This window comes from Odocoileus virginianus, chromosome 10 (assembly GCF_023699985.2).
Source record: "Odocoileus virginianus isolate 20LAN1187 ecotype Illinois chromosome 10, Ovbor_1.2, whole genome shotgun sequence".
NCBI lineage: Eukaryota > Metazoa > Chordata > Mammalia > Artiodactyla > Cervidae > Odocoileus > Odocoileus virginianus.
In genome coordinates, this window is record NC_069683.1 from 46,624,424 (window position 1) to 46,681,840 (window position 57,417).

The following is a 57,417-nucleotide window of genomic DNA, read 5'->3' on the forward strand; positions in this document are numbered from 1 at the left end:
TTCATTCCATGCATCTGATTTCTTTTTCTAAAAGACAGATTCGGGGACTTCCCTGGTGGTCCAGTGGCTAAGACTCCGCTCTCCCAATGCAGGGGGGCCAGATTCTGTTCCTGGTCAGGGAACTAGATTTCACATGTCACAACTGAGAGCCCATATATTGCAACTACAGATCCCACATGCCGCAACTAAAACTTGTCACAGCCAAATAAATAATTAAAAAGAAAAAAAGTGTGATTGTGACTCTTGCCCAGGTCACAGTTTTAAAATTCAAAGTTGAGTGCTTTCAGGGGAGTGTGCAGGCTGGCAGTCTTTGTGGGCCCCATTGCTTCCTCTAGGACATTGATTTAGGCCACCTGCCTTCCCCTAAAGGCATTTGAGCTTCTGATTCCCTGCTTAAATGATTTCTGCATTGCCCTCAGGTAAACTACAAACTCTATCTGACCTACAAGACCTGCATGATCTGGCCCTGCCCACGTCTCTTCAGCCTCATCGTTCCCTATAGTTCTGTTCTCTTGCCAACTGGAACTACTTTATTTCAAACGTGCTAAACTGCATCTTGCCCCCAGGCTTTGTGTGTGCACGTCTCGTTCTCCCCTCCCCATTCATCTGGCTAATTCTGACTCATACCTCTGTCTCAGTTTAGACTTAATTTCTTTTGGAAAACCCTGCCAGTTATGTGCCCCCTCCTGCTGACTCTTGTAGGGAACTTTGTCTACTTCCTCTATAATAGCACTTATCAAACATAATTATAATTACCTGTTTTTTGTTTTATTGTTCTATCCCCAGAATGTGTCTCAGTATTTCCACATAGGCTGTTCTGTGCTTAGTCACTCAGTCATGTCCAACTCTTTGGGATCCCATGGACTGTAGTCTGCCAGGCTCCTCTGCCCTTGGGGATTCTCCAGGCAAGAATACTGGAGTGGGTTGCCCTCCTCCAGGGGATCTTCCCAACCCAGGGATCGAACTCAGGTCTCCCACATTGCAGGCAGATTCTTTACCAGCCAAGCTACCAGGCATGTGTGCTCAATTGCTCAGTTGCCTCTGACTCTTCGCGACCCCTTGGACTGTAGCTCACCAGGCTCCTCTGTCCATGGGGTTTCCCAGCAAGAATACTGGAGTGGGTTGCCATTTCCTTCTCCACAGGATCTTCCCCAGCCAGCGATCGAACCTGGATCTCCTGCATTGCAGGTGGATTCTTTACCACCTGAGCCAGCAGAGAAGCCCAAGTTATAAACAGTATTTCTGAAATAAAGTTGATCAATTTAATTCAGACCTCTAGGTTTCTGTCTTAGATGAATAATTAAACCATTAACCAAGATATACAATACAAGAAGGCCAGGGAGGTTGCGGGGGTTAGACACAGGATGAAAGGCTAGTGAGGCAGCCAGGATAGATGTATCTAGTCACTAGATGGGACATAAGCCTGGGGGTTATACAGTTGGTGGTTAACAACACACTAAATGCCTGGTGACCTCATGATGGGTGAGATCATCTGCGAAGGAAAAAAGAGAATCAGGAAAAGTGGAGTCCTTAGGAGTAAGGTGAGGAAGATATGGAGAAACAGTGATTATCCAACAATATGTAACACTGGAGAGTAGCATGTTCCCATGTGTGTTTTATAAATTCCCCTTGGATGTTTGCTGGTAGTCTACTGGGAGTGTGAGAGAACAAAGAGAGCTATGGGCAATTGAGTTTGGAAAATCCTGCTCTAAATAAATTTGAACAAATTTGTTCTGTGTAGGATTTTACACTTAAAATATTCACATTGTGATTTCCCCCGAGGGCAACATATTCATGCATTCATTCAATTCAACAAACTTCTTTTACGTGCTAGAATATAGGACTATTCAGTAAAAATCAGATAAGGGTCCCTGCCCTCAAGAACATGCATTTCTCAGAAAAGTCAGATATTAACTAATTAAACAAATTAACTGCAAGTGAGCTAAATGCTACAGAGTTGAAGCACAGGATGCTATAAAGGAGTTTAATAGGAGGAACAGGAACACACTTTTTCATTAGAGCCACTCAAGGGACCAGGGTTCTGTGGAACCAAATTGAGGAAGTGTGGCTGTAGAAAGGTCAAGTAGGCTGAGAAGTGGAGCATATGTCCGTGGATTTAAAAACAAAGAGGTCATTCATAGTACTAGTGAGAGCTGTTTCACAGAGTGGGAGTGGATGAGGTCTAGACAGACAATCCACTCTTTGGTCAAGTAAGGGAAGAAGCAACAGGGCTGCAGCTGCAAGGGGAAGAGAAAGTCAAGGGTAAACCTTTAGCCTTTAGTCTGAGGAGTCTTATACCTATTTGCAAGTTAAAAGAAAAGCTAGACAGTTTGCACTTAAAATAGTGAGGGCACTCATTCATGTATTCACTTGTACATATTTGGTATATTCTTTGCTCCAGGGACTGTACTAAGCACTTGGGATACAGTGGGGAATAAAATATACATTGTGTTCCCCGCTCACCTATATTCTAATAGGGAAGACAAACACTAAACAAGTAATCATGGTGGACTTCCCTGGCGGTCCACTGGTTAAGACTTCGTGTTTCCACTGCAGGGGCAAGGGTTTGATCCATGGTCAGGAAACTAAGATCTCACATGCCATGCATCCAGAAACAAACAAACACCTCCCCAAACCAAGTCATCATGAAGAAATATAATAATTAGAACTCTGATAAGAATTATGAAGAAAATAAACAAGATCCTGTGACAGAGGACAGGGTGTATGTGTGTTCGGGAGGGTCTTTGAGGAATGACATTTGCTTGAAGAACAAGAAGCTAGCTGTGTAAGGAGAGAGGAGAAGTGCTTCTATTAGAGAAGACAGTAGGTCTTGAGGTGGGAAAGAGTTTGCTGACGTTAAGAACTTCCAAGGGCCACTGTGGCTGGAGTAGAATGAGCAACATTCTACTCCAGGGAGAGTCGCAGGAGCTGAAAAAGGAAGGATAGGTAGGACTTGGATAGTATAGGCCCTTGCAGACCAGGGAAGGGAAATGGGAGTAGATTCTCAGCATGTTGGGAAGCTATTGACAATGCAAGGTGCTGATGCTGTCATTTACATGAAAAATATCACTGAGGCTGTGTGGAGAATAGACTGGGATAAGACAAGAAGGGGCAAGTAGGGAGCCCAGTTGAGGACACAACAGCAGGAAACAGGCCAGTGGAAAACAATTCTGTCTGGTTGATATTGGAAGCAATGGGGTAATAAGGAGCAGAGAGATTCGGGAAATATTTTAGAGATTGAACCCATAGGACTTGGCGATGCATTGGATATAAGACAACAGGAAAAGATCTAGGACGAGGAAGTAGAAATTGAGATAATATGTAATTCCTTTGGAAGGATTATTTTTGAAAAGGAGACTAAAGGGAATGTACAGTTTAGTTTGCTCAAGAGTCCATTCAGTAAACATTTACTGAGCACCTATCAAATGTCAGGCCCTATGTCAGGTGTTGGACATACAAAGAATGAGGCATAGATAGATCCAGTACTTGTGAACCTACAACCAAGTTATCTCTGATGCCAAGAGATGTGCACAGTAATAGAAATTTGCTCAGTGGTGGCACCAAAGTGGGAGTGCTTCACTCTGCCTGGAGCATTAGAAGGAAGGGATGTCAGGGAAGATGTATGGTTAGATTCTGTGGAAGATGAGTCTAGAGGTAGAGAAGGGAAACTAAGGACTGAACTCTGCAACCTTGAGCTTTTGCACAAAGTAGCAAGCAGTCAGGCTGCCCCAGTGGCTCAGTAGTAAAGAATCCACCTGCTGGGAAATCCAGAAAATCCAAATTTGAAACCTGGGTTGGGAAGATTCTCTGGAGAAAGGCGTGGCAACAGACTCCAGTATTCTTGCCTAGAGAATCCTGTGGACAGAGGAGCCTTGTAGGTTACACTCTATAGGGTCGCACAGGACAAAACTGAAGCGACTCAGCAGGCACACACACAGGAAGCAGTCATCGGCTGCCAGTCAGTAACAGGTTAGAAGACTTGAAGGAATGTTACATATTTTGCTTGTGTTCTCTGTAGGTGAAGTCACTGGTTTTGCACTTTCAGCAACCAGCAACCCAACCTTAGTCACAAAGTATTTTATGTTCATCCAGAGATAACATTGAGAGCATATCTCCAAAAATGTCATTATCTCCTCACGTTACTTATTACTCTATTATTTACTCAACATTTTTTGTTGTCGTTGTTCAGTTGCTCAGTCGTGTCCAACTCTCTGTGACCCCATGGACTGCAACATGCCAGGCTTCCCTGACCTTCATTGTCTCCCAGAGCCTGCTCAAACTCATATCATTTGAGTCAGTGATGCCATCCAACCATCTCATCCTCTGCTGTCCCCTTCTCCTCCTAGTCAGCTCCCTGGTAGCTCAGACAGTAAATCATCTGCCTGCAATGCAGGAGACCCGGGTTCGAGGAAGATCCCCTGGAGAAGGAAATGGCAACCCACTCCAATACTCTTGCCTGGAAAATTCCATGGATGGAGGAGCCTGGTGGTCTACAGTCCATGGGGTCACAAAGAGTCGGACACGACTGAGCGACTTCACTTTCACTTTCTCCTCCTACCTTCAATCTTTCCCAGCATCAGAATCTTTTCTAATGAGTCAGCTCTTCACATCAGGTAGCCAAAATAATGGAGCTTCAGCTTCATCATCAGTCCTCCCAATGAATATTCAGGGTTGATTTCCTTTAGGATTAACTGGTTTGATCTCCTTGCAGTCCGAGGGACTCTCAAGAGTCTTCGCCAGCACCACAGTTCAAAAGCATCAATTCTTCAGCACTCAGCCTTCTTTATGGTTCAACTCTCACATCCAGACATGACTACAGGAAAAACCATAGCTTTGACTATACAGAATTTTGACAACAAAGTAATATCTCTGCTTTTTAATGTGCTGTCTAGGTTTGTCATAGCTTTTCTTCCAAGGAGCAAGCGTCTTTTAATTTCAAGGCTGCAGTCACCATCTGCAGTGATTTTGGAGCCCAAGAAAATAAAGACTCTCACTGTTTCCTCTGTTCCCCCACCTATTTGCCATGAAATGATGGGACCAGATGCCAGGATCTTAGTTTTCTGAATGTTGAGTTTTAAGCCAGCTTTTTCACTCTCCTCTTTCACTTTCATCAAGAGGCTCTTTAGTTCCTCTTTCCTTACTACCATAAGGGTGGTGTCATCTGCATATCTGAGGTTATTGATATTTCTCCCGGCAATCTTGATTCCAGTTTGTGCTTGATCCAGTCTGGGATTTCACATGACGTACTCTGCATATAAGTTAAATAAGCAGAGTGACAATATATAGCCTTGACATACTCCTTTCCTAATGTTGAACCAGTTCATTGTTCAATGTCCAGTTCTAACTGTTGCTCCTTGACCTGCATACAGATTTCTCAAGAAGAAGGTAAGGTGATCTGGTATTCCCATCTCTTTAAGAATTTTCCACAGTTTGTTGTGATCCACACGGCCAAAGGCTTTAACCTAGTCAATGAAGCAGATGTTTTTCTGGAATTCTTTTTCTATGATCCAACGGATGTTAGCAATTTGATCTCTGCTTCTTCTGCCTTTTCTAAATCCAGCTTGAACATCTGGAAGTTCTTGGTTCATGTACAGTTGAAACCTAGCTTGGAGAATTTTGAGCATGACCTTGCTAAGCATGTTAGATGACTGCAATTGTGTGGTAGTTGGAACATTCTTTGGCATTGCCTTTCTTTGGAATTGGAATGAAATCTGACCTTTCCCAGTCTTCTGGCCATTGCTGGGTTTTCCAAATTTGCTGGCATATAGACTACAGCACTTTAACAGCATCATCTTTTAGGATTTGAAACTGCCTTTAAGATTTGAACTAGTTTTGTTTGTAGTGATGCTTCCTAAGAACCACTTGACTTCGTATTGCAGGATGCCTGGCTCTAGGTGAGTGATTACACCATTGTGGTTATCTGGGTCGTTAAGAACTTTTTTGTATAGTTCTGTGTATTCTTGCCATCTCTTCTTAATATCTTCTGTTTCTGTTAGGTCTATACCGTTTCTGTCCTTTATTGGACATTTCATCTTTGCATGAAATATTCCCTTGGTATCTCTAATTTTCTTGAAGAGATCTCTAGTCTTTCCCATTCTGTTATTTTCCTCTAATTTTTTTTGCATTGTTTGATTAACAAGGCTTTCTTATCTCTCCTTGCTATTCTTTAGAACTCTGTCTGCAGATGGGTTTATCTTTCCTTTTTTCCTTTGTTGTTAGCTTCTCTTCTTTTCTCAGCTATTTGTAAGGCAACAAATAAGTCAACATTTTTAATTGTAACTGAATTTTTTTCCTTCCAGCTTTATTCATAATTATTTATAATTGACATACAGAACTGAATAAGTTTAAGGAATACGGAATAATGATTTGACTTACATACATCATGAAATGTTTAGTGACCATCCATGATTGCATACAGATGTAAAATAAAAGAAATAGAAACAAAAATTTTTCTTGTGATGTGAACTCTTAGGATTTTCTCTCTTAACCATTTTGTTATACACTATACAGCTGTGTTGATTATATTTATCATATTGTACACTACATCCTTAGTAATTATTTATGTTATGCATGGAAGTCTATACCTTTTGATTGCCTTCATCCAGTTCTTCCTGCCCTAATTTGCCTCTCTGGTAACCACAAATCTGATCTTTTTTCCTATGGGTTTATTTGTTTGTTTTTTATTCAAGTATAGTTGCTTTACACCACTGTGTCAATTTCTGCTGGACAGCAAAGTGAATCAGCTACATGTATACATATCTCCCCTCTTTTTTGGAGTTCTTTCCCATTTAGGTCACTACAAAGTACCAAGTAAAGTTGTTTGTGCTACACAAAAGGCTCTCATTAGTTATCTGTTTTATAGGTAGTGGTATACATATGTCAATCCTAATTGTTTGTCTGTTTTTGAAGTATAATTGATCTATTAGACTATGCTCATTCTACTACACCGAATAGTTATTTGTTATTTCTACACATTTCAAAATGATCACAATAAGTTTAGTTACCATATGTCACCTTACAAAGAACATAGTCATCGATTATGTTCCCCACATTGAACGTTCCACACCCACAACTCTTTTATTTTGTAACTGGAAGTTTGTACCTCTTAATCTTCCTCACCTATTTCTTTCTTCCCTTCACCCTTATTCAACAACATTTAATGAACATTTCTTGTGTATCTGGCATAGAATAAATGAATGAACAGTGAATAAATGAACAAAAGAATAAATGGTTGCATGAATAAACAGGTAAAGAATTACAGCTGTCACTGACACTAGAAACAAGATTTAACTAAAAATTTGATACCAATTATATTTTTAGCTACCCCACCTTTAGCATCGAAACCTTTAGCTACCTAGATCACCCACTATAAAAATAGCTATTGTTTACTGAGGCTTGCAATGAGCTAGGCCCTCTGCTAAGCATTTTATGTGTTATTTCTCATGTACTCTTCTCACAATCACCCCAGAGGCAGAGGTATCATTCTGATCTTCCAGATGAGAAAACAGGTTTAGGGAGGTTAAATAGTTGAGGAATTCAAGCTCATCTCTTACTCCAAAGTCAGGTCTCAACACTACGCATAGTTTTCATTCTTCCCCTACTTCTAAAAGACAACTATGCTTTTGCATAACTATTACCTGATCTTTCGAACCCCTACTCTGAAAATGTTACTGAAATCCTTAGGAGTAGGATTTCCTCCTCCTAAGTAGGATATCCTACTCTTAGGCTCCTACTTTTGTTGGCTGGAAGAGCACAAGAGGCATCATCTACAAAGAGGGAAGGTGATCTTCAACCCTGGTGCCTCTGATTGTGGGCACCTAAACTGATACCTCCTACCATGGTCATCATTTCACTCTTTCCTACAAATTACCAGCTAATGAGTGTGGAGAATCTCAGTGATCAACAAGTTTATAAACATGAACTAGTTTTCCTATGTGGAATAGAGAATTATAAGACAATAATGCTTGCCTTCAAAGAGTTTCCAATCTAGTAGAAGAAATAGGATCACACACACACAAAAACTCAATAAAAGCAAACTAGCTAGTATGTACTTGGATACTAAATTATGTGGCACAGCCTATCAACAAAGAGCTTGGGAGACCTGACATTTGGAGTCAACTGGGGCAAAGGAAATCAACATATATTGATTTTTTTTTTAACCTAACATACTCAGAATGTGTTAGATATTTTGCTAGACTCTTCACATATCTGATATTTTAATGTATCAGCCAGTCTTATTTAACAAACACTTTCTGAGTTTTCTACTATGTTTATACAAAATACTTTACTATGTGTTATTGATGAAAGACATAGGAACATGACTTGCTTCCTGTCCTCAGTGAGCTTAGAAATAAACGACATATGTACAAATGGCTATGAAGGCTTTCCCCGTGGCTCAGCTGTAAAGAATCCGCCTGCAACGCAGGAGCTACAGGTTCTATTCCTGGGTCAGGAAGATCCCCTGGAAGGCATGGCAATCTACTCCAATATTCTAGCCTGGAGAATCCCATGGACAGAGGAGCCTGGTGGGCTACAGTCCATAGCATCACAGAGAGTCAGACACAACTGGAGCGACAGCACACAGGCACAAATGGCTATGAAACTAGGCTATAAATAACAGTGGTTGTATAATTTATTACCCAAATTGGAATATTTTTGAGAAGAAACAGAAACACTATTAATAATTACTGTGGAGCAATCCAGGCATTAAACCCAGACTACTCTGAACAATCCAGGTTGTATCATCTCAGCAGGGAAAGAACTTGAAGTGGTGGCCAACACAAAAGAGCAATTGGGATGAATCAGTGAAACCAGAAATGGGCTAAGTTGGGCTTGATGCTTGGGAGGGCACAGGCAATAAACATGCAAACAAAGGCACGGGCAATAAACAGGCAAACAAAATAATTTTAGGCAGCTTAATGTGGTAAAGAGTGAGGGGGGAAGTTGTTGTTTAGTCACTGAGTCGAGATCGACTCTTTTGTGACCCCATGGACTGTAGCCTGCCAAGCTCCTCTGTCCTTGGATTCTTCCAGGCAAGAATCCTGGAATGGGTTGCCATTTCCTTCTCCAGGGCATCTTCTTGGCCCAGGGTTCGAACCCGTGTCTGTTGCATTGGCAGGCGGATTCTTTACCACTGAGCCACTTGGAAAGCCAGGGTGGAGAAGCAGACTACTTTAAAAGGCATGGTCAGTGGAATTCTCTGTCGTTCCAGTGATTATGGCTCTGTGCTTACATTGCCAAGGGCCTGGGTTCTAACCCTGGTTGGGAAACTAAGACCCTCTAAGCCTCATGGCACAGACAAAAAAAAGTCATGTTCAGTGGGAACACATCTCAGAGGCAATAACATTTAAGCTGAAACTTGAATGAAGAGACGAATCGAGAAATTGAAAGACCAAAAAAAAAAAAAATCTCAAGTAGAGTCTAACCTCAGCATAATCTGAAGGTCTGTAGGACCAGCCTCACATTCATGGGGTTTAGAGTGAGGAGGTTCTAGAGGCTCCCTACTTAGTGTGAAAAGAAAGGAGGGGATTTAAATTTTATTCTGTAGGTAATAAAGAATCATTAAAGAGACTTGAACAGAATAGTGATGTGACTGGAAAAATTACCCTGGTGTTAGTGTATAAGGTGGGTTAGCAAGGGAAAGGGGTTAAAGCAAGAAATCCAGGGAGCTATTGAAATAATCCAAGCAAGAGGAAAGAGTCCTGGATTGGGACAGTGGCAATAATAATGGAAGAGGAGAGATGGAAGTGATACCCCAGAACAAGAACAGGTAGGATTTCATAACTGGATGATGTAACCTGGCATAGTGTCAGTCCTGAGGTAAATGCTAGCTCCTCCCTCCTCTCACTCAGGTAATGGAAGTGAGGAAGACTATTTTTGTTTGTTGTTTATAATCAAGAAAAACCTGGGCAGGACACAGGTTCAAGTTAAGAGGAAGAACCACGGTCCAGTGCTTAAGATTGAGCTCCCAAAGCAGGGGACCTAGGTTTGATCCCTGATCAGGGAACTAGATCCCACATGCTGCAACTAAGAGTTCACATGCTGCAACTAAGACCCAGTGCAGCCAAATAAATAAGTTTATTTTTAAAAATGAAGGTGGTTACCATTGGTATATTTTATTTTTAAAGGGATAGATGTGAAGGGGGGTTCCCTGGTGGCTTAGTGGTGAATTCACCTAACAATGCAAGAGAGGCAGGTTCAATTTCTGGATCGGGAAGATTCCCTAGAGAAGGAAATGGCAACCCACTCCAGTATTCTTGCCTGGGGAATCCCATGGACAGAGGAGCCTGGCGGGCTATAGTCCCTGGGGTCACAAGAGAGTAGGATGCAACTGAGCAACTAAATAGCAAAAACAACAAAGATGTGAAAGTTAAGAGTCTAGAGATAGGAAAATGTGATACTTTATCCTCCAAGACGGAATCAACAGAAGTCTGTTGTGGGAGGTGGAAAGTTAATGAAGCTTCTATGGAACATCTTTGATTTTAAGGTGGGCTTATGAATAGAAGAAAAAGTTTAGAATGCTGCTGCAGGAAAAAACAGTGATTCTCACCCTTGACTGTACATTATACTCTTCCTGGGAACTTTCAAGCAAAAAATTATACTGGACCCCCTGCCCCAAGGGTTCTGATTTAATTCCTCTGGATGGGACCCGGGCACCCATGTTTTCAAAAGTGCTTGTGTTGACACTAATGATTAGTTCCGATTGCAAACTACCAGAGAGAGTTTCTAGGGCCTCAGAAAGGGCTCAGCTGAGGTGTGGAAGCAAGAATTTGTTGTTGAGTCAATTAGCTTGGTTTCAGGGCTCTCTCTAGCACCAACATTCCCTGAGCAGAAGCTGTGAAATCAGAACATGGCTCTTGTTTACTGAGTTTGGTAAACCACTAAGCTGAAGGAGAATAGAGGCGGGGAAAAGAACAGATTGGCCCACCACAGATTGCCTAATCTGACAGAAAAAGCTGAGGTTCAGATGAAAGTCGATAAACCAATAATAGCAACACCGCATGATTGGTTTTTGAGTGCTATCTACCCACTACAAAAATAAAGCAACTTATACAAATTCTTTGGAAAAGGAAATGGCAATCCACTCCAGCATGCTTGCCTGGAAAATCCCACAGACAGAGGAGCCTGGTGGACTACAGTCCATGGGGTCGCAAAGAGTGGGACACAACTCAGCACAGCACAGCACACGCAAATTCTCATTTAGTCTCACAGAGCTCTAGGTCCTAGGACTTCCCAGGCGGTTCAGTGGTAAAGAATCCACCTGCCAAAGCGGGAGATGCAAGAGACATGGTTTCAGTCCCTGGGTCGGGAAGATCCTCTGGAGTAGAAAATGGCAACCCATTCCATTATTCTTGCCTGGGAAATCCCATGGACTGAGGAGCCTGGTAGGCTACAGTCCCTGGGGTCACAAAGAGCCAGACACGACTGAGCACTCACCACAGTTCTAAGTCCTATTTTCCCCATTTTATAATTGGGGAAAGTGAAGCTCTGATGTTAAGAAAGTTTCCCAAGTTTATGCAGTTAACAAGTGGCACAATCGGAATTTGAACCCAGATCTGACTGACTCTAGAACCTGAGCTCTGATTGCGCAGGAAGTAGAAAGGAGGGAAGATAGGAGCCTGTGGGAATCTACTGGTTTGAATGGGTTTGAGACTGGCCCTGAGGAAAGGAGATGAGAGGATTTCTGAGGGAAACAACGGAAGGTGAGGGAATGGGTCCTAAGGAGACCAGAGCAACAGAGGCATTGGAGGGACAGTGGGAAATCAGACTGGAGAGGCACACTGACAGGCCTAATCTTCCAAGAGAATGTAGACGCCATGTGGTGAGAAGGTACTGGGAGATAGTAAGGGGTTATTCACCAGGCTTCCCCTGCAGCTCAGTGACAAAGAATCCACCTGCAATACAGGAGTCGCAGGTTTGATCCCTGGGTCAGAAAGATCCCCTGGAAGAGGGCATGGCAACCCATGCCAGTATTCTTGCCTGGAGAGCCCCACGGACAGAGAAGCCTGGTGGGCTACAGCCTATAGGGTCGCAAAGAGTCAGACACTACCAAAGCGACTGGGCACGCACACATGCATGCAAGGGGTTATTCAGGAGGTGGATGACATGATAAAGTAAAACTTTAAAATTCATCAAGCAGGTAAAGAGCTAGGAAGTTCACTGAGGAAACCTCTGCACAGAAATACTTTTTATTCCTTTGTTCCCCATCTTGTCCTGGAAGCCACAGATGTGACTTCAACCACACGTGGTATGCAGGGCTGCAGACTGCCCAGGCCTCAGCTCTAAGCTATCTTCCCAGGACGCATACCTAAGATCATAGTTCTATTTTCAAGGATCAATAGAAGGCTCTGCAAATTGACTAGTGGCAGGAAATCAGGCCCAGGCACTTTGTCATGATTGTTACTACTGTGGCAGAGAGGTTACTCAGAAATATAAGGTTGTTACAAGGTCCTGGGTACAAAGGAGGCACCTGCACATAGCAACAATTCCACAGGATTGCCAGGGTCCCCACCAACATCACTGGTTAGCAACTGCCCCAGGCTAACTCAGAAAGTACCGGAGAACACCAAGGCATCATAGATTGGGACAATGCCAGTTCTTTCTCAATCTGAGTAAACCAAATTAAATTTATACCTAAAGAATCAGTTTCCAGATTTCAGCATCTTTCCAGTCACACATTATTTTCAAATTAATGAAAGTTAAAATTGCTGGTGTCTAAGTAAAGAAAACTGAAGAGGCAAAATTTACAGCTAGAGTTCTCTGAGTGATGACCAGAACATAAATAATCCTGGGACCTGAAGAGGTCTGAAGACACCTCAGATGAGTTGAGCTAGCTGGTTGTGGTACCCAGGAAAGGGGGAGATGTTATGTGTCAAAAGGAATAAAATTCTGCAGACCAAACATGGTAGTTTAGGGGAAAGGTGTTTAAGGCACTCACTTTCCTCCTTGTTTGTAATACTGCTTTCCTACTTTTCAACTTGGGTTTACTCTGAAAGTGGAACATTTATTCCAACAAAATGTGTCCAGTGCTCTCTCATTGATTAAAGATGTCTGCTTTATATGCATTAACTTCAGTGTAGTACTTGTACCAGGGCTTACCTGGTAAGTAAGTAGTAAAGTAAGTCAGTAGTAAAGAATCTACCTGCCAAAGGAAACATGGTTCAATCCTTAGATCGGGAAGATCTCCTGGAGGAGGAAATGGCAACCCACTCCAGTGTTCTTGCCTGGAAAGTCCCATGGACTGAGGAGCCCGGCTGGCTATAGTCCATAGGGCTGCAAAGACTCAGACATGAATAAGTACCCATGGCACGCAATACTTGCACTTCTCTGAGGCTATCTTTGCTAAGCTCTAGGCAGGCTTACACTACTTCATTTTCTTCTGGTGTATAAATTAAAGAGGCAAATTTTACCAGTTCTAAGTCCAAAGAAAATGGTACTTGACTCTTTGGGTTCATTAGCCTTGGTTCATTAGTCTTGGTTAGTAATTATTCGATGTTTCTCAAGCAAATTTGGAAAAGAACTTTGTTGAACTTTCTTTTGGAAAATCAGAACATTTTAATGCAAATCGTGAAGGAGGGAAAATGCTGTACTAGAAAGCTTAGCCAGGTGTGATATAGTTATTTTCTTGAGGCTGTGGTGTGGGTGAACCTTTTTACTTCTAGGTAATGAATACATTTGCTTATTGTTTGAGTTTTTAAAAAAACCATCATGCTTCCTTAAAAAAATCTTACAGAAAGCAAAAGTATGAAATCCATTTTAGCTGTTGAAAGCATTTGGGTTTTTAAGATGGTATCACAGATGTATATACTCCAGGTTTAAATTATAGAATTCTAGGTTCTAAATATTATAAATTGTAGTTGAAATTTTTTGTCTAGTTATTTTTCAGTAAATAGCCAAGGACAGGATGCGAAGCTGGCAAACAGTATTTCTGGGAGGGCCCATTACTATGATTGAATTTCAGGTAGTATTTTTCAGTTGCATCTCATTCTTTTTTTTTTTCTTATACACATACGCAAAAATCCTGTTGTTTTAAACGGAGATACTGAAAACCTCAATTCTATTTGTGACTTTTTCTTTTTTTAAGATATCTTTCCTACAGACAGATTTTCTAGGAGCCAGCCAACAATCCAGGCCTAACACTTCAGCTTACAGCTTCATAGTTGACAAAAAGTAGGGGGAAGTGAGAGTGACTAAAAACAAAATAAAAATGACCAATACATTTTGGAAAACACTTTATTAGGTGACCTCACTAGGGATAGCACACCCTCCGTAAACCATATTTACCACAGATCCCCCATTATACTCAATAAAGCCAAAGGGTTGGATTTATGTAATATTTTTAAATATAAATTTTATAATGTGTGTGAGGTGTCATCTTTTCTATCATTGTTGTTAATCTGTTTGAACTAGGGAGAGAAAAAAAGATAATCAGTAAAACTGAACCGAGAAAAGATCTAAGGTTTCATAATTTAATTCTATACCATCCATACTTCTCACAGAGAACTGAAAAGCGCTGACATAAATAACTCAGATGGAAGGAGATCTTATAAAAACATCATGCAGAATCTTTAAAGGTGTTAGCCCTGGCAGGATTCCTAGGTGAGAACAGGCAGCTATTTCATGTTCTACTCTTGGTTGCCTTCTCACTTTTGGTTTTTGTCATGACCTCAGCCAGGCCCCCTTTGAAGATAAGAAATTTATTTGTGAACACAAACCCCTTTCCTTCGGCTAGTCTCATTTTTTGAGAGGTCTAGGGAAAGAGACCCGAGTAGGCTGTGGCCTGTTTTAAATCCCTAGGCTCCTCTCCCTCCTACTCACTTCTTGTCCTCCTCCACTTCACATTCCTGCTACATGGCAAGACAGTGGAGCCTCAGACCTCAACATTTTACTAAACAACCACTTAGCCATTCTCTCTCCGGTGTGGACACAAGATGCTGGTTATTTCCTTTAGATGAGTGGGTTTTTTAAAAGCTGGGTGGGCGACCACATGCTACAAATTTAGAATTAAAAAAAAAAACAAAACTGTTAAAGGACCCTTAAAAAAAAATCTCAAAACAGCCTTTTCACATTTCTCTAACACCTCTTCTTTGGCTGTGTGGAAATAAGACCACCAAATGAGAACAGGTTATTTACTCAAAGCTTGCTACACTAAGAGAGCCAGCCACCTTCACTTAGCTGGGGACTCACACTCCGACAGTTAAAAATAAGGGGGAGGGTGGGGGTGGGTGAGGAGGCTTCAGGGTTTGCTCTGATTGGAAGTTAACTCGGGGAAGCTGGAGGCGGGCTAACTAGAAGCGGGGAGTCTAACGTGATTGGTTTAGGGGAACATATTTGGCTTTCTCTGATTGGTCCAGAGTTGGAAACACGGGCAAAAATTAGGCAAGCTGGCAGTCAATGACCGAGTCTGGCTCATTCTGAGCTGATCACTGCAGAGGTTGCGGTTTGGCTTCGCGTGGTTGCAGGAGAGGTTGTGGGTCGGAGTTCTGTTGTCAACCTATGGTCTGGTCATTCCCCGGTATATTGTCTCTCAGTTGAGTGAGACCCAGGTTTTTATTTTCATTTGACCTAGCTAACTTGCTAGCTTCCGATTTTTGTTTTACCTGAAACAAGACTGCATTCCTGTTATTTCTGTTAAGGATAAACGGAGACATTACAATATGAAAAGTTATTATGGGAACAAATACATAAAATCTTTCTCATGAGGATCAGGCTGGGGAAAGAATCGCGCTTGGTCTTCTAGTTCATTTCCGTACAGAATCCTATTCCCATCATAACTTGACTCTAGCAGCGTTTCCTTCCTTCTGGGGAGGCTCGGCTTCCCTGGTTCCCTCTCTTTGAGGATTGCCCTTTAGGGCCCAGAAAGCGGGGATCGCTGCTCTAGTCTCCCACTTCCCTCTCCGAAGCTCGCTTTCTGGGTTCCTGCCCCGGTCGCACCCCAGCTACCCAGCACCCCACCCCCGCCCAACTCTCCCTACAGCCTTCTCCACCCCCGCCCCCGCACGCCCGCTCGCGCACAGCGCCCCCTGGCCCCCGCCCCGCGCTCTCCCCGGGGTTCTCCCTGCTGCACCCGTCCCGGCCGGTCCCCTTTCCTGTCCCCACACCCGGGTTCGTGCCGGCGCCTCCGGACCACTGGTTCCGCGCGTTCCTGGATGGAGGCGCGCCCCGGAGGGGCTCGGACGCAGCCCCCTTGGACCTGCAGCAGCCTCCCTGGCCCGCGGGAGATGGCAGGTCAGCTCTCTCGTCCCCGAATCGCTACCGGGTCCTTAGTCAGGAATAAGCAGATCCTCCTCGGGTCCCAAGCCCTCGACTTCCACTTTGGGGGGGAACTCTTCCCACCCACCATTCCCGGATCATTTCTCCTTAGCTGTGGAAAAGGCAGTCCTCCTCTTTGAAGGGACCCATATTTCCCTTTCAACTTCCCCTCCATTTCAGCCCCCGCAGGCTCCCCGTCGGTGGAAAAACACTGCCCTCCATTTTCTCCTGAGGAAGGCTCCTCGGCCCGGATTTCTCCTGACGCGAAGCAACGGAGGCCGAGGAGCCGCGACGGGTGCAGCGGCGGCAGCTGGGCGCTCGCCATCTTGCGCGGAGGAGGAGCCGCGGCGGCCGCCATGCGGAGAACGGGTGGGGGGGACGGTCGACGACGGAGGGGGCGGGGGAGCCGAGTTAGCTCAGCCCGGGCGGCGGCTTCGGCGGCGCCTTGAGAGCGGGCAGCGGCGGAGGTAGGGCTGGACGGCCGGGGAAGCGAGCGAGCGGGCGGGCGAAGGCAGGCCGGCCTGAGCTGCCCCCAGAGCGGGAGCGGGAGCGGGGGCGGGGGCGGGGCGGGGGCGGGAGGAGGCCGAAGCGAGGGGCCGGGTGGGGGCGGGCGGAGGTTTCCGAGGAGGAAGGAGCCGCCGCCATTTTGGGAGCTTCGAGTCAACAATAAAGGACCGAGGGTGCCGAGCGGGAGTGGCCTCGGTGGTAGGACTCGGGCCTGAGCCGCGGGGAGTGGGGTGAGGTGGGGGGGTGGCGGTCGGCCGTGTCGCGGGGGCTGCAGGAAGCCCCCAGGCTGGCGTGGGGGGCGCTCTGAGGCGGAGGCCTGAGGCCTGGCCGGGCCTTGGGGAGGAAGGCGGGCGGCGGGCGCCAGCTGTGGGGTGGGAGCGCCGGGCGGAGTAGCATAGAGCAGTGTTGTGCCCGGAGGGGTCCGGAGGAAGAGCGGGAGAATTCCTCAAAGCTTTGTGGGTGACGAGGGAGGGTGGGACCGTAGGGGGCGGCAAGGACTTAAGGAGATGGTGGAGGTTATAGGGTACGAGGCGGCCCTATAGGGGGCGGCAGGGATATGCTGTAGCGGAGGGCTCGGTTTGGAAGAGGACCGGCTGCTTGACGAGTAAGGCCTTGCAGGTCGGTAACGGGGGATTATGGAGCCCCCGAATCTCGGAGGAAAGAAGGGGGCTGTCTGACTTAAATGATTCTCTTTTGGGGGAGTCCCTATTGTTTCCTAGCTGTGGAGCCCGTTCTCTGCTCTTGTTGCGCAGATACGATTACAGGGCCTCAACCCTTTTGTGTTTATGGGCCCAGGGAGCTGACTTGGAGTGTGTAGGGGATTTGGAGGGGGGTTTGAAGGAGGGGGGAACAAGAAATTATTTGCTTGCAAATCAAAATCATTTCCTTCTTTCCTTTATTACTCACTCCCCTTTCTCTTCCTCAGTCCCCTTTCCCCTTCAAAATAGAAGAGTCACTCCAACTTGCAACCGAGCTTAGAGAAACTGCGCTGCATTTGCAAACAAAAGGTCTTTTTGGAGATGACGAGACTGTTTTGGGTGTGAAACTGTCAATCGCTAACTACAGTCTGGGAAGTGCCGTAATTAACTCCGCTAGTGTTCCCTCCCAGCTAGTCTCTGTTTCGTTCGTATTTTTGAAAATGTAGAAATACAACATGGAAATCTAAATTGGGAAGGGGTAGGAGGAATATTTCTTCTCCTGAGACGTAAAGCTGCAGTGCAGGTTGTAGGTTAATGAAGAGGGGAGCAGTTCTCACATAGTCACATTTTGGCTCTAGGGAGATAACGAGGTCTTGTGTGCATGATGGACAGTAATGCTACCATTTAATCTTTACAAGTTGCCCTCTTCATCCTCTTAGTGCTTTGCAAATAAGTAATCTTTGGGTGTGAAATAGGTGATATCGCTGATCATAATATAAACCTGTCAATACAGGAAACCACCTACTACCTTGAACTGAAATTAGGTGGCTGTTAACTACTCAAGAGGTCAGTCAGTTTCTGGATAACTTCAAAATATACAGTTTTTGAGCAACTTTATTTTCAATTTAAAAAAAGACATCAAAGAGAATTTAAAATTTGTATTGTTTGAGAAGCTTTGTTGTATTTCAGAAGGAACAGTAATTAATTGGCTGCTGTATTTTCGGTAAGAAATGTAAAGGTGTTAACACACCAGAGTAGACCTTTATTTCCTCCCACCCGAGGTTGTGAAATTTAGGTCTTTTTAAAAAAAATAATTTTATTTGTGGAATAATTTTAAAAATAACGTAATCAGTACTCTGGGTGTCCTAGAAAGTTGGATTAAAGTTAGTAATGTCTTTAGCAGATTTGTGTTTTGTTTTGTTTTTTTTTTTTTAAAGTACAGGTAATTTCCTCATTGGAAAAGACCTTAGTGCTGGGAAAAATTGAGGGCAGGAGGAGAAGGGGGCAACAGAGGGTGAGGTGGTTGGATAGCATCACCATTTTTAATGGACACGAGTTTGAACAAACTCGGAGATAGTGAAGGACAGGGAAACCTGGCATGCTGCAGTCCATGGGATCCGTGGGTCACAGAGAGTTGAGTGAGACTTTGTGACTGAATAACAATTTCCTTTTTGTGAGTTGGTTTTTTTTTTTTTTTTAATTAAAAAATTGCTATTTCAAGTTGGGACATACCTTTGAAAAGTGTTATATTTTTAAATGTAACAGTTCTGTAGTAGTCAGACTTAATTAAGGTAGCTAAAGGTTTTCTTGGCTGTTTTTTGAACAGAAGATTTTGACATGTAGATGTATTTATGTCCCTTGACTGCTTTAGTTATTGTTTTAAAGGGCAAAAACTTAGGGGGGAAAAGAAAATATAGTTTTCTTCAAGTTTAACTTCTTTGGTTGAAATTCATAAGGGCGTACATGATGCTATGCAGAGTGAAATCAAAAGCTCAACTCTTCAAGGATTCTCAGTTGTCAGAAATAGGGAAAAAAAAAGAATGAATTGTTTTGCCTTGTTCTTTTGTAGATTTACATTAATTAAGTTGTGCCATTCTTCATTGAGTTGTGATGCAATTGAATGTAATGAATCATTGACTTCTAGAGGTGGCAGGGACTATAGAGAATTCCTCGGGGAGGAAACTGAAGGGAAGAGATTATCATCTGACAGCTAATGCTAATTTAATCACAGTATTGTTTTACCTGATATATTCTGGGTTGCTTTGAAGTGACAATTTAAAATGAGATCTGTCTTAGTGCAGGTTTGGTTTTTGAAGCAGTTCATTTTTTCCCCCCTCTTTCCTATCCTGGGTAGTGATTTGATCTACATGCAGCTGTATTCTTAATTCTTTAAAAGAAGAGAGTGCTTCTAAAGGAGTTCTTCAAATGGAAGCAACAAAGGGGTTTTCTTTTCCTTCAAAATTTACTGTGTTTGCTGATTTAACTTTTTTTCTTTGTTTCAGATTGAAGTGAGATTCAGATACATAACTCAACCTTGTTAGAGGGCTTTTTTTAAAAAAAAGAATTGATTCCTGCATGAGAGCAAGTTACTGCTGCTTACCGTTCAGAGACTTACAGGTGCTTGCCTGCATTGCAATAAAGGACTCATATATTGAGCAAGACTTATATTTATCTCTTCGTTTTGGAGAGCCTAATAAACTGTTATTACAGTTTCTCTACTGACTTTCAAAAGTTTTGAAGTTTGAAAGAGACATCTTTAAAGTTAATACAGCATGAGCACGGCCAGAACAGAGAACCCTGTTATAATGGGTCTGTCCAGTCAAAATGGTCAGCTGAGGGGCCCTGTGAAGCCCAGTGGTGGCCCCGGAGGAGGGGGCACACAGACTCAGCAACAGATGAACCAGCTGAAAAACACCAACACAATCAATAATGGCACTCAGCAGCAAGCACAGAGTATGACCACCACTATTAAGTAAGTGTTAGAATAAATAATAAACACACTTGGGGGACCAAGGAGGTATGTTTTGCTACTTTGTTGTTGACTATGTATACCATTTTAGTTTAACCATTTTGATTGTGAATAGAGGACAGATGACTGTTTATGGTCAATAGGTATTTGTGATAGAAGAATGTATCTCTGTCATAATTAATTCAGGTTTGTTAAGTAACAAACATAGGCACAGATAATATATATTACTTTTGCATAGAGTATTTTTTGAAACTTTTCTGGCTTTCATAATGTGCTCAGATTCATCTTGTTTTTGCCAGTATGGCTTTTTTCCTAGTGTGATAACTTGACTTTATCCTAGTTTGAATGGCAGTTAAAGCTAATCTTAAAGACTTGTCCAGCTTTCTGAACTTAAAAAGTACTCAGAAAATTTATCCATAACTTTTTTTTTAGTCTATGACACTTTGCTTTTCTGTCCTATTTTATTTATTTTTAAAATACACTTTCTCCTTTTACACATACGCAAAATAACAAGCAGTTTATATCATAGGGAACTCAGGACTTTGAGCTCTTTGGAACACATCTCTGAATAGTCCCAAACCTCTTTGAAGACTTTTAAAAACTAAGAGCCTTATTTTACTGTGGAATATTTTTCTTTTAAATTTGAAAGCGTGTAGGCTGTCACCTTGAAGTGTACACTTTTTAAAGTATGTGAATGGTAACTATGATTCCAAAGAATCAGTTTAATAGAAAATTAAGAATCTTGACCCATTTGATATTTGTCTTTGTTAAGAATCTAGCTGTGTAAGTTGATTTAACCTCTAGAAATATGATGAAACTCAAAAAGTATATGTGTTTTATTACAATCTAAGTCTTTTCTATGCTTAAAAGAAGCATTTACTAAAGAAAAATAGCCCAAATTTTCAACAGAATTCATTTGGTCACTGGGAGAATTGGCATTAATGCATATTATTTTTGAGGTGAATAATTAGTATAGAAATAAAAAATTTTTCTAAATTGCAGTTTGTCTTGACAAAATATGAGTAGACTAGCAACATTTAGTCTACTTTTAATTGGAAACATAAAGCTGCATTATTCCATTTTGAGAGCATTTTATACTTAAACTCAGATTTGAGACTGTAGTGAATTTTGCCTTTTTTTTTTTTTTCTTTTCCTAGATAAATCGGTTTTTTTTTCAGTTCTGTGACTCTTTAAATTTCAGTTGAAATAAGTATCTCTTCTGTGAAGACTCCTAGATCCCATGTCTCAGAGATGGTTAATACCTGTCTCTGTTAGTTAATCTCTCATTAAAAAAATTTTTTTAAACTTTCTAAGATGATAAATTTTTTTCTGGGCAGATTTTCTGTTGTATCGTCTGCATCTTTATCCACTGTTTAGTGGATTTGACAGTGTGACAAGCTGGCCTACTAGGATGTTCAGCTGACAGTGCTCAGAAACTGTGATGTGGTGTTATAGACGGGGGTGAAAGGCTTTAGAACTCTTGGATTTGGTGGCAGATAGTTTCCTGTGATAGGGTATCTTGGATTATGTGGGATGAAGCTTTAAGATAAGCTTATCTTCCTAAATGAATGCTCGAGATGTTGGGGGGGGGCTCTAATTATGAGTTGTTATCATTAAATCAGTGAAAACTTAAGACAGTTGAAAGCATTGTCTGCTTTATTGACAGTCTTTTTTTCTGTTAGATGCTTTGAATATTATATTACTTGAAGTTTTTACATGACCAAAAAGAAAATTTTTTGTTTTCTTTGTTATTTTCTTTCATGGTTTCAAGCATCCCCATTAAGAAAGATTGAGAGATGTTTTTTTATTAACAGCTAATTTTTCCAGGCACTGTGCTGAGTGCTTTATAGAAGCTATTTTATATAGTTTTTATCTCATTTTATATATGAGAGAATAGAGATTTAGAAAAGTGACTGTTGCAGGGTCACAGAACTGATATGTAGAAGAGTCAAGGCTTGAACTGAAGTCTGAAACTTTATAGATTCTTTGGTTTTAACTAGCCACCAGGAGCTACAAAATCAGATGCCTATAGGGGACTGCCAGATGAGAGGGGACTTGACCTATTTAAAGGCATCAGGTACTTGATTTTAAACTCCAGTTACTAATGCCTGTCAAACTGTTGCTCTGCAGAAATTTGGAACCAGTGTTGCTGCTAAAGCTCCCCCCCCCCCCCAAGAAAATCCAGAATCAACTTTATACAAAATCTAGTTTTTTAATGTTGGCAACTTTAAGTAGTACTATTTAGGTCAGACAAAGCACACGGATTACCAGTTTTGAAAACAGTTGAACTGTATACAACATGCTTCTCTTAAAGAGGATGGATATCTTTTTCTCTTATAGTCTTGATTTTTTTTTAAGTTCTCCCTGGATTGTTGTGCTTTGTAAGAAAGAGTATTTTTTCTGGAGTTGCTTATCTATGTTGTTAACCTGTATTCTTAAGTAAATGGCAATATATTAAATTTGGTGTGCTTTTTAGAAATTATTATCAAGATGAATTACCTTTGTATTTTAGAGTAGTAATGCTGTGAACTCTGATACTTCAATTTTACTGTATTCTCTCTAGACCTGGTGATGACTGGAAAAAGACTTTAAAACTCCCTCCAAAGGATCTAAGAATCAAAACTTCGGTAAGTTGGTTATAGAATTCAAGTGGAAGACAAAATGATGTGGAAACTTAAAAGTGAAGTAGTTACTTGATGATGACAGTAGGCACTGTATGTTTACTCTTAAGTAAGATTAAGTGGTTGAAATTGTATAGCTTATATATGATTAATTGCCAAAAATTTCCACTATTTGGAGGAATTGGTAATAATGTGTATCCATATTAAATATTGTGTTTATACATATGTGTATCTTATCTCACTTGTTGAACATTTATAGTTTTCATGGCATTTTCTCAAAATTCTCTTTTGTTTCCAGAAGCACAGTAAGATTCAGGTTAGGTTTTATCCACATTTTATGAATGGAAAAACTGAAGTTGAGAGGTTAGTTCTCTTAGCCCAGCAGTGTCAACCAAGGGTGATTTTTGTTCCCCTCAGAAGCATTTAGCAATAAGTTATCACAGCTGAGGGTATGCTACAGGACAGCCCCCTTAGAGCAAAGAATTTTCTGGCCCAAATGTCAATGGTGCTGGGCTTGAAAAACTCTGGTTTAGACTAGGATGTTTGTAGGCAGTGCATGGTAGAACTAGGTTTTGACTTTACATCTTGTGGTTTGCAGTTCACAGCATGGTGCTTAATATAGAAATAACAGTATTCCATCACTCCTTAGAAGAAAATGACCACAGGGTGGCTGGTCTTTCCCCAAAACATAGCTTTTAAATGGCTTATTTGTGTTAGAGTGGCTGTTTTTCAAAAATAGTTGAACTGTAGATTAGGATAGAGAACTAATGTGCATATATTGATACTTTAAATGGGATAAAGAATTGGTCTCTCAGACACTTTCTTAAACATGGTAATTACTAAAGGAACACAGTTGTACTTCATTCTTTGATGTTGTCCGTTTGTTTTTGTTTGACCAGGATGTGACCTCCACAAAAGGAAATGAGTTTGAAGATTACTGTTTGAAACGGGAGTTGCTGATGGGAATTTTCGAAATGGGCTGGGAAAAGCCATCTCCTATTCAGGTATATTTCCCCTTTTTACCTTCTATGTAATGTTATGAGTTAAGTGTTAAATACTTTTTGATGGTTTAGTGAACCAGTATTGCTTTCCAGTGTGTGTGCACATGTATATATGCTTGTACATGAACACACACTTTCTGAACCTTAAAAGGGTAAGTTACAAAATCATGGCACTTTGTCTCTAAATGTTTCACTGTATGTTTCCTAAGAACAGGGATATTCTCTTGAATAAGCATAGTACAGTTATGTTCAGTCAGTTTAATGCAGTATTTCTAACTCATCTATCATTTGTAGTCTGATTTTTAATTGGGCCCCAAATTTTGTCTTAAAGCATTTTTTTTCTTCGTGCAGGACCCATCCTAGGATCAGATATTGCATGTAATTGTTATATCTCTTTTAGTAGTGAGTTTTTCCCTACTCTTGTTTTTTTTTTTTTTTTTTTTTGTCTTTTATGACATTGACATGTTAAAAATAGAGCTCCCTTCCTTTTTTTATTCCAGTAGAACATTTTTCATTTTGAGTTTGTCTCCTGTTTCCATGTGATTTGATTCAAGTTATACATTCTTAACCAGAATACTGCAGAAGTCACTTTCGGAGATACAGTGTTCATTTATTCCAAGGGTGATTTTAATTTTGATTACCCTTTCAAAATGGTATCTTGATTTTTATACTACATAATTCCTGCTCTACCCTCTCCCCTTGAAACTAACTAACAGTCTACGGGGAGCATTTAAGGCAATGCCGATAAACTATTCATCAAAATTTCCCCCTAATTCCTCCTTGATGTATCTGTATTATCAGTGTAACTTATAAATTCCTTTTTTACTAAATGGTATTTTTGTGCTTGAATTGTCCCATATTTGGCTAATGTGAGCTCCTTCAAGCCAGTTCCTTTGTTTTTGTAATGTGCCTCTTTCATTTTTTTCCTCTGATAAACTATTTTGTAAAGCAGTTTTAAGTTTATAGCAATTGAGCATAAGAGATTTTTCATAAATCCCTGCCGAAATTCATGCATAGGTTCCCTGATATCAGCATTACCCACAAGAGCAGTTTTTGTTAAAACTGATGAACCTGTGTTGACATACTATCACCTAAAGTCTGTAGTTTACGATAGGGTTCATTCTTGTTATTGTGCATTCTGTGGGTTTGAATAAATGTATAATGACATGTATCCACCATTATAGTATCATACAGAGTAGTGTCACTGAACTCTGTGCTCTCTATCTTTTTACCTTTCCCTCCCCCTTCATTTTTCTTGAGCACTTCCTTTTTGGTGGTATTATCATGATGCCAAGCTTACCGGGACAGCTACGCTTCCCCAGCCTCAGAATCAGCTGTTTCTCCAAAGAACTCGGATTCCAGTTAGTTGGCAATAGTATTAGAGACCAAGATCTAAACACTAGGTACACTCTTTTCAGTGGAAAGAGCAAGGAAATATATGTATATATACACACACGTATGCAGACCTATATACAAATTTGATGTGTCTTTTGTCTTCACATAAGTTGAAGCTGTCAAATCCAAGCTGTACTCAGGACAAACTCTGTGACATCATTGAGCACTTTTTCATTGAACAAGCATGTATCAAGTGACCTAGAAAGTGTTAGACCCTGAGGGTGTTATGATGAACAAGATAAATAGGGTTCCTGCACTCAGTCTGATGGAAAGGACTGCTAATTATACAGGTAATTTCCGTGTAATATAATGGGCACATATATGTAGACATTAGGAGAAAATGGAACAACTTGGAAGAAATGATCCATGTTCCAAGTGGAGAACTAGAATAGTGATTGCCTAGGAATGAGAGTGCCTTTGTGGACAAGCTGGAAGAATTTTGTTGTGGTTGGAGAAAGTGTGAAGATAAAGTTATACCTCATCAGGCAGTCTGAGTGCAGAGACCAAAAATATTTAGGAATTTACTTTTTTATAATGTAGTTCATGCTAGTCTGTTTTATCTATAGGAATGAAGAGTTTTATGGGTGCTTTTCTACTGAATCATTCCACTTTGTAACTCTATACTTAGCAAGGTGTGTAGCAGGAAATATCCCCTCAGTTGTATTGTTTTGATGAAATTATGATTAACAGATGTCTGTAGGTGAACTTGGTCTAGAGAACTGTTTGAGAGTACTAGCTTTACATTCAGATTGCCCAGGTTGAATCCAGCTCTGCTCCTTTCCAAGTTGATTATTTGAGATGTCTCTAAGCCTCAACTTTATGGCCTATAAAGTTGATACAGCAGTGTATACCATAGAGTTGTTGTAAAGATTAAGTGAGGTAACTCATGTTAGTATCCTTAGTACAGTGGCTATTAAGTGATAAATGCTCAATAAATATTATGGGTTTTTAATTTATGTAGTAATTTTATCAAAAAATATGGTTCATTTAGCAGGCTTAATTCTTAATGGACCCTTAATGTCTCATGTTTCACACCTTTGTATTAAAATTTTAAATTCACTTTGTTATTTGCATCCTTAGTTGGGTATAGCATATAGGCAAGTAACTCCCCAGCCACTTAGCCAGTCTACCATATGGCTTTTTCTGTAAAGTAGAAATGATCTCCCTCACAGAGTTTTTTTTTTTTTTGTGAGGATCAAATATAATGTACAGACATACCTCGTTTTACTGTGCTTTGCTTTATTATACTGCATTTGTCTTTTTGTTTGCTTTTTAAACAAATTAAAGGTTTGTGGCAACCCTGTGTTGTCAGATAACGGCTAGTATTTTTAAAGTATTTTTAGATTAAGGTATGTATGTTGTTTTTTTACACAATGATACTGCACACTGAATAGACTATAGTATAAATGTAATTTTTGTATGCACTGGGAAACAAAAATATTTGTGTGACTCACTTGATTGCAGTGATAGAAATGAATCTGTAGTGCTTCAAAGTTTATTTTGAAATAGCAAGCACAGTATGAATGTAAGGTATTACATATACCTGAGACTGCCGTTCACATTGGCTTTTCCTGTAGTATTGCTTTGTCTGAAAATCCATGGAAAATATAAGATAACATGTTTCTTAGACTCGGTGTAACAAACCATAAATATTAGCACTTCAAAAATAGGTTCTCTAGTGAAATCCAGCCTCATGACTGGCATTCTTCTACTGTTTTTATCTACCTTTTCTCCTTACTTATTTTCTTGTCATTGTTTTCTCCCCCCACCCCCCCCCGCCCCCAAATGTGTCTGTTGTCTTGTATAGTACTTAGTTTTACTGTGTTATCCGGCATTTTTTTCTCCTCCAAATATAAAAGCCTCTTGATGGGTGTCACCTCCATTAGAGATGAAACTTGGTTGCACTTAGGCTATGGTATAAGATGGTGGGAAAATTAGGCACTTAAAATCTTCTTTTGAGAGGATATAATTTTACACTGACAAACTGGAACCACAGACACTACAGATTGATTCCACACATCTTTCTTTGGTACAGCCATCTGTGACTCTAGTTCTAGGTCTGAATGCTATGCACAGTAACATAACCATGCCATTCTAAAGGCATAGCTACAGGCTTTTTTGGGGTACCTAAGAGTCTACTGTTTTACTCTGCTTAACATTGCAAAACCTTATATTAACTTGGAGATGATTGAAAGATGACAACTCTTGCTGTTTCCAGACGTTAGACACAACTTTTGAGGACTTTATAGATAAGAAGGTGATGGAATAGCAGGTAGTTAATTATTGAGAGAAAAACGAAAGTTAACTTTCTGTTGGCAACCAGATTTCATATCAAGTTGGGAATCTGAAGTTATTTTGAGGAATTATTTCATTAACCAAATCTAATTAGTCATTGGTCAAATTTATAGTTAAGAATGAGAACATTCTTCATTCTTTTGTAATTCATTCCTCCTGCTAACACGAATTTACTATGGCTAAAAGAATTGTTTTCCTAAATTCTCAAAAAGGCTTTAAATGCATGTCTTCATTGGATACTATGGTAAAACTGGAGTGTGTTCCTTAGACTGGAGATACTATTTTTGAAATTACTGTCTTCCATCTCCTTTTTTTTCTAGGGAGCAGTAGATACCTTAATCATAACTGCCTCCACAGTATCCGTTTTGTTCTCCCTGAAATTAAGATTTAAGTTCAACTGACCCTAGGAATTAAAAAGCAGTTGCTGTCTTCATTTGTCTGCGGAAGTTGGAAAAGGCCCTGATGCTGGGAAGGCTTGAGGGCAGAAAGAGAAGGGGGTGTCAAGAGGATGAGATGGCCAGATGGCATCACTGATGCAGTGGACGTGAGCTCTGGCAAGCTTAGGGAGATGGTGAGGGGCAGGGAGGCCTGGTGTGCCGCGCTCAGTGGGGTCACAGAGTCGAACAGGACTGGTGGCTGAACAACAGCAAAGAAAGGGAAATGGATACTAGGGTTATTAAAACACAATAAATACATATTGGCTCAGTCCCCAGACCTTAGAGTGCAATTGGAACATGGACTTTGGAGAGCTAAAGTGGCAGAATCAGACATACCTTTAAGTTCGTGGGATTGTTTTTGAGTGTTTGGTTTTTGTGTTCTGGTGGTGTTTTGTTTGCTTGTTTTTTGCCTTAGGGTATAGATCACAGAGATACAGTTTACACATTTTAAGTAATGCAGTTCAGTGGGTTTTTTTTTTAATATATTCATAGTTCTGCAGCCAATTACTACAATTAGTTTTAGAACATTTTCACCAAAAAGAAACTTAGTAGTTACCCTTCTTCCCCTAGCTCTAACCACTAATCTACTTTGTGTCTGTATGGATTGACCTATTCTAGACAATTTGATGTAAATGGGATCATAAAGTATATGCTCTTTGTGACTTAGCTGTGGCTTTTTGAATTAGCATATTTTTAGGATTCATCCATATTGTAGCATGTGTCAGTACTTATTCCTTTCTGTTGCTGAGTAGTATTCCACTGTATAGCTGTACCACATTTGGTTTATCCATTCCTCATTTGGTAGGGTTGTTTCCACTGTTAGCTATTATGAATAATGCTTTTTTGAACACTGATGTATATAGAATTTTTTGTGGGGGTATTTTCATATCTCTTGGAGTAGAATTCCTAGAATTCTACTAGGAGTAGAATTGCTGGTTCATATGGTAATTTTTTATCTTTTTGAGGAACTGCCAGACTATTTTCCAAAATGGGCTGTATATTCTACTTAGTAGTATATGAGGTTCCAGTTTCTCTTACTTGCAGAACTAAGTTCAAATCCTGATTCTAGCATTTCTTGCTTAGTCACCTTGTGCAAAACAATCTTGAGGATCTATTTTGCCATTTGTAAGACAAAAAGTAACCTAACTTGAAAGGATATAATTAACATTAAGTAAGTGTAGTACCCATCACAGTAAGTTTTTAAAATTTTTAGCTTCCTTCCTCCTTTCTCTTCTCCCTGGCAGTTCCCCATGACTTCTCTTGAGTTTCAAAGCTTTCTGAATCTGACTTGAATTTTCTCACTTCATATTGTTTAATCTTCCTAGCAAACAGTGGTAAGAGACAGTGTGAATATACTGAATTCTCTGACTGCTAATCATAATAGCCACCATATGAGACAAAGTACAGTGCATCTTAACTTACAGGCTAGCTAGCTCACGTTACAAAGCCCTGTTCTTAAATAGTTTCTGTTTTTGTAGAACATAAGTCCTGTCAAAGAGCAGAGAAATAGAAGTCAGTGGCCTTTAAGTCACAGTGTAGACCCCAAAAAGGAATTAGGATACCCCCAATCTAATTCTATTCTGTCTCAATTCATTGAGATATCTTATCCTTTTAAAGGATCTGACTCAGGAAGTTACTGAGAGACTAAAGTCTTTTTCTGCTGTCGAACTGAGTGGTATACTGGTAACCTGTTTAAAAACCATAATAGAGAATGAACCCATGTGATAATTGGCCTTTGGGACAACTGAAAATTAATAGACTTGACTCAGAGTTATGGCTCAAAGGATAAAGAATCTCCCTGCAAAGCAGGAGCTGTAGGAGACATGGATCCCTGGGTCAGGGTACCCTGGAGAAGGAAATGGCACCCCCACTCCAGTATTCTTGCTTGAAAAATCCTGTGGACACAGGAGCCTGGCGGGCTACAGTCCACAGTGTCATAAAGAGTCATACGCGACTGAGTAACTACACACATGGGCTCAAGCAAGGAAGGATTTAAGACCAGAGGGGCAAACCAAGGTTTTCTTCTTTATCCTGCTTCACCCTACGTAGTAAGCAGACTGTTTAATGCTGGCTGTTGGAGTAAGATAACAGTGTTATTATCACTGAACTATTTTCACAGTTGTTCTGGCAGCAATGTTAGTTATTCTGATTATATGGAACTCGTCTGACCCCTGTGATTGGGGTTCTAAAATAAGTGTCATGATAGGAAATGAAAGTCATGACGCTGATTGATGACTTTGGTATTTCTCCAGTAACAGTTTTAAATTGCTAGAGATATTTGTTTTGGTCATTAGCTCAAGCATAGAAAAAACTAATTATAGTGATTGTGAGTATTTTTCCTAATTTATTTTTCTAATTTTCTAGTTGTAGAAATTAGTTTTAGAAATAGAAGTGTTCTACTTCCTCTGTTCATACCTGTTTTACCTTTTTTAATTTCTCTCTGTATATATGTGTTTAATATTTAGTAATTGTTGAAAATCCTTCGCTGTTGTCTAGGAAATTTGCCCTAATAAGAAATACTATCTTCTGCAAAACACTCATGTGTGAAGCACACATGAGTAAGCCAAATTTGAAAACGAGAAGTTAGGGCACATCTCAGGACAGAAGTTGGCTTCGAGACAGACATTGGTCATTATGTAATACAATTAAAAAAAAAGATAGGACCCAAGACTAAACTTTTCCAGCTGAGTCCTATTTATGTAGGAATAAAATTGTCCAACCTATAATTTTTTATGGTGGTCAGGTTGGTTTACTAGTCTCAGAATATCATATAGTCCTTCTTTGGAATATTGTTTGTGCTGTTTTTTCTTCCAGTTTTTAATTGTGAAATGTCCTTTGCTTTTTTTCCTCTGTGTTTATTGTGTCAGCCCAAGTTCCTCCTCTTTCTCTGTTGTTGATGCTCACACATACAAACTCAAAGATTTTTATTACTAAATTTAGTATGTATTTTATGAATAGTTCTGATAAATGTCAGTTGATACTAATGGTGATGTTGACTGGTCCTGCTAATTTATTTGTTCTTTACTTTTGTAAAATACTTCAATATCAAGGAACTTTGTATACTTTCAGTGTGTTTTAGAGAAGAACTCGCCTATGTACTGTGTTTATTCACAAGTAATATGCATTGTTTGATCTCTTCTAGGAGGAGAGCATTCCCATTGCTTTATCTGGTAGGGATATTTTAGCTAGAGCAAAAAACGGAACAGGCAAGAGCGGTGCCTACCTCATTCCCTTACTTGAACGGCTAGACCTGAAGAAGGACAATATACAAGGTTGGTTGTTCAAACCATAAATGGTGATTTAAATCTTGGATATGTATAGAAGATATTACCATCTTTTCTCAGGTGAAACTTAAATCATCTGAAATAAGTATTTACCCTTTTCACAGCTTTTGGCCTGGTTGTCTCGTAAAAATGATTCCTAACTTTTTAAAAAGAGATTTCTAGTTTTTAAGGTTCTTTTGCATATTATACAGTTACAACAACATTCCAGTGAGATAGGCAAAATAAGAATTATTGTCCTATAGATAGGGAAAATAAATTATCTGAAATAGATACTTAAAACTACGGAACTAGAACGTTTCTTGTGACAGCTGTGTCTGCAGAGTTCCTTGTCAAAGCAGGAACTTCTTTTCTCTGAAGCCTTGTGGCTTGGGGGTTTTAAAATCTAAAGCAGTAGGGAAGAAACACGTTTCCATAGCTGTACCCAAAGTAAGCTAATAGATCTATGTTTTCACCTTGAAAGCTTTTTCTAAAATTTTCAGGTTTTTTTCTCCCCATGTTTTCTTGATCTATAATAATTATTTCTGCCATCTTCCTATTATGTTCATATGATATAAATAGAACTGGGCAGCAGGAGTTTCCTTTTTGGGCATTTTGACTAGTGATCTCTTACTAAAAGATTAATAAATTTTGAGCTAATAATTGCCAACTCAAAGGACCCTTTAAGGCTTTGTAACCAGGAAGAGTAGAATAGTACAGCATTGTTACTGAGGAAAAGTCTAAATCTGGTACACTACTTTTCTGGGTGCCTGATGTCCTCTGCCAGCGTTCAGAAGTTGTTTTGTGGAGTTTGCTCAGCGTTCAAATGTTCTTTCGATGAATTTGTGGGGAAGAAAGTGGTCTCCCCGTCCTTTTCCTCCGCCATCTTAGCTCCTTCTCTTTCTGGGGCACTATATTATAAGGTTATTTTTTTGAAATTTATTCATTTGAATGTCTTGATTACAAGGGGCAATATTTCTGTAGCTTCTTAAACTCTTAATATATGGCTTTTTTTTTTCTCCCCTCCTTTTTTCTGTTTGTTGATATTTTCCAGCAATGGTGATTGTTCCCACTAGAGAACTTGCTCTACAGGTCAGTCAAATTTGCATCCAGGTCAGCAAACACATGGGAGGGGCCAAAGTGATGGCAACCACAGGAGGAACCAATTTACGGGATGACATAATGAGGCTTGATGATACAGGTAGGAAATGATTGGATATAAGCTGGCTTGCTCTCTGTAATTTGACACACAAGCGTTTCCTTTCAGTAGTTTATTAAAATTGTTTTTAAAATAGGGAACAAACATTGCAGTAGAAAAATAAGGAAATGACCATTTCAGTCAAGAAGAAAAAAATTAGTCATTGAAAGGATATTTAACCTTACTATTAATTTTTTAAATTGCATATAAAAACAGTAAAGTGATATACCTATCTGATTGACAAAATTAATTAAGATTGGAAAGGCTAATTAGTAACCAGTAATATGCATTTGTGAAGAAATTTGTTGTCTTGCAACATGGGGGTATAGATTGATACAATCTCTATGGTGGGAAATTTGGTGTTGTGTTTCAAAATTATAAATGTATGTTTTTAACAGTCTTTTTTTTTTTTGAAGAAATAATTGGACAAATGCAAAGTTGTTTACTACAGTGTGGTTTGTAGTACTGAAAAACTGAACGACCTAAATATCAGGGAAATTTGGCTAAATATATTGGGATATAGACTGAATGGAATGCCACACAGCCATTAAAGAGTGCAGCTGGTCTGTATTAATTTTCTTGAAGAGTTCTCCATGATACATTATTTAGTGAAAAAAGAAAACAGCAAGAGTTGAAATCCACTTACATAACGTTATACATTGAATTTTAGTCAGGATTTTATATATGATTGTTACTTGATTAATTACTGTATTCTTTGTACTGCCTTGTTAATATAATCGCCTTACTTGATCCTGTTACAGTCTTGGCAGACCATTGATCTTTTAATATATTAGAGGCAAGCTGCTGTATCAAAAGTTTGGCATACTTTTTGTTTTTCCCTGGGGGTTTCCCTAAGACAAAGAACTATGTTCCTTATTTGGAACAGGTGAATTGGAAAGCTGTAGCCCACCACGTGCAGAGGTGAAACTAACTGGTATTCTATAGCCAACTGAAGACAAGATGGAAATCCATATTCTAAAACACATCTTTGCCTCTTTGTATTTTTCCTGCAGCAGTGTTTCTGATAAAATATATGTGTGATAAACCTTTACTGTATCTTTTTTGCCCCAACTAAAATTAATGAAAATACATGTTTTCTAATCTTATGTAGTGCATGTGGTGATAGCTACCCCTGGAAGAATCCTGGATCTTATCAAGAAAGGAGTAGCAAAAGTTGATCATGTCCAGATGATAGTATTGGATGAGGTAATGTTTTTTCCATTTTTAAACATACTATTCTGTTCTGATTTGGCTTTGTTTATAACTGCCAGTGAATGAAGCATAACCTCTTTCTGTTTAAGACCTTCTAGTAAATTCATGACTCTTGTTGGTTTGTTCAAACTAACTTGCTTCTAAAATGTGTTTTGCCTTTTAAAAGCAACAGATGATAGATGTTTATAGGAATAATTCAGCTTTGTGTCTTTTTCTTAGGAAAGGCAGATAATTTATTTTTATTTTGCAGTGAGAAATCATTGAATAACCTCAAAGCCAAGGCCATTCTACATCTCTCTTCATTCTGTGATTCATCTTAAAAAGCATGTTAAAAAAAAAAAGGCATCTTAAAAACCCCTCATTTAACATATCCAACTTGGTATTATTTGGTTTTTTGGTCTCTGTTATATATGTTATCTCACCAGACTATGAGTGCCTTTTGAGAACTTACTCAGCTCTGCATTCTTGGGACCTAGCAAGCGTTTTATATGTATATGAAATCAGTGTTAATGTTTTGGGTTTTTAAATTTTTAATTGAAAGATATAAGCTTTGCAGTGTTGTGTTGTTTTTGCTGTACATCAGGCTCCAAGTATGTGTATATTCTCTCCGTGAGCACCCACACTCCCCAGTTTTGATGTTTTGAAATGAAGTTATTTTCCTGTTTGGTCTGTTTTAAGATAACTGGATCCGTTTCCTCTTGGTCTAATTTAAAACAGGTTTTTATCCTTGAGTAATGAGAGATCACATTTATTAGTCACTGTGTTAGCACTAAGTGCTTTATGTGTTTTTTCATTGAATTTTTACAACATTCCTGTAAGGTAGTTAGTTATCCTATAAAGTAATTCGTACAGTAAGAAGACACCTTGATTTTTAAATTGTGGAAACTGAAATAGTACTTAAGAAACCTCCCAACATAAATAATAGCGAAGGAGGCAAGTTTTCTGTTTGTGTGTGTGAGGGGGTGAAGTAGAAAAGGATAGCTTTTATTATTTGCCAGGCAAAGGGAAATACACCCTACTTCTGCCTTAAAAAACTGTATCCCTGACAGGTTTTAAACACAGGTAGTTTATTTTTTATTTTTATTTTTTTAATATATACATATGATATACCCAACTTTAAATACGACAATGTTATGTGTACAGCAGGGTGACACAAAAATAATAGTATCTTTAAAGTATACTAAAAAAACTTTTTTGTAACTTCATTTTTTCTTTTCTTTTTTTTTTTTTAAATTCATTTTTTTTTTCTTTCTTTTTTTTTTTAATTTTTTTTTTTTTTTTAGTTGGAGGCTAATTACTTTACATCATTACAGTAGTTTTTGTTATACATTGAAATGAATTAGCCATGGATTTACATGTATTCCCCATCCCAGTCCCCCCTCCCACCTCCCTCTCCACCCGATCCCTCTGGGTCTTCCCAGTGCACCAGGCCCGGGCACTTGTCTCATGTACCCAACCTGGGCTGGTTATCTGTTTCACCCTAGATAATATACATGTTTCAATGCTGTTCTCTTGAAACATCCCACCCTCGCCTTCTCACAGAGTCCACAAGTCTGTTCTATACATCTGAGTCTCTTTTTCTGTTTTGCATATAGGGTTATCGTTACAATCTTTCTAAAGTCCATATATATGTGTTAGTATACTGTAATGGTCTTTAGCTTTCTGGCTTACTTCACTCTGTATAATGGGCTCCAGTTTCATCCATCTCATTAGAACTGATTCAAATGAATTCTTTTTAATGGCTGAGTAATATTCCGTGGTGTATATGTACCACAGCTTCCTCATCCATTCGTCTGCTGATGGGCATCTGGGTTGCTTCCATGTCCTGGCTATTATAAACAGAAACACGGGTAGTTTAATGCTGTAGTCTGTACTTCTGTTATACCATAGTGTCTCTTTAATGGAAATCACGTTAAAATTTTTTATGGGAATAAGGATTATGTTTGTCTAGGATTTTTTTTCCCTTAGAAGATCAGTATTACACTTTCTCCTTTTTGTATCACTGAATGTGTCTTGGTGCCTTTGGACTATATAGTGTTTACAGCCGGGAACATTCTGTGAACTCTCTTGCTGGAATGATTCCTTATTAACCAAAAACCTTAGACATGATTTCATTATGTTTAAGATGATCTTTTTGTACTGCAGGCGGATAAGTTGCTGTCACAGGATTTTGTGCAGATAATGGAGGATATTATTCTCACGCTACCTAAAAACAGACAGATTTTATTATATTCTGCTACTTTCCCTCTTAGTGTACAGAAGTTCATGGTGAGTATAAACCTGTACTTCGAAGCAGTACCTTCCTATTGCCCATGAGTGTACCTTTGTCCATAATTACATTATGTTACTAGTCTATATTTTATGCCGGTTTCAAGTTTTGAGATACAAAAGTATTTTGATTTTTATTTGTTAATTAAGCTGGTGTCTGACATAGCCATTGATGCTAGATAAATTGATTACAGCATAATCTATATTTAAAGTACAAAATAGTAATAACTTAGCTATATATCTGAATGTTAGATCTCCTGTTTATGGTAATGACAGATTATATATTTTAAAGAGAGCTGCATCCCTCCAGTTAAGAGTTTATCAGATAGACATGTATGAGGATATATTTTGAGTTAAAGTTTATTTAAAGAGATAAACTCTGCTTTAACTATAAGACTTTTTTTTTTTTCCTTCAGAATTCCCATTTGCAGAAACCCTATGAGATTAACCTGATGGAGGAACTAACTTTGAAGGGAGTAACCCAGTACTACGCATATGTAACTGAGCGCCAAAAAGTACACTGCCTCAACACACTTTTCTCCAGGGTGAGCCAGTTAGACTTCAGCTGCTGAATTGTTACCCATTTCTTAACCTCGATAAAACAGTTGTATCAGTTTTCTCATCATTTTCAATGTAGAAAAAAAGTCCTTTTTCTTAAAAGGTAGTTTCGGTTGTTCTGAAGCTAATACTATATGATTGACAGATTATGGGCACTTTTAATTTGATTCTAAAATAATTTGACCTTAATTACAGGTAATCCCATTATTCTCAGTAATTATAATTGTTCTGTTGTAAGTAGATTTGTTTTTGCAAGTTTGCCTACTTGCCAGAATTTCCTAGTCACCCTGATCAGTACTCAGATGCTCTTTGAAGACACACATGAAAAATTTGAGACTTCATGCTGTTTATCCCTGCCCTCTTTTTTGAGCTCATAAATGAACACCCTTTTCACAGTCTATTTAATGCCACATTCCCCACTTTTTTGTGCTTTTTTCTTGATTCCACTGTTTTAAATGGCCCCTAGACATAGTGCATGTTGTCCAGTGCTACTAAGAAGACTAATGCATCTTGCAAAGATGATGTGATTAGATAAACTTCATAAAGGCCTGAGTTATAGTGCTGTTGTCCATGAGTAAATAAGGTGTCTTTAAAACAGTAACACATGGGGCGAGTTCCCTGGTGGTCGGGTGGCTAAGACTCCACACTGTCAATGCAGGGGCTAGATCCTGGTCAGGGAACTAGGATCCTGCAAGCCATGTGGTGCAGCCAGAAAAAACTCAGTAATATGCATAAAACCAGATTATCTGTTGACCCATTGATGAAAAAAGTTACGAGTTCCTCACAGGGACCTAACCCTCTATTTCCCCTGGAAGGAGTGGTCCTATATTAACTGTGCTTAACTGCAACTACTAAATGCTGCTGCTGCTGCTAAGTCGCTTCAGTCGTGTCCGACTCTGCGACCCCATAGACGGCAGCCCACCAGGCTCCCCTGTCCCTGGGATTCTCCAGGCAAGAACACTGGAATGGGTTGCCATTTCCTTCTCCAGCACATGAAAGTGAAAAGTGAAAGTGAAGTCGCTCAGTCGTGTCTGACTCTTAGCGACCCCGTGGACTGCAGCCCACCAGGCTCCTCCGTCCATGGGACCTTCCAGGCAAGAGTACTGGAGTGGGGTGCCATTACCTTCTACAACTATTAAATGAATAGTACTTAAAATTTTTATAGTTTTGCATCTCCATTGTCATGAGATTATAAGTCTTAGTGTTTTCAACATTTATTTGCTTGTCGATATTTTCTTAAGTCTTTTTTTTTCCCCCCTCTGGTGCTCAGCTTCAGATAAACCAGTCGATTATTTTCTGTAACTCCTCTCAGAGAGTTGAATTGCTAGCCAAGAAGATTTCTCAACTGGGTTATTCTTGCTTCTATATCCATGCTAAAATGAGGCAGGTGAGTGTAAAACTTGTAATTATATAGATTTTTTTTAAAAGCTTTTCTGAATATTTCTTGAATTTTGTTTTAATGCTCTTCCAATGCCCTGAGTTTTTAAGAATAAATTACTGTTTAGTAGGCAAAGGACCCTTCATTTTAACTTCTCTGGGGTAAGGTCTTCTAACTACAAACAGGGGTAATAGTATGTACCCTTACTTCACAAGGGTTTAGGAAGATTGAGATTGTGTATGAATGAATAGTTTGTCAGTTGCCAAGCACAATAGAAATGTGAGATTTTATTCCCTTCCCTCCCCATAATCTTAGATTTGGGCTAGTGTTTAGTACAGTAACCACTGGCAACAGTAAACTATTTAAAATATAGTCTTCAGTCATACCACATTTCAGATGTCACATTATGTGTGACTATCAGCCACAGTTTTGGAAGGTTTGTAGAAGGTTCTAATTTATCTGTGTACCTTCTCAGGTTCATCTTTTCCTCTTTATTGTTTGCTTTTAGAAAAAGGAATCTGTTTCAGAACTTGATTTAACAGAAAATAAATTCAAAACTATCAACATATTGTGTTTGTGTGTGCTAACATTGTGAAATTTCATGATAGGAAAGCAGTTTCTGTAGTCTAACAGGTTAAGAACTTAGTCAGCTCACATATGGTTTTCAAAGAAGCTTATTGTCATGGATCAGGTACCATCATGCAGGCACCTAATATTAAAATTACCACCGGAAATGAAGTATAAAATGGAAGAGAATATTTTAGAGTGGAAGAACATTGCATTGAAAGGAAAGACCAGTTTGCCAGATGGTAGATTTATTGATTTTGCTTGAGTGTGTTTTCATTTTTTAACTGAAAAGTCGTTATTTTTAGCTTTTGTATATAATAACTGAAAAGATAAGTAGTAGATGTTTCAGTTAAGCTAAACTTTTGGCAGCTTTTATTTGAAACATTTTAGAAGTAAATATGGTGAAAATTGTCACTTAAAACCAACTCCAGCAAAAAAAAAAAATACCTTTAAGAATTGAGATAATACGAATACGTATATATTTGTTGCTTATTAATTCCCATGGGAGACTTATTTTTTTTTTCACCTCTTGTTTTTAATGTATAATGAATGTGGCTCCTTTCTCATTCATGTAAACAAATTTGGGTATAAAGAAACTGCTTGGGTAGGAGAAAAAAATGATGGAAATCTGGAGGCTTGTGTGAGTTGTAATCAAATAAATGCACTGCTTTATTCCTAGGAACATCGAAATCGTGTGTTTCATGATTTCCGAAATGGCTTATGCCGCAATCTTGTTTGCACTGGTAGGTATTTTCTATTCCTTTACCCATTGTTTTTCTTCCTAGTTTTGTTCTTTCTCTGTCCTATCCTGCAGTGAAGCTCCTGACATAGTCAGCTCCCTCTCCTACCATTTCTAGAATTTCTGAAGTTGAGAATGATAATGTAGGTAACTTTTTTTTTTTGTAGTTAACTTTTGAAATTAGATTCCGTACCTGAAACTGCAGAACACTTATTTTGGCACTCCTGCTTCATCTCTGCCTGTTAAACCAGTTTTGGAGTTTGTGTATTTTCTGAATAGTTTTAGCATATAGGAATGAGTTCTGTTTAGCATATGCAAAATGAATTATGTTAAGAAACTATGTTTTGGAGGTTTATTATGGCCTTTCTTTCTTTTGCCAGAATCAGACTAGTTTGTGTTCTGGTGTATTTCACTACATAAAGAAAAGCAGACTGGGGGTGCATGTGGACAGTTAGATTCAGTAGCCTCCTGTATGTACACTGAGAATATAGTCTTAGTATTGATACTAGGTTTATAATCTAAACTAGGTTTCTGGATAGAGGGAAGAACCTAGTTTTTTGTTTTTTTGCTTTTAATTTTTGAGCTATACACGGAGATAAATACAGAAATGTTTGGGTTCTGAGGGCCGGCTATAAAGTTATATGCAGTTATATGCAGATTTTCAACTGAGACCCTAACCCCTGATTTGTTCAAGGGTCAACTGTACAGACAAGGAGAAAGGTGCCATTTGCCATTAACCATTTCCTTATCTGAGAATGAAAAATACTTTTTTTTTCCCCTAGAAAGAGTTCATAGTACTGAGAGAACTCACACATTGTTATGAATTACTGCTGTGGTTACATGGTTTTATTTTTAAGCATTAACTTGCTGAGGCTGCCCTCAGATAAGTGTTTGAAGTGCCTGTGCTTTCTTCTTTCTCATTTTTCAGAACAGTGGGCAAATACATCATTAAATAAGTACTGAACATTTATGTGTAACATGTATAAATACATACAGAATACCACCCCTCTCAAGGAGTAGTTGTTTAATCAGAGATAAAAAGATGACAAAAGAACCTCAGACTGGGCCTGCAAACTTTTTCTGTAAAGTCCATGTAGTAAATATCTTAGACTTTGCACACTATGTGGTCTCTGTTATAAGTGACTTGACTCTGCTGTTCTACCTCAGTGGCAGTATAGTGAACAAATGGCCATGGCTGTGGCAGTAAAATTTGACAAAAACGGGCATTGGGCTAGATCTCCAAGGGAGTAAAGGTAATTTGCAAGTGTAAGGCATATACAGTTAAATAACCCTAAATTTTCATAGAAGAGGGAAATAACTAGCTGAGGTGATCTGAGAAGATATGAAATTGTAATTTATAGGCTATAGATGAGTTTTAGACTTGGATAAGAAGGAATATTTTGTAAGGGGCCTGGCATAAAAGTAATCTAGAGATCACTAAGAAGATAGTTTGAAGAAATATAGTGGGTGAGGTTGGTATAGTGGAAGTTTTGAGATGTGTTACAACCAGAGTATAGAGCAGAGGACTTTGAATGTCAATTTTAAATTTAATCTGGAGACAATTGAAAATAATATGTTAGAAATTCAAACCAGTATATTAGAAATATTTGTCTGACCATCATGGATTATTTTGATGTGTGGAGCTGAGAAGTGCAGGGAAACCTAGTTATTAGCTTATTGAGCTTATTGGAGTTGTTTTTACGTGTATTTGTCAAAGCTTAAATTAGTATAATAATTGTGGGACTGGAAAAAAGTAGAAGGGATAGTCTTGCGTATTAGCTTACCTCAGACCTGTTATAAATCATTCAGCAGAATGGGATGAATCATTCAGCAGAATTCTGAACAAAATATAAATTACTGCTGGTAGATTGCCTCTTTTTTAAAGTATTCTCCATTATGCAGTGAACTTTAAAAATAATTTATTAACCTTGGATTAAGTACTTAAAAATAGAGTGAAGAAAATTATACTTGTGAGCTCATTTTTTAGTGTATAAGCTTTTTCAGTCATCCTTGATTTGCACTGTGTTACCTCAGACCATATTTTAAAACTTTGATACAGCACTGGGAAAAAGTAACTTGTGAACAGAAAGCTGCTTATGGTTAATGTGCATGAGAAATAATGCCAATAATTTATGAATGCATTTGAATTACTGCATGAATTGAGTGATGCTTAGGTTCCTTTAGAAATGAATGTTAAAGAGTATTATGACACCAAATTGAAGGATATAATGGAGTTTTTTTTTTTTTTTAAAGATTTGTTTACCCGAGGTATTGATATACAAGCTGTGAATGTGGTAATAAACTTTGACTTCCCAAAGCTGGCAGAGACCTATCTCCATCGTATTGGAAGATCAGGTGAGGAAAAGGAAGGAGATGTTCTTTGTGGAAGGTTTTTGAGAAGTTTAATCACTAAATTTTGTTCCTTTTGTGGAGTATAGTGTGGTAGCAATTAAAATAGTGAATTAAAACTTAGTTTTTTGATACATCAATTTCTAATTCTTCCAAGACATTTATTTTTTTTTTTAAGTTAAAATAACCTGATGCCTAATTTAAGATTTACAAATTAGAACCTCACTTTTGTAAACTATACTGTTTTATTTTATACTGTGTATTTTGGCAACTTTTGACACTGTTACTTTAGGCTGTGAATAATGTGTATATGGATTCATATACTCAGAGTGGCACTAAATAAAAACATTAATCCTATATGGATTTGCCACTTACAGACTAGTGCTTGCACGTTGACTGTCATATTTAATTCTTATTAATTAGAATTGTTTTTTGTTAGGTCGCTTTGGTCATCTTGGCTTAGCCATCAACTTGATCACATATGATGATCGCTTCAACCTGAAAAGTATTGAGGAGCAGCTGGGAACAGAAATCAAACCTATCCCGAGCAACATTGACAAGAGCCTGTATGTGGCAGAATACCACAGCGAGCCTGTAGAAGATGAGAAACCTTAACAAGCGTGTGTGTACCTGACAAAATAGCCAAGTAAGTATAATGTTTAAAGGAAGGAGATCAAGGTCGTCTTTCCCCCAGGGGGAGCTTGATGTCCTACCATATACAATTAGCAATAAAAGATGAAATACCTCTTGGCATAAATGGCAGTAAACAGGAAGTATGTCAGTTGAAGTGATCTTATTGGTGAATCCATAAATGCAATTCTGGAATGCCATCTTCCTATGGTAATGTATGTGAACAGTACTTAAGACAAATTCAGACTTCTAAAATAATGGAAGCAAAAAAGAATTAGCAGTTTTGAATGTGAAACTATTTTTGCTCTTTTCCTTTATCACTCAGTCATCTGTTAGTATTCACTCTTAATTTCTAATGGGTACCTTAATAAATTAGGTTAAATTATCTGTAAAACCTTATTGCTAAAGGTATAATCAGGTTATGAATCTCACATGCATCCACCTTTTCATCTTTTGTTGACTGTAGGACTCTGGAAGAAATGCTTAAAACAAGGCTTAATTAACATAGGAAAAAACCCTCCAAAACAGTCAATATTCCTGTAAGGAAAGTCTAATTTCAGAGATGATAGTTTCCAAATTAGCAATGAACATTCTACCCATTATTTTTAGATTCTCCAAATTACTCTCTTCACTTTAACATTTTTATCCTAATTTACTTGTCAAACACAAAACTCTTAGACAAATATAAAACTAGCCCATGTATGCTAGTACACTGACAGGCTGTTGAGTTCATATAGGATTTAAAAAACTTAAAAATTGTCACAGATGACTACTGCCTGCTACCAGAACTTTTAGGATTTCATTCTGTCTCTGGGATGTCTAGTGGAAATTTCTTAATCCTGAGTGGATTCTATAGTGTGTAAAGAGGCTCAGTAGAAGCTATTATGGAGGGCATTTGGGATGGAATTGTGAATGCGTACTTCGCGTGTGTGTATCCTAGTTTATATTGCTTACCAGCGATAATTTTAGGTTTCTTTTTTTCTTTAGGCTTTGACAAATTATGGAAGGCTCGTTTGGATCTGTGACACATCGATTTTGGGGGGAATGCTCTTCTCTTTGTGGGTTTTTCATCTTCTTTTATTTTGGAACTATGAAGACTTAAGAGCTCAGATATTTCTTTTTTTTAACTGGTGAAGAGAAAAGCTGAAAAGGAATTTACCTTTTTTGTTCCACTTGTTTGCACTGTGTGCTGACTGAACATTAGTTGCACTAACTGCTGGTTTTTTAAAAATTTTTCTGGGGAAGGGGGGACAAAGAAGGAAGAGAAAGAAGGGGAGAAACCCTAAAAAGAGAAGAACCTTGATGAACACAAGCTTGTCTACGATTTCAAAATTCTCCAACAGCTGACTCTTGAGTGCATTTCAACTTCTCCCTGGTTACTCATCCGTTTTTAAGCCTGAAGAGCTTATTACTTATTTGTGCGAAGTGCCTTATGCTATGAGACCATTCAGAATATCATCTTTTAGACACAGCCCAAGGAATCAACAATAGTATTTTTTTTTTCTTTTTTCTTTCTTTTAAAAATTTTTGTCTTTTCATTTTGGTTTCAAGTTGAAGTCTCTCTCTTCCCTTTCTACCCGATACTCAAGCCCAGGGCTGGAAGATGAAACATATTAGTGATGTTAAACACCATTTTCTTTTTCTTTATGTGGAGGAGTTGATATGCAACTGCAGTTCATCCGCACTGTAAATACATGTATTTAACAAAAAAAAAAAAAACAATCCCAAGTAAAAATTTCTTCTGGGCTGAGTAGATACAACATCATCGCTCCCAAAGGAAAGAGCAGTCTATCATCGCAGGAGCCATATGACAAGCCTTTTGTGCTCTATAGCAGAACACTAAAGACTGGTTTACATACGCCTCCATTAGCAGTTATGGCACTTGATGTGTAGACATGTCAGAGCCTTTGACCCTCTTTCCTCTGTGGCAGAGCGTGTCCCATAGAAAATTGGGTGTGTATACTTGTATAAACTTTGTAAATAGGTTTTTTTTCTGGGTTCATATATATATATATACATATATATATATTTTTTTTTTGGATGAAGGTTGCTGGGATTAAGGGGATTAGAGTGATTATGGGAGCAGCTAAAGATGAGAGGGGCTCAGTTTTCCGCAACACTAAATCTAAAAAGTATTTTGGCTTCTTACTGTAGAGAGCAGACCTCTACAGGAATTCTACATTGGAAAAGAGGCCCAGGAGCCTGGGGTTCACTGCTGCCACACTGCCTCATATAGTACCTTTGGAGTAAGCCTGACAGAGAGAGCACGGAAGCTTCACAAACCTCTAATTCAAGATGTTATTTTTTTGAGACGTTCTCTCTGATACTGTTCCCTGCCAGCCTTCTTTAAAAGTTTGAGAAACTTTTCAAGCTCTGCAGAAGGGGACAAAGAATTCGCCTTGCAGTGTGGGGATGTGATTGCGCGGCAGTGTCTTTGAGCAGTATATGTATAAAGCATGGGTTTGCATTTCAGAATACTAGCCAGTACCAGCTTTGGGGACTTCAGCAGTTCTGGGGCTTACTTTCTGTGGATCACCTCCTGTACTTTGTGTGTTGCCCTCTGCCCACCTTGATACATAAACTTGCAGGAACGGGCAACCCCTGAGAGCTGTTAACTTTCATGCTACAGAAAGCTGCTTGCCATCCTCTTGCTTTGTGACAAGAATTATCTGTCATTTTGCATTGTAAATTGCTGGCAAATGCTTTACAGTCAATAGTGTTGCTTTAAATTGTGCCCCTCCCAACATGCTTGATGTTTGGCCTGATCTCCAGGCAAAAGGAGTGAGATGAATCAATACCAGTGAACTTTTTTTTTAATGTTTTTAATTCCCTTTTAACCCAGTATACTAGGTCAATCAGGAGGCATCTAGGATTGAAAAAAAGAAAAATTTTTTAAAAAAATTGGTTTCCATTTGTCATTGTCTTTTAAAGCCCTAAAATATTCCAGGATATGTCTTACATAAACTTTCATGCTTAACTCATCTGGATAAAGAAGTCAGTTATTCAAAGTTGCTTTTTTGACTCTGCCTCGTTCTAAGCAAAATTATTTGTGATTCCAAAATTCCTTGAGGATCAAAATCCTGCAGATGCCTCCTGATCAGACATAGCCCTAACTCCTTAAAAACTGTAGCAAGAGCTGCACAGTACAAACCCAAAACAGAATAACTCGTTTATCTGGTATCCAAGCCACACTGTGTCTCCAGCCAATGTTGGTTACTAAATGCAAGGCCTAATTTAAAAAGTAACCTTTTTCCAGGGAGGGGTGGGGGGAGGGAACTTTAAAGGCATCAACTTTTGACCAAAAAATCTTGCCCGTGTACTGATGCAGCTCTCTCTTCCCCCTCATCTCTGGCGAGGTAAGAGGGATCATTCATTATAGAAGAAAAAGAAGGAAAGTTCATAAATGCAATTTTGTGTCTCGCTAGAGAGTGTGTGGGTGACTAAACAAACAGCGCAGTCTCTTGCCATCCTCAGACTGCTCTGCCTGGTGCCACGTGCCTGTGGGTCCTTCTAAAAGCACAGACTTTAAACTGAAAGTATTCATGAAGTACAGCCTCTGATGAGGAGTGGCACTTAAAACGAGCTGGGACACCATGATTGGACACCGTCTTACACAGGCAGCTGTCCAGTTCTGGTGCTTGACTCTGAGTAGGAATCGTTAAATGGAAAGATGCTCTACCAACTAGGTCAAAGCCTAGTCTTTTTTTTTTTTTTTTCTTCAATTCCCCTTAAATAAGGAGCATTGTTATTATTAGTTGTTTTTCTGTTCCTTCCAGTATTGGGTGTTTAAGTAATGGTAGTATTTTTCCAGTGGTTCATTTGGATAAAAACTACTCCCCTTATTTTTAATATTTAAATTACAATCAGCTCCTGGTTTAACCAGTGGTTATATAGTCGTGTAATGAGTTATGGACTGTTACACAGCTTGCTGTCTCTCTCTTCCTTACATTCCCATGGAGAAACCTTGCCTTTTCCCTTAGGAATGGAATGGAATAAATTTATTCTAAAATGATCTTCCATGGGAAGAAGTAAGGGGGAGAGAAACCTAAATATAATCGCTAAATTATTTTCAAGTTGGTCCCAGCATCATAATATAGGTTGGCCCCGAGGGATGGGGGGAGGGGGGAGGCAATTGGTTATCAGTATTTGTTTTCAGAATGAGATGGGAGCATCTTTCCTTTGCCATGTGCTTTGTGTTTGATACCATCGTGCTTGGATTAGAACCAGACAACTCAGCACAAAGCCTTGAGTGTACATTGTTGGAATCAAAACATCTCATTCTGATCACTTGGTTTAATTTTTTTCTTTTTTTCTTTTTTAATAGGGGTGGGAGGGAGGTTATTTTGCCCCAAAAGGGAGGGTATCTGCACTAAGGATTTAGAAACACTTTGGAAGCTCATGACCTCATCAGAAACTGCCTTTAGTCACACTCCTGACCTTATAGATGAGTAACAAAAAGACGAAATAAATTCTTGGGAATTAAGCCATGTTGTTTTTATTTGCTACTTTTTTTCAGCGTTCTGTGTATCTTAAGCTGTTGTGGAATCATTTTTCTGGCAAAATAACTTTGTCAAGCCAAAAAATTTTTGGCTTCATGGGAGCTGATGTAGTCAACTTGGTGAATTTAGTGGACCTTCTGAGCCTGTCGTTGTACTTCATACCTTTTGTTTTTTGGTTTTTGTTTTTTAACTTCCAAAGAAAATCCACTCCTTTCTGATCTAAAAACTCATCTTTGGGGTAAAGAGTTAAGTGTCCAAAGGTTCATGAGGTCAGAGGGAGCTAGCCTGGCACCTGGACTGTGCCCCTCCATAGCTGACAGATTCCAACAGAAGTGTATTTAAATTCTCCAGTAGACAGTACTGGGCAGGGCAAGGGAGGGGGTAGGGTTGGGCTATTAAGATACAGGCTACTGTATTTTAACCAGTGGTTGTGGGGGAGGGGTGCTTGGAGAAAACAAAGTCACTATTCCCTTTTTTGAAACAAAATTAAAATGAAAAAATAATTTTTTGTTTAGTAAAAACAGGATAGAATTCCAGTGTCCCTAGCCACAAGGGACCAGTTCCACTGAGAAGAGAACAGTGGGGACTCAATTTTGAAAACATCTGGGAAATGGAAAAATTGGCTTTCTGTTAATTGGCAAATGTTCCAGTGGGGCTGTGTTTTTGTTGGAATGTCTTATGTTGTATGTACACATATGTTGACCAGAGTCTCTGCTGAATTTAAAAGAAAAGATGGTGGATAAAATCTTGATTTGTTAATTTATCTCAATAAAAGCCCACTGGAACTCCAAATATGTGTGTGGTGTGTCTTTAACAGCAGCTGTGCTCTTGCAAGTCATTTTTAGTTAAATGACTCACTTTCTGAAAAGCAAGAAGACTCAGCACTCAGCCCAGTTAAATAAAATCTGGGAGCACCTTTGTCCAGCCCTAAGGCTGTCTCACCATTTGCATTTCACTGTTTTCATACTCTTAACAGGAAAGGAGAAAGGACAGAGACGGTGGTCCGCAGTATGTTGGAGAACTGCCAGTAATTACCCCAAGAATTGTTCAGACTCTCCTATCCCCCCAAAAAATTAGTGAATGGAATTTGTATTCTGAGAACTAGAAATTCTGATGAAAGAAATCAAAAGACCTAAATAATTGGAGAAAACCAGGCAAAGCTGGACCCGACATCCTCACCTGTACACCCAAAAACGGGTGTAACAAGGTATGTGCAAGACTTGTATGCTGAAAACTGCAAGATGTGCTGATGAGAGAAATCAGGCTTGATGATACAGTCTTTCGTTCCATGAACATGACACTTCTCTTGTCCGTTCCCCAGCTTCATCTATAGGTGGTTAACTATTTCCTTCCAGTCAACCCCAGCAAGCTTTATGACAAAAGCTGATTGTAAAATGCATGTGGAAAGGCAAACTGCCATAACAGCTTTAGAAAAGAACAAAGAGGACTCTACCTAATTTCAGTTCAGTCACTCAGTCGTGTCCAACTCTGCGACCCCATGGACTGCAGCATGCCAGGCTTCCCTTGTCCATCACCAACTCCTGGAGTTTACTCAAACTCATGTCCATCAAGTTGGTGATACCATGCAACCATCCCTCCTCTGTTGTCCCCTTCTTCCTTCAGTCTTTCCCAGCATCAGGGTCTTTTCAAATGAGTCAGTTCTTTGCATCAGGTGGCCAAAGTATTGGAGTTTCAGCTTCAGCATCAGTCCTTCCAGTGAATATTCAGGACTGATTTCTTTTATGATTGACTAGTTGGATCTCCTTGCAGACCAGACCTAATTTCAAGGAAGCTGTAAATTCAGTTCTTTCACTACACTACACTGTGAAGAAATGGGAGAAAAGCCACCAAACTTTTCAAAGAATGGGTATGTACAGTCCAGCCTAAGATGAACCACGTAAATATTTCCCCTGATTGCTGGCTTGCCTTTGGGTTTACTCACCAGAGACTCCTATAGGAAATTAGATGAAAGAGGGAGTTTGTGCTTAGTTGCTTAGTCGTGTGTGACTCTGCGACCCCATGGACTTATAGCTTACTAGGCTCCTCTGTCCATAGGGATTCTCCGGGCCAGAATACTGGAGTGGGTTGCCATGCCCTCCTCCAGGGGATCTTCCCAACGCAGGGACTGAAACCTGGTCTCACATTGCAGGCAGATTCTTTATGTCTGAAGCCCAAAGAGGGAGTTTGTATTCCTTTAATTCCCTCCCTGTAAGATGCCTCAGGGCTTCCCTGGAGGTAAGGAACCTGCTTGCCAATGTAAGAGACAGAAAAGAACAATTCAATCCCTGGGTGTGGAAGATTCCCTGGAGGAGGGCATGGCAACCCACTGCCATGGACAGAGGAGCCTGGTGGGCTACAGTCCTTAGGATCAAAAAGAAGTGGACACAACTGAAGTGACTTAGCATGCATGCATGCACAAGATGCCTCTAGCTGCTTTGTTCCTTCCTCACCTGGAGATCTCTGCAGCTAAGTGTCACTCTGCCTCCAATTTCTGGTCCCCTCCCCTTGGTAGATTTTCCCTACACCCACGGCTTTGTAAATATGCATGATGAAAATAAATTCTCCTCAAATTTTCCTACTACAAGTGTGCCGTCTGTTTCTTGTTGGGACCCAGACAGAATAATTGGTACCAGAAGTGGTCCCAGAAAACAGACTTTTAAAATGAGATTCTGGGATTGGGTTATTTATATTTGATGAGCTCAATGATAACCTCCTTAGCAGGGTTGGTGGATAGGCTAGAACATGAGTAATTCATAGACGTGGTGGCATCACAGTTCGGATTTTCGTTGGTAGTACCATGGGATTAAGTGCAGGTAAAGGATGAGCCAGAAAAATCAAGGGTCTGTGATAATCAGTAGTAATACAACCTGCAGACTGGGAGAAAATACTTGCAAATGATGTGACAAGGGATTAATTTCTACAATATACAAATAGCTCATACAACTCAACAACAGAAAAACAAATCCAATTGAAAAATGGGCAGATGATCTAAGACATTTCTCCAAAGAAAACATACTGATGACCAAAAAGCACATGAAAAAAAAACCTCAATATTGCTAATTGGAGAAATGCAAATAAAAACTACAATGAGGGTCACCTCTCTCCAGTCAGAATGGCCATCATCGAAAAGTTTACCAACACTAAATGCTGAAGAAGGTGTGGAGAAAAAGGAACCTTCCTAACACTGTTGATGGGAATCTAAATTGGTGCAGCTACTATGGAAAACAGTACAGAGGTTCCTTAAAAAACTAAAAATAGAGTTACCATAGGATCCTGCAATGCTGATCCAGGGCACATAACCAGAGAAAACTGTAATTAGAAAAGATATATGCACCCCAATGTTCATAGAAACACTATTTACAATAGCCAAGACATGAAAGCAAACTAAATATCCATAAACAGAGGAATGGATAAAGAATATGTAGTATGAATGTGTGTATGCATGTGTGTGTGTGTGTGTATATATGTATATATACACACACACACACACATATAATATATATATATATTATAATGGGATATTACTCAGCCATAAAAAATGAAATAATGCCATTTGCAACAACATGGATTAACCTACCAATTATCATACCAAGTGAAGTAAGGCAAAGACATATGATATCACTTCCATGTGGAATCTGAAAAAAAAAAGATACAAATGAACTTATTTGTAAAGCAGAAATAGATCCACAGATATAAAAAACAAATTTATGGTTACCAAAGGGGTAAGAGTGGAGAGGGATAAATTAAGAGGATGGGATTAACATATACACACTACTATATATAAAATAGATTACCAACCAGAGGTCTTAGTTCCCAAGAGAGAAATGCTTCCTCCAGAGAACTCATCAAAATTTCCATTAAAGTGGAAATTGAGCCTGCCACACTGGACTTCTGCCTACTTTGGGCTTCTCCTGCTACCCAACCAACAGGCTGCTTTGTGACCCTAATTTGAAAGGGAGAAATTGGGTTGTGATTACACAAAGACAGTAAGGAAGACTTTGTCTGGAATGTAATAGATCTCCTGGGGCTACTTTAATATACCATATAATGTGATAAAATACAACAATCTAGTGCAGGCTGGATTAGTAATAGTAGAGACTCTTCAGAAGATTTGGGCCATTCCACCAGGCAGGGAGTCAAGATTATCCAAGATTCTTGCAGAGGACAAAGGACATATGGAATGGGTAGTAGAAGAAGGAACTTATTGATACCATATGACCACATGACTAGTTGTAGAAATGAAGATTATAATAGTTATGAGCATTTCTTCCTTATTTTATTACAAATCTATTAGGTATGTATCAACTAGTTCTTTTTTTCTCCTCTCATTCTCCTACCATCAGAGATAAGATTTATTAGTAGGTGTCAAAAAGGGTTTTGACCCACTAGAAAAGGCTTAAACTTGCCTGAAAATATAAAGTGACATATAGGAATTTGTATCCTCTTTGGGGAGAGGGTTAGAATGCTTTTGATTTTCTGCTGGACAGTGGAGTATTTAATCAGATGCATAATTTTGCTAATTTTTTAATTTGGAAGCTAAATATGGTTAATAGAAGTGACTGAATGTCATATTAACATGAGATGGAATGTTGTGGGGGTTGGGTTTTTTTTGTCCATTTAGCTAATCTTCAACTACCTTTCCTAGAATCTCCTGTCTTGTTAATTCTACTTTGGTAGATTTGTGGTATACTAACTTGGTTAAGCTCAAATTAATTTCCCACAATTCCCTTCCCTATTTGGCTCAGAATCAGAGCTGGCCAAAAGAAAACTTGCACAATATTTAGAAGGTGAAACTGAAACAGCAGGAATCACAATCCGAAGGTTATCATGGTCAGAGGTGACGAGAGAGTTACCAGAAAGTTCCAGTTTCCCCTTGCTCTTTATTTTTGCTGCACATTCTTGTTCTTGCTTCATGTCCAGCTCTTTTTCCTTATTGGTAGCTCTGTTGACCAATAGCAACACAGATCTATTGCCAGACGACTTGGCTGTGAATGCACTAACTTGTTCACCCAAACTAGTGATTAAGAGAGTCAATTAGTGATTTTTCCCTAGTTTTTTTTTTTTTTTTTTTTTAACATCCTCATTTGGACCATTACTTCCCCAGTCTCTCCTCCAATTATGTAAAACAGTGGCTTTCAAACTTCAGACATCTGAACAACCTGGAGGGCTTGTTAAAACCAACTTTCTGAGTCTCACCCTCAGAGCTTCTGAGCTTATATAGTCTGTGGTGAGGCCTATACATTTGCATTTCTAACAAGCCTCCAAGTAATGCTGAGGCTTGATGCTTTTGATCCAGGGAACATAATGCTGGAAACCACTGGAGTAAAGCCTAATTCCTCTAATAAATTCCTTATTCTCTAATATCCATTGTAGTTCTGCTTCCTCAATTTAACCCTGGCTAATATAGGGCTCTAGACCATATAAGCTTCCTTCGTAGTACCTCAGTCTGTAAAGAATCTGCCTGCAATGCATGAGACCCAGATCCTATTCCTAGGTCGGGAGGATCCCTTGGAGAAGGAAGTGGCAACCCACTCCAGTATCCTTGCCCGGAGAATCCCATGGACAGAGGAGCCTGGTAGGCTACAGACCATGGGATCACAAGAGTTGGATACCACTTAGCAACTAAACCACCAGACCATATAGGGGAAGAAAAGAAATTAAAGGCTATAAAAATGCAACTGGGGCTTCCCAGGTGGTGCTAGTGGTAAAGAAACTGCTTACCAGTGCAAGAGATGGAAAAGATCGGGTTTGATCTCTGGATCAGAAAGATCCCTTGGAGGAGGGCATGACAACCCACTCTCATATTCTTGCCTGGAAAATCCCATGGACAGAGGAGCCTGGTGGGCTACAGTCCATAACGTCTTACATAACTCTGTGAGATGAATTAGCGAATTCGTGAGCGAACTCCGTGAGCGAATTAGCATGCATGCATGCAAACATACAATTAGGAACTTGCCAGTGAGGGCAGTAGAAGAGGACTGCCTTCTAAGACTTCCTGCCAAGATAGAGTAATAGTGATCAAATCTACTCCCTTTCCTAAAGCAGCCAACAATGGACAATAGATGAAGCAAGAGTTTAAGACATCAGGCAATGAAAGACCGTGAAACCCAAAGATGGAGACTCCATAACTATTGAATAAACAAACAGGAGTTGTAGATAGATGCTACTTCTGCCCATGACTGCAAAACCTAGATTTTTCAAATGTCTCCTTTGCATTATTAAGCATTTGACCATACGGAGAAAGGCAAGATGAGCCCTGTGATTATGAACACCCAACTTACTGCCTTGAGAGAGCTTTCCAGCTGTGATGCAGGGAAGGGAACCCAAGTGGAACCCAGCAAGCTACATGAGTTGAGGAAACAGAGCTGAGATTCTGAGAAGAGCAAGCAGATGGAGACTATGTGACAAAGTGCCAGAGAGAAGAGGGCTGCAGAGAAAAAGAACCCTAGAGATATGCAGAGGGTCCCCTTGAGTCTTGGGCTGAGCATTGATTTGCCCAAGCATGTGTGAAAACTACTTGAGACCAGAGAAAGAACCACCCAAAAGGATTAGGGGGGGTACAGTGCCCAGGGCTCACACAGGGTTGGGAATAGTGCCTGTGCCCACCAGGCAGACTGGAGTACCACCTGATTCATGAGGCGGTGGGTAGAGTACTCAGAAAGGTCTTGCCGTAGTAATGCGGAATCAGTAGAGTGCTGATAAGTCCCCACCAAACACATCTTAAGGGCTCCCCTGGTGGCTCAGTGGTAAAGAACCTGCCTACAATGCAGGTGACCAGGTTCCATCCCTGGGTCGGCAATATCCCCTGGAGGAGGGCCTGGCAACCCACTCTAGTACACTTGCCTAGAGAATCCCATGGACAGAGGAGCCCGGCAATAGCGTGACACGAGTCAGACACGACTGAAGCCACTAAGCAGGAACAGCAGCAATGCATGTTAAAAAGCAAGAACTGAGACTTCCCCGGTGGCCCAAGCTAAGACTTTGCAGCTCCAGTGCAGGGGGCCCAGGCTTGATCCTTGGTCAGGGAACTAGATCCCACAGGCCACAACTAAAGATTCTGCATGCAGCAGTGAAGCTCAAAGATCACACACGCGGCAACTAAAACCCAGCACAGTCAAATAAATTAATATTAAAATTTTTAATTTAAAAAATAAGACCTCAAAGGATTTTACTTTTTCCAAAATAACTGCTTCCCAGGAAAAAAATTCAAGAATATTTATGAGAATGTAAAAAAATCCAGCACCCAAACTAAAATTCATAATGTCTGACAACTACCAAGCAAGCATGCAACTCAAAACCACAATATTATCACCTCAAACCTGCCAGAATGGCTATCATCAAAAAGAGGACAAATAGCAGGAGTTGGCAAGGATGTGGAGAAAAGGGAAACTTTGTGCACTGTTGGTGGGATTTTAAATTGATGCAACCACTGTGGAAACAGTATGGCAATTTCCCCCAAAATTAAAATCAGCACTACAACATGATCTAGCAAATTCACTTCTAGGTATTTATTTACCCGAAGAAAACAAAAACACTAATTCAAGATGATATATACACACCAATGTTCATTGCAAATTATTTATAATAACTAAGATAAGGAAGCAATCTAAGTGTCCATCGATAGGTGAATGGATAAACATTTGAGATACACATACATACACAATGGAATATGACTCAGCCAGAAAAAAACATTTACCATTTGCAACAACATGGATGGATCTGGAGGGTATTAGGGGCTTCCCTGGTGACTCAGACAGGAAAGAATCTGCCAGCAACGCAGGACACCTGGGTTCAATCCCTGGGTTGGAAAGGTCCCCTGGAAAAGGGAATGGCTGCAGTATTCTTGCCTGGAGAATTCCATGGATAGAGATATAGTCCAGGGGTCACAAAGAGTCAGACATGACTGAGTGACTAACACTTTCAGAGGGTGTTATGCTAAATGAAATAAATCAGACAGAGAAAGACAAATACTGTTTGTCTCATTTACATGTGGAATCTAAAAAACAAAACAAAACAAAATGAAATAGACTCAGATACAGAGAAGGAATGGGTGGGTGCCAGAGGGGAAGGCAATGGGGGCGGGGTGAAGGGAATTAAGTGATACAAATCCTTACTTACAAATTAAATAAACCATGGGATGGAGTACACAGCATAAGGAGTATGGTCAGTAATATTGTAATAACATTGTATGGGGACAGAGGGTTACTAGCCTCACTGTGGTGGTCATTTCCTACTGTAAGCAAATGTCAGAATCACATAGTATACCTAAAGACTAACAATACTGGACATCAACTGTATTTTAATTTAAAAAAATAACACAAAATGAATTCTAGAAAATGCAAGCTTTTAGGGACAAGAAGCAGATTAGTTGTTGTCTGTTGGGGAAGAGGTGGGAAGGAGGGGAGGATTATAAAGGTATAAATTGCATGCAGAGTACATCATGAGAAACGCTGGGCTGGAGGAAGCACAAGCTGGAATCAAGATTGCCAAGAGAAATATCAATAACCTCAGATATGCAGATGACACCACCCTCATGGCAGAAAGTGAAGAACTAAAGAGCCTCTTGAAAGTGAAAGAGGAGAGTGAAAAAGCTGGCTTAAAGCTCAACATTCAGAAAACTAAGATCATGGCATCTGGTCCCATCACTTCATGGGAAATAGATGGGGAAACAGTGGAAACAATGGCTGACTTTATTTTTCTGGGCTCCAAAATCACTGTGGATGGTGACTGCAGCCACGAAATTAAAAGACTCTTACTCCTTGAAAGGAAAGTTATGACCAACTTAGATAGCATATTGAAAGGCAGAGACATTACTTTGTCAACAAAGGTCCATCTAGTCAAGGCTATGGTTTTTCCAGTGGTCATGTATGGATGTGAGAGTTGGACTATAAAGAAAGCTGAATGCCAAAGAATTGATGCTTTTGAACTGTGGTGTTGGAGAAGACCCTATTTTTTTTTTTTGTAGAATGCTATTTTTATTTTATTTTTTTATATTTCTCATCTGAAGTGTTTATTTTTTTCCATTTATTTTTATTAGTTGGAGGCTAATTACTTTATAATATTGTAGTGGTTTTTGCCATACATTGACATGAGTCAGCCATGGATTTACATGTGTTCCACATCCCGATTCCCCCCTCCCGCCTCCCTCTCCATCCCATCCCTCTGGGTCTTCCCAGTGCACCAGCCCCGAGCACTTGTCTCATGCATCCAACCTGGGCTGGTGATCTGTTTCACCCTTGATAGTATACTTGTTTCAATGCTATTCTCTCAGAATATCCCACCCTCGCCTTCTCCCATAGAGTCTAAAAGTCTGTTCTGTACATCTGTTCTCTTTTTCTGTTTTGCATATAGGGTTATTGTTAACATCTTTTTAAACTCCATATATATGCGTTAGTATACTGTAATGGTCTTTATCTTTCTGGCTTACTTTGTATAATGGGCTCCAGTTTCATCCATCTCATTAGAACTGATTCAAATGAATTCTTTTAACGGCTGAGTAATATTCCATGGTGTATATGTACCACAGCTTCCTCATCCATTCATCTGCTGATGGGCATCTAGGTTGCTTCCATGGCCTGGCTATGATAAACAGTGCTGCGATGAACATTGGGGTGCACGTGTCTCTTTCAGATCTGGTTTCCTCGGTGTGTATGCCCAGGAGTGGGATTGCCGGGTCACATGGCAGTTCTATTTCCAGCTTTTTAAGGAATCTCCACACTGTTCTCCACAGTGACTGTAGTACAGTAGTAGTGGCTGTGCTACTAACTACTAAGGAAAGTTACGCCCAACCTACACAGCATATTGAAACGCAGAGACATTACTTTGTCCACAAAGGTCCGTCTGGTCAAGGCTATGGTTTTACCAGTAGTCATGTATGGATGTGAGAATTGGACTATAAAGAAAGCTGAGTGCCGAAGAATTGATGATTTTGAACTGTGGTGTTGGAGAAGACTCTTGAGAGTCCCTTGGACTGCAAGGAGATCCAACCAGTCCATCCTAAAGGAAATCAGTCCTGGGTGTTCATTGGTGGAACTGATGTTGAAGCTGAAACTCCAATACTTTGGCCACCTGATGTGAAAAGCTGACTCATTTAAGACCCTGATGCTGGGAAAGATTGAGGGCAGGAGGCGAAGGGGACGACAGAGCATGAGATGGTTGGATGGCATCACCGACTCAATGGACATGGATTTGAGTAAACTCCAGGAGTTGGTGATGGACAGGGAGGCCTGGCCTGCTGCAGTTCATGGGGTCACAAAGAGTCAGACACGACTGAGCGACTGAACTAAACTGAAACCAGGCTAAAAATTTCGAACTTTCTCCATTCTTTAAGAATGGACTGTATATAGTGACTTCCTTCCAGAGGACAGTGTGGAAAGGAGAGAAGAAAAGAATCACTTGATGGCAGAGAAATCGGACAAATATAACTCAGCCAGATCAACTCAGGTCAAGATCAACAGTAAAGAGCCATGTTGACCGTATGTACCCTTCATATGATGCAATGAGAAAAACATCAGACACTCCAACTTGAGGGACATTCTAAAAATGTTCCTGGCCAGTACTGGCCAGTACTCCTTGAAATTATCAAGGGCATCAAAAACAAGAAAGGTCTGAGAAACTGCCATAGCCAAGAGGAGCCTCAGGAGGTGCGACAACTAAATGAAATGTAGGATTCTGGAATAAAGGAGTGAAATAAAGCGTAAGTGAAAGACTGAGGAAATCTAAATAAAGCATGGACTTCAGTTACTAATAATATATCAATGTTGGTTCATCACTTGTGACCACTGTAGCAGTAAACGCACGTTATTAGTTATATGGGAGGAAGCGGGGGAGTATGCCTGTGTTTTTTAGATAATACAGGTCCTTGC

General features: G+C 39.6%; 1 protein-coding gene across 4 annotated transcripts; it reads left to right on the forward strand.

Annotated features, from left to right (window-relative positions):
• The first annotated feature begins 16,061 nt into the window (after positions 1 to 16,061).
• DDX6 (DEAD-box helicase 6) lies at positions 16,062 to 47,344 on the forward strand. Of its 4 annotated transcripts, XM_070473495.1 has the most exons (15): positions 16,062 to 16,227; positions 16,432 to 16,620; positions 19,679 to 20,148; positions 22,709 to 22,772; positions 23,666 to 23,770; positions 31,037 to 31,166; positions 32,209 to 32,355; positions 33,464 to 33,558; positions 35,710 to 35,832; positions 36,249 to 36,377; positions 37,661 to 37,777; positions 39,015 to 39,078; positions 41,328 to 41,429; positions 41,863 to 42,069; positions 43,041 to 47,344. In XM_070473495.1, the coding sequence occupies exons 3-14, from the start codon at positions 19,949 to 19,951 to the stop codon at positions 42,036 to 42,038; spliced, it is 1,452 nt and encodes a 483-aa protein (XP_070329596.1). In that variant the 5' UTR covers positions 16,062 to 16,227; positions 16,432 to 16,620; positions 19,679 to 19,948; the 3' UTR covers positions 42,039 to 42,069; positions 43,041 to 47,344. The 4 variants fall into 4 exon arrangements, with proteins under 4 accessions (XP_070329596.1, XP_020727626.1, XP_020727624.1 ...); XM_020871967.2 differs by lacking the exon at positions 16,432 to 16,620; XM_020871965.2 differs by lacking the exons at positions 16,062 to 16,227; positions 16,432 to 16,620 and adding an exon at positions 16,630 to 16,718.
• The last annotated feature ends 10,073 nt before the right edge of the window (positions 47,345 to 57,417 follow it).

Excerpts from the sequence above, each read along its gene's own strand:
- DDX6 (XM_070473495.1), top strand. The coding sequence starts at position 19,949 with ATGAGCACGGCCAGAACAGAGAACCCTGTTATAATGGGTCTGTCCAGT. Across the intron at positions 32,356-33,463 it reads AATGAGGCTTGATGATACAG|TGCATGTGGTGATAGCTACC; the intron begins GTAGGAAATGAT and ends AATCTTATGTAG. Across the intron at positions 37,778-39,014 it reads TCCATGCTAAAATGAGGCAG|GAACATCGAAATCGTGTGTT; the intron begins GTGAGTGTAAAA and ends CTTTATTCCTAG.